This window comes from Gavia stellata, chromosome 1 (genome assembly GCF_030936135.1).
Source record: "Gavia stellata isolate bGavSte3 chromosome 1, bGavSte3.hap2, whole genome shotgun sequence".
In the NCBI taxonomy this organism is placed as follows: Eukaryota; Metazoa; Chordata; class Aves; order Gaviiformes; family Gaviidae; genus Gavia; species Gavia stellata.
In genome coordinates, this window is record NC_082594.1 from 88,370,402 (window position 1) to 88,430,741 (window position 60,340).

General features: G+C 39.1%; 2 protein-coding genes across 2 annotated transcripts; one reads left to right on the top strand and one right to left on the bottom strand.

The window, feature by feature from the left end:
* Positions 1–6,594: 6,594 nt before the first annotated feature.
* On the bottom strand, positions 6,595–27,952 carry KLHL15 (kelch like family member 15). Its single transcript, XM_059822291.1, has 3 exons — positions 27,924–27,952; positions 16,643–17,354; positions 6,595–7,705 (listed from the first exon to the last, which is right to left on the bottom strand). The coding sequence occupies exons 2-3, from the start codon at positions 17,345–17,347 to the stop codon at positions 6,596–6,598; spliced, it is 1,815 nt and encodes a 604-aa protein (XP_059678274.1). The 5' UTR covers positions 17,348–17,354; positions 27,924–27,952; the 3' UTR covers position 6,595.
* A 2,972-nt stretch (positions 27,953–30,924) lies between these two features.
* On the top strand, positions 30,925–44,641 carry EIF2S3 (eukaryotic translation initiation factor 2 subunit gamma). The gene is made up of 12 exons (XM_059835539.1): positions 30,925–31,009; positions 32,800–32,863; positions 33,368–33,495; positions 33,618–33,739; positions 35,144–35,238; positions 36,510–36,668; positions 37,962–38,096; positions 39,026–39,120; positions 40,058–40,202; positions 40,635–40,804; positions 41,790–41,962; positions 44,203–44,641. The coding sequence occupies exons 1-12, from the start codon at positions 30,941–30,943 to the stop codon at positions 44,264–44,266; spliced, it is 1,419 nt and encodes a 472-aa protein (XP_059691522.1). The 5' UTR covers positions 30,925–30,940; the 3' UTR covers positions 44,267–44,641.
* Positions 44,642–60,340: the final 15,699 nt, after the last annotated feature.

A 60,340-nucleotide genomic window follows, 5' to 3' on the forward strand; every position in this document is an offset into this window, starting at 1 on the left:
AATAACATTTACAGTGTGAAAAGATTGCTGTCATCTTCTCTTCCACTGTATCAGTCTAATACATTTGGTCTCCTTTTGAACCAAAAAATGGGGACACATGACAATTAAAAGAGGCCCTTCCTCCCATGACGCATACCACTGGGATCAGCACAAATACATCTACAGCATTCTCCCATTAAACAGTACTACCTAGTGTAGGATGAAGTCAAGTTACCAAAGGGGGGGGGGGGGGGGGGGGAGGGGGAGGGGGGGGAAGTTACTGCATGCAAATAAAGTTTTAAGTAATTCAAAGTATTAAAATAAAATTAAAATGCTATTTTAGAACTCAATATTAAAAAGAGAGATACCACATTTATTTTCAAACATTCTTAATAGTAGATTTTTAAACCAGGGGCTTTGATCTGACAGCAAGTGAGCTGCTGAAAAATAGTGGCAAAGAAAAGGAAAAGTGTGGCAAGGGACTGACAAGGAAGGCTTTCATCCGACTGCTTGAGAAAATAAGATCATAACCTCCTGTTTTACACATGAATGCACTATAGCAATTAAACTTGGGAAGACTGTAAAACACCGCTAAAGATACGAGCTTATTACTATATAAGGACATCCAACTTTTCTTCTTGGGATAACTTTAAGACAATGTTATGAATACAACATTTATGAATACAACATTTATGAAGAGGTGCTTAACCGAATAAACTCTGAAGTCCTGTAGAAAGTAACCCCGGTCCACTACACTTTCAGTATTACAAAGTTTACACAAGAGCGTTTAAAGATTAAAAATATTTTATTTACACTGTTCTTTATACACATTTTATACACTTCTCCTTTTAAAACCCGAACAGAGCGCATATGCAAGTCTGAGCATACTGTATCCATAGCTAGGGAAAATTACTTTCTGCCAAAAAAAAGAAAAAAAGGCTTTAAAACAGTTAAAAAGAGGCAATTCTTACATTATTCAGAGAAGTTTATAGCAGCCCTGGCGTAATCATTAGACTATTAACCCAAATGTACATATGAGGTCATACATATATAATTTTAATTTTCTATAGGAAAAGTATTTCAATTGCTAGACACAAACACAGCACAATTTGAAAATAACTTTTCCTATTAACTTATCAAATACATTCTTTTCAATACAAACAATCTGATATTGTACACTGGAATCAAGTGGGATATTAGAGTGGAATTGCAATCTCCAGCATATAATAATTTATTTTAAAAAGATCTACAAAAATAACAATATATAGGGAAAAATATTTACAATAAAAACATAGCTCACTCTTCCCTTCACCTGTTCCTGGAACTGACATAGAAGTTAGGTAGGTCCCACTGAGGTAATAAAAGCCCCCTAAGTATAGCTAACTTTACAGTCCTACATAACACTGTATTTTCTAGACTTACAATAAGGTTTTCTACCAGAGCCATAAATAAAAACTACCATCTGCAAATAGAAGTGGTTTTCCCCTACCTACCAACTTAATATTTATCCAAAGGTATTTGAAATTGGTATTTGAAAGTTATTTTTAAAAGACTATATAAGAATTAATTGAAATTTGTGAAGCGAAAAAGGATTAATAGAAGGAAATCCAGGAAAGCTGTGCTCAAAACAAATCAGTTTTTCTGCCACCTGCCACATACAACTATGTTTTATGAAGTTTACCCACACGAATGGAAATTTTAAAGTTACTCACCAACTTTCAAAAACAGAATACAGATGCAAAAGTAGTCATTAGTATTTATTTTAAGCAGCTTTAGATTGTTCTACGAACATTAAAATCCCAAAGTGTTAGCAACAGGACACTGGCAATCTTTGTTTTAAATAGATTACACATGCTTTCCAGTTATGTTCTTTCCCACTCTTCTTCAGTGAGCCCTGCCACATATGATGGGCCACGCTTATTCAAGTAACTTCACCAGGTATATTTTTATTAATGGAAGGAGAGGAGGACGGATGTTCTCTTTGATGACCCCAACCCTATAAACACTTAAGCACAGGTTTAATAACATTTGCGCTTTTATGTTTTCTTTCAAGTACCTTACAGTTTTCTGTTTTCTTTATATTGGACTGTTCACATGTGTGAAGTACGCATTTGAAGTGTTAAAAGAATCAGGGGCCCAATTCACTACTTTTTTTTTTATTTGTAAGGAAAAACATATTAAAAAGGCAAAATACCTCTACAAATGCGACTATTTCTAAGAAGGCTTTGTCATATAAATGCTGGCACAAGCTTGAAGTTTATTTTTAGTTGTTAGCATCTCCCCATAATGCTTACCCTGCTTTTGCAAAAAAAATGGACATAATGAGTTAAGCAGTATTTTTCTTTTTAAATCTATGTGAATTTGTACCTGCTGAATTTTATCCTTTACTTCCTGAGTGTCAAGTGAAGCTTCATCCCTGATGCAAGTAGTTACCATGTTATCAGCATGAAAAAACGCAGCACTTGCGTTTGTAAGGCAGGAGGTCATCAAGAAAAAATGGCTGCAAATCTCAGAAACCAGAGAAATATTAAAGTCACAAACCCTTAGAGCTCGTTAGGACTGCTATAATACTGCAGAAAGTAGGGTATACATACTTTTCAAAACAAATTAACATAAAAGCAGCTTGCCAGGTAGCTCATATGCTGCCACTAGCCCCTCTTGCTAGCAGTGCTTTCTGAAATAGCAGAGCCTTTGTAAATCAACTACTGCCTTACTCCAGATGAATCAATGAGGAAAAAATTTCAAAAGGTTTTTTTGCCACCTAATACCTCCCACTATGAAACTACTACCAAGACTTAGTGGGGAAAAATGAGCTATTTTTTCCTTAGGCAGTACTTTGAAAAAAATTATCTGTCCCCTAAAACCAGATACAGCAGCATGTGGAATGGGAACTGACAGTGTCCAACCCCTTTACAGGAGCACTATGCTTTTTGTCCATGCTGTCTCATTTGAAAACAAAATTTCTTCCTGGAGCTAGTTTCTAAATTAAGACATGAAGCTCATACATTTTTTAGTATAAATGTGGAAAAAAAACCCCTAGACTGTAACTCACTATGTCCACCTTTTTAAGAAAAGGCAAGTACATTTGCTGTTTAAAAGCAGGTCATGCTTCAATTTTAAATATGTGGGTGAGATTAGATTTGCTGGTATTCCATTATGGTTGGGATGGGAATAGAAGAAGAAACTCCAAACTTAAAAATCAAAGATCGTAACTTACCTTTTCCTTGACAAATGAGAGGCATTTAAATGTTTTTAAAACCCATCTTAATCTGACCATAATGCTCAAAATTTGAGAGTAACAGGCAATTCTTATTAGCCAGCTTGGTTTTTTTTTTTATTTAAACACTAAATAATCTGGAGCTAAATACTAAAAGCAAACACAAACAGAAACTTTCAATTAAAAATAAAAAAAGAAAATATCCCTCTGATATATAAAGTAACAGAAATAACTGCCTCAAAAGTTCCACTGCAATGGAAAAGAGAATGTGAGCTAATTTTATATTTCATGTTTGAAACAATAAAAGCACGGTAGAAATGTAAATTAACAAAACATTCTCGCATACACCCACCCCTGCCACACACTGTTCTGAACCCAAGCAAATTCCAATCATTCCTAATGCTCGAAAGGTTACAGCCAGCTTCACAATGGAGACACAACTTCAGGGAAGCTGAAACCAACAGTTCAAGTTAGAATTTCACAGAATAATTACTATTACAATCCTGACCAAGATCTTTCAGAACTGGGCACCTTAAGATAAATATGAACTTAAAAACAGAGCACCTAAAAATGATCTGGTTCTTCATGTTTCAAGTGTCAATACTCACCAATTGCTTTAGTGACAGCTGCTTAGTGCACAGAATCAGAAGGTGCTTAAATGCAGACTTGAAAACGTAACTTGAGACACTGCCATCCTTACCATTATTTTTAAGAAAGTCTTGGCCATGTCTCTTTACTACACCTGAATCATGGAAGATCAGATATCCAGAACCACATCCATTCCCCAGACTGGCCCTAGATAAAAGTTAAGTACTCCATATTACACGTAACATGCCCATGAAAGCCTACTCAAGCAGGATTAGTTTTTGCTGTCCCATAAACTTACTGAGAAATGAGCTGGTGACAAAAAGAATAAAAAACAATTAAAAAAACTTGTTTTTTTCTTGTGCCTCAATATTCCATGAACTATATATACAGTAGAACCTTTTTACTTACATACAGCCAGCACCTATTGGAGTCATTTTATCTCTGCACCCATGCAGGGTAATGTACACACAAGTCTCACAGTGAAACTGAGGTTTTAGTGTAAGCCACATTGGCTTTAAGTTAAGCTATTACGAAAGTAAATTAGATTTCTAATTCAGTAAGCTGTATTTTGACTAGAAAAGACTTAAATTTAACCGCAAACTAGTGTGCATCAGAAGGCTGAATATCAGTATTTGGTCCAGCCACTACTGGTGTAAGTAACTTACCACTACGGCTATGATGGCATACGTTCTCTCTTTCTGTTAAAACATATGGAAAGAAAATACTCTATCAATAAATCATTTCTAATAAAAAAAAAATCTGCCAACTTGCCATATAGCTCCAAATCCTCACATTTCAACCCAGAACATAATTACTACAAGAATATCAAAATACAAGTATGAGGAATTTTACACGTCATTTTAACTTCTATCAATTATTTCAAACTTAGTTTAGGCAAGTAAGTATTATTTTAACATAGGAAATTTAGGGTGATTTTGGTCCCTTTGTAAGTGCATTCTTTTGAACTCCCTGAGTACTGTACATTCCTTTTCTACAGTGATTTCTGACTGGAAGATGCTGAATAAAGTGGTTTTGCATTGCTGCATATAAAGTAAAGTCTATTGCTTAAAGCGAAACACAGCAGCGTAAGATTTTACAAAATATGCAGGTGCATGTTTCAGCATTTTGCCCCTACACATCTGAATTAAGCGTGAGCCTTCAACTTCTCCAAATCTCTCCTTTAGATTCTAGAAGTGGCTAATTTCACATCATTAAAGATAATCAGAATGTAATTACTATTATTTATGTCTTGGCAGATAATTCTTACCAATCTACTGTCAGTAATATCTGCAAGTTAACACAATGGAGTTACTCAAAACCCTCTTGGACCACACATCTCTATTCAGGCACTCTGAGGTCAGTAGCTATAGTTGTGTAGGGTATTTTGTCAAAGAAACTAACCATATACTAACAATCCAACCACCTAACTCCACATTTTCAAAACACAGTAGGTCATAGCAGTTGATAATTAAAATAATAATAATTAAAAAATATTATACCACTTCATATGAGTACAAAGTACTCATATTGAAGTATAAGTACAAGCAAAGTATTGAGAATAAACTGTAATATATCCAGTTCTGAAAATAACTGTGGTTCGAAGCAGTGCTAAGCATTTGCTAATCGACATTTTCCAATTTCATAAAAAGAAAACTGGGTTGCACATTCAAACATAAAAGAAACTCAGGTAAGATGTGTTTACTTTTTAAAAAATAATTTATAAAATAACAAGTTATCAACAGTTCATTATGTAGCATCAATATAAAGAGTTTAAAGTTACTGAATCAATCAGTATATACTAAAGATAAGATACTTTGATACCAAATGAGGCCTCCAGTTACTTAAGAACTTCAAATTATTTAGCTCATTATAGTACTATACCTTAAATTCAACGGATATGGCTGAATCTGTGCACTAGTTATAATATTGTAACTGCACATAAAAAGATGTATTTACATATGGTTTTTACAGTGTATGCATGTGTGTGTATATATTTTTTACTCACCAACAAACACAATGCAGACAATAGAAGGCAGCATAGAAATAGTGTTTTGTATATAAAAAATGTTTTGTTTTCAATTTAGTAGAAAATATGTAATTTGCATTTTGGCAGACTTACTGGTACTACTACACAAAACGGAAAAAGGTCATGCAAAAGGGTTAAGATTATTCTTCAACATATATAAGGGAAAACAAAAACACTTAGTACATTTGAGAATACTTTGCAATTAATGGGAAAAGCATCCAAAATACAACAGAAAATACAGAAATAGTTCAGTTTTGTTATTTTATACCTGGTTGTACCCTAGTACAGATTATGAGTTTTATTTTGATGCTCAATAAAAAAATGAAAATAAAGTCTTTCTTCTCTTCCTTTCACAAATATTGTGTTAAACTCAACTGATTTCAGAAACAGTGGTATAATGGCCATTTAAAAAAAAAAAAGCATTATGGACATAAAATGTTACCAAAAAAATAAGCACACTCAAAAATATATTTTTCTTTCCCCTACTTACAATTATGTTTGTTTAAAAAACCAAAGCTTTTACAATATCAGACCGACTATTGGCTTTTCTAATAAACTTGGTAAGTACACTCCCTGTACATCCTGTTTCTCTTAAGCATTTAGCAGTTGTTCTTACACGCAAGGTAATGTCTCTGAAATAATTCAACTGGTTTGTATTTTGTTGTTTTAGTGTGGTTTTTTTGTTTGTTTGGGTTTTTGTTGTTGTTTTTTGGTTTTTTTTTTTTTTTTTTTTTTTTACAAAGTAGGTATAGCTTTTTGTATTTCATTGGGTTGTTCATTCTGTTTTAGCTGCAACGTCTAACATGCTCCAGAACATATTCAGGAAAGTGCAAACTGCAGACTTGTAAGCCATCCAGTTTGCACGGCATTCTTGGATATTCATCTTCTTTCCATTTGTTTTCCTCTGGATCAAAGGTGAGAATTGAATCACTGTAATGACCATTGTAACAAAGGCCTCCAAGAACCATTATCTGTTTATCCAGAACAGCTACACCATGACCACTCCTACCAATTGGCATAGAAGCCAATATAGTCCATTGATCAGTATCTGGGTCATAAACCTCTGTAGAAGGACATCCTTGAGATTCAAAGGAGGCCCTCAGGATCACACAGACACCACCAAAGACATAAAGCTTACCATTATAAGAAATCATTTTGTGAAAGCATCTTGCATAATTCATTTTGCATTTGTTCTCCCAACAGTTAGTGACCACTTGAGTTCTCCTTGTTCGCTGCTCTACTGTCCCTTCTTTACTGGGATCAAACACACACACTTGCTTAGAAGTTGAAGATGATGTAATTCCACCAGTGATATACAACTTGTTACCAAGCACAGTCCCTTCATGTCCATATTTATTGACTGGATAGGGATCCACAAATTCCCATTTATCTTCAGTAATATCATACCGTTCAGTCGAGTAAAACGTTTCATCCCTGGTTCTCCCAGCCACTGCATAAACATACCTCCCAATAACTCCAACAGCAAACTCAGAACGTGGAACAGACATGTCTGCCATTCGCAACCAAGTGTTCTGTCTTGGGTCATATCTAAACACCTTGGATGAAGCATGAAACTCACCATCTGGCCCCAGTTCTTCCCCACCTAATAGGAACACAAAGTTATTCACAATGGCAAGGCAGTCTGGTCGTAAAGGTACTTGAGGACCCTCTAGTTCCCACCAGACCCGTGGTTTGTGCAAGAGAAGAATTTTACTGTTTACCATACTGTGTCCTATCATTCCTCTAAATACTGCAGTCTGGGGTTTGGCAGAACGAATTTTGTTCGATTTCATTTCCATCAAAGGCTGTTGGTGAACACTATGAAAGTAATTCATGGCTTGGTCAACCTCATGTCGCAGCTGCCGGGAGTATCGATAAAACTCTGATGTTTTTACCTATGAATACATTTAAAAGATATTAAAATTCTGACCAAGAGAAACAATCCAGAAAACCTAAATGACTACGTGTCATTAGAAGATTACTTAACTTTGTTTCATTCAGGCAATCCTGAGAGCAATTGCATTTGTGCATGGAGGCTTAAACTAATGCACTGTTATCCAAAATCCAGAAGGCAATTTAGTGATTAACAGCAGTGACTAACATTTTCAGCAGAATACTCACATGCAGAATTTAAGCCAGAATTAGGCACAACTGAAATCCCCAAGTCTAAAAATCATTATTCCTTCTCCCCCAAAAAAAGCCTCTGTTCATCTTCTGGTTAATCCATGAAGCACCTAAATTAAAAATGCACTGTTTTCCTGGTTTTGAAAAATGTTCTATACGCCCATTCTGTGTTTAGCAAGGTCTAACCTAGTCTAATTTCTGATGAATTCTCATAACCAAGCCCAAGCAGGTATTCCCAAATGCCAGGCTCTGCTCACAGGCCTATTTAATTGGGTTGGGAAGGGAAGGTACCCAAACCCCTTCCTTCAGAACACGTGATTGCACTAACCACTCGTCATGACAGTTACCTTATGGTTTCCCCTCTGTGAATCTCCACATGTTAACAAATGCCTTTAACACAAGAGGAAGACATCTTAACCTACAATCCTTCGGTTGTGCATTTATTTGGTAAATTGCAGAGGCAGGTTTGAACTTACACTTCCCATGTAAGAGTCACAACCTTTGAATTACCACACCATAGTGAAGTACTCCTTCTCGGTGCCATCTCAATTTGAAAAGAGCTATCCCTGCTCAGTTTTACGAGTTGGGGGCAGGGAGAAGATTGTAAGAATTCACCTTTCCAGGACCCTTCCTACTATCTAAGCCAATTTAAGTTCCTGAGACAATTCCAAAACACATTCCTGTCTTGAACATTTCAACTAATCTAGCTCCAGGCAGCCCTCACATCACTGTGTGATTCTCTTCAAAGAGACTTCACTCTTCCTATACAGTCTGGTCTAATACAGCATTCTGAATTACACTTGTAAAACAAATAAAAACCCACTAGGTGTTGCCAAATCCACAAATCCTCTATTAGATTTGATCCTAAGACCCAGTTTCTTTCACATAAAACTGGATTGCTTTCAAACACTCCAAATGCCTTTAGTTCCCACTAGCTCCAAAAAGAGAAGTAATGCTCTGATAAAAAGCAAGGCCACTCTGAAGTTTCAAAGCGACTACCAGATAACACCAGAAGATACTATTTTTCAGTATCTGTTCCCCCACCTCCTCCTATTCCCTGTCCCAAGGGACAAAAGTCTGTACCACCACTTATCTAAGGAGTGGTGGTATGAGTTTTCATGTATATGAAAAGCAATTTGGAAACGAATGTTCTTTATACCTTGTGAATAAAGTAGTTGTTTTTTCTATGAACATGTACTATTAAAATTTTGTTAGCTTTCTGTTAATCATTTCTCTTCCTTGTATAGTAATTAAGACATTCTGCTGTCAGATAAACATTTTAAAAAAAAATCTTTCAAACTGTTATTATTGGACATGATTTGCACAGATTTTGACATTGTTTTACAGACCAGATTTTCAAAAACCCCTGAATACTAACCTACCGCTGTAAAGCGCTGTATAGGTCAAGAGTTATAGAGTGATTTGATGTTTTTATTTACACTTTTTCTTTCCCCCACTTTATTTTGACAAATTCAACTTATCTTTGCTTGGAAAAAGAGGATGGTCACATGCAGATTGCATATATTATTCTCAGGGCAATATTTGACTTCTACAGTTTTTACCAGGGTTGACTATGGAACAAAAATAAAACACCCACATTAAGCCTAACTCTCCTGGGGAATAACAGATCTATTTTCTTATCTCAAATAAAGAATTTATCATACAAACACAGGAGATCTGCTCATATGGCATTTGTTAGAATAAGCCATATACCTTGCCTGACTGAAAAGATTGAACATAAATTCCAGAAAATATGCTGAGGGAAGGGTGGTGGGGAGAACCACAGCACAGAAAAATGGTAAAATATAGAAAGCCTTAAGGGTTACAAAAAAATTAAACAGGAAGTTAAAATAACAAAGAATTGTTACTTTATCCTTAAAAGTAACTTTCAAATTGTAAAACAGCAGGACTATTTCACGCATTCCCAAACTGGAGGTATCACTTTTGGAATTAAACAAAAAGAGAAATTATTTTTGTTCCACCTATATACATTTCAAGTTTTCTTGGATGATTATGGAAGACAACAGGATCAACATGCTTACAATGTGTAGCGTGCCAGCAAAGCCTGGCAGAGATGGAAAATGTTTTTTCTTTCCCCCTCAACATTTACAACTCTGTCTTTAGATCTAGAAATTGAAATGCCAGCCAGAAACTAGAATTAAAATAAGCCTCATATATCCTCACCACTCTACTCCTTCACATAGCCTAAATCTCACCCCATGAGAGCATGCAAAAGGAAACAAGGAATATCTGTAATTCCAGAGACAGAATATCAAGACCAGGGAATGAATCTATTAGTACTTTAATTTACTACTACTTATCTTGACAAAGGCACTAATACCAAAGCAAAGCCTCAATCTCTTACCTTAAATCAGAAAGACATCAAGAAGCAAACGCAACTACCAGTTATAAACAACTCTTTCAGACTGAAGCTCGTAGGGAAGCTATCTACAAGCACCATCTTGAAGACATGAACGTGAAAATATATAAGCACTAGCAATTCTTACAATATTCAGAAAAAAACCCCTACAAAACGAAACAGAGTGATAGACTATGTAAATTCTGGTAAGAAAAGGTAGTTGGAGGCTTCCTAGACTTTTCAGTTGAGGAAAAATATCGGTGTTTGTAGCATACCACCTTTCATCAGCACAACCTCTGCCATACAGGAGCGGCACCTCTCCTGAGGCTCAAATGATGGTCTAAGATGAACATTACGATATGCCTATATGAAAGTACAGGCTGCTCATGCTTGCTTAATGCAAATGAAAACAAAGCAAATGTAGGTCAGTTTGCCCACCTTCACATTCATATGCTGTCTATGTGAAATCTTCCAGAATTATTTGGAAGTCCTATTCAGCCCATAGTAAGGAAAACCCTCCAAACACCTATACTTCTTAATAATTTTACAATACTTTTAATTACTTGTGTGTATAATCAAAGAAGAGAACCATTAAAATTTAGGTGTTTAGGTATTAAAATACAACTGTTAAGTTGTGCATATATTTTAGTTTTAGTAGATTGAAGAACATGGTCTTCAGCAAGCCTTTTGGGGGAATTGCTGTCTGACACCCAAAATACACTGAAGGAAATCCCTCAGCGTTCAACAATAGGCTTCTACCATTACCCCTAAGTAGCAACAAGTAGTTGATCAACAAGTATCTAAATGCTTACCAACAGACTGATTTTCCTGTTAAGTTCAAATGGAGAAGCTCTAGAAGGAACATGTCCCTAATTACCAACATAGTCAATTAGAGAGAACACTCACAAGTTTCTGCAAAACATTCAAAACAGATGGAAATGTACACTAATCGTGATGAACCTTGAAGTGAAACAAATGTGCATTCTTAAGAGTACATCATCAACTCTGAATTGATAAAAAAATACAAATGCTTCATAGCATTTTCCAAGTTTAAAGAAAGACTATTCTGTTATCTTGCTGAAGGGTCTCAAAGAAAGTTTAAGTTCAACTTCCTTACCAACCCCAGTCTTATTGTAAAGAAGGAATTTAATCCAAGTGCTAAAGCTTTGCTCATTTGATTTTTCACATTCTTTTTAATTCTTTCTCTTCAGTTTTCTGGACAAAACCTTATTACAGAGGTTCTGCTGGGACACAGTGCTAATGTAAGAGCTCCGTGAAGAACTCTAATGAGAACTATCTCATTGCATCATCTACCAGTTACAGTGGTTCACAGTCAGACTTTTAGCTACACAGACAGGGAACAGCATAAACAAAGTAAAATGTGTCATTCCATAAAGAAGATGAAGAAAATAATTAAAGACATCCACCTCTCTACTCACCCCCTAGGCAGTCAATACCAAAAACATCAAGACTTCACCAAAATCACCACCATCCCTCCAGCCATAGTAAACTGGAGCTTAAGTGCATTTTATCTTCATTTTTAATCAGTGAAACTCTCAGTAAAAACTGCTCGCTTTCCAAATTAATGCAGCTACTAATCGTTGCTTATTTTTCTGCTGTATTGCAATGCACGCTTTTCTAGTTGCAGCAGCTATGCAAGTTTCAGAATTTTCCATCTATATTCTATGAAAAAGTAAAGCAAAAAATGTAAGCCATTAGTTTCTAATTTGAAAAGTGATCCCCACGACAGACCAGATATATCCCATGTTATGTTCATCATCTTTCCCCCAAAAAAAACCAATTAAGCAAATTAATAAGCTGCAGGAAGAACAATGAAATGCAAGGTAAATGTTGTGTAACACAAGTTTGACACAACTTGTCAAGTATATACAACACAAGTATATAGCGCTTTTTCTTCTTTTTCATACAACCGTTTACAGCTATTGCTCTATTTGTATTTTTTTTACTTGGGCTTTTAAGAAAAAGCTTTCAGAACCAGAAAGAAAGGCTACTTTTGAAGTGCCCAAACTAAATATCTATTATTTGTACACCTAGTAACTAAATCTTAACATGCTATTATATGGAGTATATATTAGCTCAGTTCCTTCTGTAGAACTGCTAAAAAAAACCACAGAAAAATCTGGATGGCTCATAATGTGACTATCATTTCTAGCCACATAAGCAGAGAACTATTTCGAAGATTATAAAATTGTGCTTACTTAAGTTTTCTAAAACTGCCAATTCTAAATGTGTAAGTGATGCAACTCAAACTCAACTACTAGGAATATAGAAACTATGCTACAACTTTTCAACTAATAATGACGGTGTCTGTATCAGGCTTCTAAAGAGCAAATTCTTCCTTTTACTTGCAAAAAAATTGTTATTTTACTAGAGATTAAGCTGAAGCAAAACTAAAGATCCAGCAATCCTACTAACTAGGATCCTTATTATTTTCACATCTACTTATCTCTGGCCATATTCTAAGCACAATTACAAGCCTGTCAACAAACATTATCAAAATGTTAACACACTTACTCCAAATTACAATTCAGTCAAATAGAAAAAGTCACAGACATGTCTCTAAAACAGCAGCAACCAAAATTACTTTGCAACCAAACATCAATATACATAGCATTGGACAAGCTGCTGTACTTAACTTTCTCTTTTTCTAGTATGGGTCATTTCTTAGTTATATTCCATGTTCATTACTTAGTTACATCCCACGGCCAGTAAGAAAACTGGTCAGTACCAGTACAGTGCTTTGAAGGGCTAGGCTGCAAGGGCTACAAATCACTTACTGTTTTTCAGCCTAACCATAGAAAAACAAGATGACATAGCCTCTGTGCAGCAAGGGCAATGCCCTCAAATTGAGTATTTTGCTGTTCCTTTTTAGAAAATGGCAAGAGAAATTATCACAAACAAGTTGGAATCTAACTCAAATCTAATCTCTCAAACCAGAGTGGAGCCAACAATCTATATGCCAGAATTGAGATGCTCAGCACATAATAAATACTGCCAGCAAATCTACTGAAGTCAGCAATAACCTTTAGACACAACAATATCAACTGCAGCACCTATTTAAGGTAAGAGGGACCCACTAACCTCATCCACTAGACACTTCTTATTCTAAGCTTCAGCATACGAAGTTGTAGAAGTAGATACATATGAATTACTAGACATGGAGGTAAATGAGGGCAAGAAAGAGAAATTCAACACATTGATCAAAGGTAAAGTCACAATAACATAAAATTACAATGACATCTTCTCAAAAGTTACTATTTTCTAGGCACACAAAAGCACATACTCAAAGATAATGTGCTATTTATCCTACCTCTAAAGCAGAAGGTGATGCACCTGCTGATTAGTAAGTTTCTGATTAAAGCTGGGAATTTATAAATTGGCTTAGGCTAGTCATAACAAACCCTACAGACTGGACATTAAAAAAAAACCTGTCAATTTTAAGGACAGAGGTTTTGAAACAACATTTCAATCTGAGTAGTACACAGAAACTAAACGGAGCTTAAACAGTATATGAAGGGAAATCATGACATGGTTGCCTCCAATAACACAGAGACGAACTCAATGATCTAGGAGAAATGCTGTCTAACTTTTACCTCCAAGCTTCTTCAAGACTTACAGAGCCATGGATATGTTTCAAATAAAGAAAAGTGTAACATGGGTAGTGGAACTTGTGCTTCTCCCCATACACTTTGCCTTTATTTTCTAACTATTCCTCAAGTCCTTACTTCATTTATCTTTCCATTTTCCCTTATACATCTATTTTAAGGGCTAAGGAACAAAAGGAGTATCTATTCATACTTCAGAAGCAGTTCTTCCAGGACAGTTTAGAGTAAGCAAACACGCTGCACCTTCACTCCAAACGCGCATCAGCCTCAAGGTATAAATCTAGTCGCTCATCAATTCCTTTTTAAAAGGACATCTGTCCACTCAGATTGTAAATCTCTTCAAAAAAATGATGTAAGACATAGAGTGGCTTAAGAGGCCAAAAGTATCCTTACTGTGACTTGCAAAGTTAAGTTATTTATACTACAATGACAGGCATCTTAGAAATGCGTATTAGAAAGATTACATAAGAGTACATATGACAAGCCAGCCAGTGTATAGCAAACACAGAGCTTGCTGAACCATAAGAGTCAACCTCAGATTGTATTTGGTACATTCACGCAGGCGTTTAGTATATGCTGGCTTCAGGAAAAGGGTGAATTCTGTTTGTGGATCTCCAAAAAAGGCAGTTTTACCAATTATTTCCCCCTTTCTACACATAGAAGAGGGTTATCCTCAGGTTACTTTCAGAACAGTTAACAGACATGCTCTTTTATTAAAAAAAAAAAAAAAAAAAGTGTGGTCTATATTTTGATGTTAGCTCCAACTGCAGTTGTCCTTTGTCACTTGTCATGCTGGATTACTCAATGCTCTCTAGCCAGGGCAAAACACAAATACATTCCTAGCTGCAGCAACAAATGACATACTTTTTTAGCTGTGCTCCCCTCTGCTGAGCTGTCCTACTCCAGAATCTGCACTGGCTTCTCTCTGTTCCCACATACAATTAATGGAAAGGGTATTCACAGATAAAGCTTTTACATGTGAGTATATAAACTGGGATGCTGAAAATTACTTCTCTCCTTAAGTTGTACCTACCTGGCCATTTGGTAGCTGTCAAGATAAAACATGAGAAGCACTGTATGCAGGATTTATACCACTGATACCAAAAACAGCTCCAGAAGTTATACCTAAATATAATGCTTAAGACCAACATATACTATTCACTTGCACTTACAGGAATTTAACTGAAGACAGCTTGATGGTTGAACTTGTATACCCCAAAAACCTCAAAGAGCTGAAGAAGACTCTTTCAGATGAGTCTTACCCTATTAGATTGACCTTAAGAATATTCTGTGAATCCTATCAGTTTTCCTATTGAAGGGCTTAAATGATGTAGTAATAAATTAAAAGTGTTATTGAAAACAAGACACTGCACAGCATCTTGCAATGTTCAGCTCTTATTAGTTGGAAATGTTTTAACCCAATATAAACATTACATTACTGTTCTAAAATATGTTTAGGTATTTATTTTGTTGATGTCTGTAGGCTAATATATGATCATAAATACATTTTATGTATTATTACTTCCTCTACTCAATTCACACACACACAAAAAATCTCCAAAATATAAAAACTCACTAGTCTCTGAAGTAATTAATAGCTTTTATAATTTAAAATACAAATAAGTGTAAGCATTACTGCTTAAATGATCCAGTAGCCCTTAAAACCACCAAGAACAATACAACCTTATCTGTATATTAACTAGACACCAAAGTAAAAATATATATGAAATTAATTTGTAAGAAGCCCAACAAAAACACAAGGTCTTAAATCCTATTAATTCACTGAGAGTTGAAAAATATGCAAGTTAAAGTTGTATCTTATCACACAAAATTAATGTTGTCAAAACAGAACAGCACAGTTTAAGTAATTCCTAACCCAAATATCCTTACTGTTACTAGCCTGTGAGAGAGCTGCTTACACAGTTTTGTAATTCTCTACTGTTGACAAATACTCAGAGATTCTCAGGAATTGGAAAACAGTATGTTTTGTCTATTCTTCAACAGAACAGTAGAAAAAGCAAGTTCTCTTTTAACCTCATAATACGTACAATGATCAGTTGAATTTTAGATCACCTTTTACAAAGATTCCTCTAATATTTAAAGTAAATCATTACATTTCACACCATCAATAACTTCTGATTGTATTATGTGCCTTGTGTAGAACCAAATGTATGTGTAACTTTGCAGGACCAGGGCTTACTTCCAACTGCTGTGTAACAGCACAAGCACTGAAGATACAACAAAAACACCCTACAGATTTAATAGCAGATGCTAGTTTTCATTTGTAAATAAAAAAATCTGCACTTAAAACACGCAAAATCTACAGTCACTATGTTTTGATTATATTGGTAACAATCATCATGACATATGCCCTACATACTGTATGCAGCTCTAAAATCTCTGGAAAGCAAGAAGCAACTTGTGGAAAACAGTAAGAAAAATTGAAATAAAACTTGACACAAGTGACCTTATTTTAAAATGTCCTTTCCATATGAAGTCACTTAAAAACATGTATTGTAAACCTACCTGTTCTCCAGCTACCGTACATACTATTGAATAGTAATCAGATGACAATACTTCTAGATGTTTGTCTTCTATGGGTTTATTAGAAAAATAAACGCTACCTTTTTGTTCCTCCTAACATTTGAGAATCTTACCTATTTAATGGCATGCTGCCCTAGCTAAATGATGAATCCTGTCTATTGCTTTTCAAATGCACCAACCTTCTCAAAAACACTGGATGGTGTCATCAAACAAAACCTGATGTTCTGAATGATGGTGTCCGTATGCCTCCAGCGTCTTCTATCATGGCGCAGCCAGGCCTGAACAGCTTCATACAGCTCTATCTCTGGAAACCTGCTCAGATGATCATTATCCAAGTAAGACATGAGCTTCTCAAAGCTCAGATATGAAAGGAAGTCAGGTCTGGACATGAGTGGCACAAAATTCTCTAGCAGAAAGGAGTCCAATTTTTCCCTGACTCCTTCGATGTTTACACCAAAATCATCCAGAAGTCTCATAATTTCTGCACAGTTTTCTAAGCAGATTTTAGCTAAAAGAAAAGAGCAGCAAAATTTTACCACCTCAATAAGCTGGACATACATGGCAGCCTGAAGGATTTCATGAACAGTATTCATACTCAGTTCAATAGTTCCATAGTACATGAATTGCAGGACATGACTGAAGCCTGTAGCTGTTAGACCTTTCAAATGGATTTTGTCCTGATCTCGTTCTCGCATATCAGCTGTGAACATAATCCTGAAGTAATCACTCTGGGTGGCAAGCAGTGCTTTATGGGCCTGAAATTGGTGGTCTTCAATGACAAGTGTGACATCAAGAAGCAATCCCTCCTCATACAGTGCTCTGAATCCAGCAGAGACACTGGTGTCATGGATGGAGGAGCTAAACCCTTCCACGTCCCCTGCCATGAATCACCTGGGGGGAAGAAAAAATAAATAAATAAAAATAAAAATAAATTGTTATTTCTAATAACATATGACAAGCCTTTCCTGACCCGATAAATCCTAACTAAGATTGCTTTCATTAAGACTTAGAAGTCTTCACCATCCTTTTTGCTTTCTCTTCAGCTGAAAGAAACAACTTAAAACACAAACTTTAAATATATCTCCCCTCAAAATATTCTCATTTTAAAGAAAGGGTAATGAACAAGAATAACTATGCGATACTGCCAGAGTGATTCCTCGCTCCAAACTACTTAGTGGTCAGATAATGAATATGCGGCGCTAGAAAGGTCGTCATGGTTTTCTTCCTCTCCCCCCCTCAATCCTTCTAAAGAATTTATCTCAGGGGAGCAATGAAACACCCACTCTCGAATATCAAAGGTTTCAGAAAGGAAGCAGAACTTCCTTAACTTCAGAAACAAGCTCCAGTAGATCTGTACAAGGTACAACCTAAAAAAATTATACTCTCTTAGAAAAAATATGTGAATTTACTCAAAAGTTATTTCTAGGAAATGGAACATTTTCAGAGACACTATTTAAGTTTGTGTGTTTCACTTCTCCTCTAACAATATAGTGCCTTCCCCCCCGCCCTGTTTCTTACCATAGGGATTAATTAGGTGATGAAATATATAAAGTGCAAAATACTAAGGCAATAGGAAGCACTGACAAGATTAGGTCACAATAAATAATATTCTGTATACTGGGTTTAGTGAAGATTAATTGCTTATTAAGCATTTGAACATTTGCAGATGCAATGTTACTTACATGCAAGCTATAGTCGAACTGTAAATAAGCCAAAAAGAAATTAAAGACTAGCAGGATCCTACCCTGTTAAAGTTAAGGAAGACAAATACTGTAACAAAACCTAGTAAAAATCCAGGAATCTCTCAAAATCTTGCTCAACGTCCTTGGGTTTAGGTAGGGTGAAGTTGCACAAGGCAGCTTGAACCAATCTAACAATTTATCACTAGTCAAAGGGCAACGGTGCACGCCATTCTCCCTCTCTGTACTCATTCTGGGGTCTGAGCTCCAGCCGCCTACTTTGAGCCATTTCTGGGGCACACTGGACTGCTCTAGAAAGCCAATTCAACTCATAAACCTGACAGAAAACTAAACCGGGGCTGGGGGTAAACAAACACCACCACTCCCCAGCACACACAAACCCTCAAAACCAGAGCGCTTTCTGCTCATCAGTGAGCTGACTTCTGACGTGACACAGCAGGGGGTATGGCACAAGAACCAAGCTGATGCAGAGGGCAGGACATCACACATGAGCAGGCACAGGGAAGAAGAGTATCATCTTCCCTTTTTGGCATTAATCAGCTACTAGAACCGGTTCAACCATTTTTGTTGCACTTTATCCCACCTTAAATTACACTGCAACATTCACTCAGTTATTTGTGCATTTAACTCTGAATTTTCTATAACAATTAAAGTTAATAATGTTTTGGTACTGGTAACCTACACGAAAAGCTAAATAACACCAACATCAACACATTTTAAAACCTGCTAATTTTCAAAGTTATAGAACTTTACAGCAGTATATGGACACAGAAGTGACTCTAGGTTGGCCTAGGTTTCTCAACTTCAGAGTGCAGTTACCATGTTACTCCCACTTCCTCAAGCACCACATCCTGACTTCTGCCATATTAACTGGAACGTATTTTATTAGGCTCCATCAACAGATAATCATCTCCTCTCCTTAATTCATCAACACACATCCTTGGAAAACTAAATTGGACATACTCTTTGTCTATGCAAAAACTACAATGGTGTGTGGGTCTTTGTAGCCACGCCTCATGGTATTAGCACCACTCCCACGCTGTTGAAGCCTGCTGACAGGTTCTGTGCACAACAGAGTTAATGCCGGGAGCTTTCATGAAAATTAAGGCCTTATAACAAAATTCAAATTCCTGAAAGCAAGAGCAGCAGCAAGAGAACAAAGCTGACAATCCAATCACTTTCACAACAGCATCCACGATAGCACACTCCCCTCAACGCCACTGAAGACAGAGAAAATGCAAACTGCTCTGGAGCTTCTTATTGTGAGTCCCTTATTCCTGAACACAGCACACGCCTAGCAGAAAGAAAAATTAACATCAAATATTTTTCTTAGCTGTTGCTAATTCTTGCATAAAAGCAGACAAGGAAAGAATTACTTTACTAACTCTTAGCACCTCAAAAAGAAGCAACAAACTGAAGAGGAAGCATAAAGCCTGACTTCAGGATTTTGCTTTCTAGCTGGATTTTGATATCAAATAAATGGTAAACACTAACATTAGCTTTTTTCTTTCACTAGAGCACTTGTAACATCCCTCCCCCCATCCCCAGTTCTCTGATGTTTTATAATAGTTGAGCTCATACTTTAGTCTTTCTTGTTTAAGAGATGTAATGGTCACTTGCCTTTAAATGGGCCACCTGTTTTCATAAAAGATACAGCAACTTCAAACAACTATGTCTGAATTTTGTTTGAAATTGGCCAAGATGTTCAAAGGTTACTAGGATTCTCAGACAGTACAACTGTGTAAGTTACATTTCTTTAGGAGACCAACTAAGACATATGGCTCAGCTTCAATTCCAAGATCAATAGAAAAGACCGTACAGGGCAGCTGGAATTTACAAATGTGAGAGATGAGCAGAATAACACAACAATGTATTCGAAAAAAATTAAGTCAAAAATGAAGCAACATTCCCCAGGTGACCAATGCAACATATATTAATCTGAAAATAACAGGATCTCCCATCACACAGGGTCATGCAGGCGGCAATCTCATGGAAGGGTTTTCTTCAAAACAGTACATACGTTACTCTGTATGTGAACAATATAGAAGAACCATGCCGGTAAGCTCCAAACACATACTAGGGTCTTTCCCCTTAACTTGGGAAAGATAATTGCACTATAGGCACTCTGCAAATAAAAGGAGATAAATTAACTTTTACATAGGATGTTCCTCTTAAGGATTAAAACAAATAAATAATACACAAAACCCCAAAACCAGCATCAGAGAAGTCCTGGGCAACTGGCTCTAGGTGGTCTGCTGAGTGGGGGGGTGGGGGTGGGTGGACCAGGTGACCTCCAGAGGCCCCTTCCAATCTCAACTAGTCTGTGATCAAGTTGCCTTTACTCAGAGATTGCACTGTTTTGGGGTTTTTTTTCAACCATCCTTTTAATTCTGATTAAATAGCAGTAAGACACACGCACACACAAAAAAAATCATATATAAGCTACTACCCTTCAAATTTTAAATCTATTAAAAAATAAGGTGTTAGAAATCACCAAAATACATTAACCCCACCCCCCGCATTTAGGGAACACTTTTTAGGGCTCTAATTCTCACTAAAACTGGCTATTCTGTAAAACATATATTAAATCCAGAAGTAGACGCAAAACTCAACAATGGTAACAAAGTGGTCAACCCTCTAAAATTATTATTTCAGAATGTTTTAAAAATGTGGGGGTTTAAGCCACTTAATCCTTCTTTTCACATCCCTGCTTATATTATTTTTAGTAAATCTGCAGTTTGGAATCTCAAAATATTTTTCCTCCCAAACATCAGACAGTAGTTAATGGATTGTATAAGTAGAGGCAAAACCAGTAAGACTTCTCCACAAGACCAGCTAAAGCAGCTTCAGAATTCTACAACTGAAAAGCAAAAGACTACTTGTCTACCTGCATTAAATAAACAAAGTAAATACCCTTTTTTTTTTTTTGCATAAAGCCACACACAATATGAGCAGACACATTTTTGTTTACAACACAAATGTATTGGCCAGTGCAAATATCCAAGGGGGTTAAAATAGCACAGAGACTGAGAAACTAGATAGTTAAATGCATATTATGATCAACTGGTAAAAAATCTTCATTTCTATAGCTAATATCTTCAGTCAAAAGCAAATAGCAATGTAGTAGTTCAAATATTAAAACAGCAATATAAAATACTCTCAAATGAAGTAATTTTTCTAAAGCATAGTTATGCCATTCCTCCCACACACAGACTTCCAATCTTAGATGTAATTCTATGCACTATTCAAACACTGCAGCTTATTTCCCAGAGGACAATAACATAACGATTTTTTTCATATTTTCAATAAAAATGCAAAATTCAGAGTTAGATTTTCTTCACCCATGCAAATCACAATAGCATGCTTAATCCTAAGGAATACATGTAGCCTACAGTGGTCTGTAAGAAAACTGGAACAAAAAATGCCAATGTAGAAACAATAAAGGGGAAAAAAAAATCTAAGTTGACGTTATGCATTGTTGCATGCATACTTGAGCTGATCAGCATAATGCAGCACAGGAAGTAAGATTCTCTGCTGAAAAGCCAGAAGAGAAATACGCTTAACCTTATTAGCTTTTGCTGACATTTCTTCCTCTTCTAGCACATAATACATTACAGAGTCTACTCAGCCGTGACTGCAAAAGCACTTACTTGGAACACTGATTTCTCATCTTTATTCGCAGCTGCAATCGAAGTCTGAAAACCCTGTTCCAGACGGATTTTTCTTGCTAAACAAGGAGAACCTTCTTTCCTCGGGGTGTCTGAGGCTCTTAGACTCCATTTCTTCTGCTTGTGACTAAGTGCACAGGCTTTTGAGAAGGAAGTTATGGAATACCCACTTTTGGCTCATGCCCTGCTTGATTTAAAAACTTATCCAAAAGCAGTACTTCCTAAGAAGTGCCCTTTAAATAAGTGTGTTTATGTAATATGTAAGCTTATATGGACCTTCTAGGGCTAGAAATGTATTGTTCTAGAAAAGTATTGCAATACCAACTCTGGCACACCAGCTGAAAGGCAGATTTCTGCTTTCCTTTACCACAGTTCCTCAGTAACTCATTTGAGATGCTGAGACAGACCTAGCAAGTTCCTTTGTTTACAGATTATGAAGTGCTTGTTCATTCTACCTACCTCACAGAAATTCTGAGAAAGCACCTATGTGAACACAGCTGAACAACAAATTTTCAGATAATAAAACACTATCTACAACTTACGCAAAAAGATATTCCACCAAACATACAGAACCATACCTCGGTTACACAAAGTATTAAAATAGAGCTTAAAAACCAATAATCTGTTCCATCTACCCCATTCCTTTCATCCATCAAATGCATGCATTTAAATGCAAATTTTAAAACAACTACAAATGCTTTATTTAGTGAGGTGCATAGCGAAGACTGCTTTGAACAGAATTCTTTGACCCTAATTTTCTTAAAATAAACACTTTCCTGCACAAATAGGATGTTTCTCCATAGTCAAGTGCTATACACACTTATGAAAAAACAATACACGCAGGCATTTGGACATACAAGCAAAATATTCACAACTGGACATATTAATCACTAAAAACTGGGCCTTTGAATGCAGTGTACTGCAATGAGTGAGAATGCAATGAGTGTATAAAAATACGTTTGCACAGTATAAAGAATTTATGACCCAAATTAAACCTTTGTTCACATGGTTTGACACTAAAACCATTATACCTTGTCCAAACCACCATTTTTCATCGTAATTCCCAACTAACAGCAACAGAAGGAATAACATAGAAGTGAGATAGATCAATAACCAGCGGATATCAAAACTTTCCATTGCTGCAACAATTGCAAACGTAGGAAACAAAGAAACACATCAAGTTTGCATGTGTTTTACCTAAAATCCTTTATAATTAATATGCTAAGTTTGGAAAACAATTTATCTTAAACACATCAGGAGGCTCACAGTGAAGACTTCACCCAATCCGTGGTGAGAATTCAAAAAACACTGGATTACTTTAGAAGCGAGGAGTTAGGAACTTACCAATCGCTGCCAGTCAGAGGAACCAGACTGCCAGAACTCTAGAAGTTAGAACTTGCCTGAAAACTGTCCACACTGCATGAAGAATTTCTTAGGGCCACGCATCTGACCATGACAGCTACTCTTACAATCTCTACCCATGTTCCTATCTCTGAGCGAGCTGCATCAGTCCATAACAACAGTGGCACTTTTAAAACACATCAGTTGTCTCTGAGGTGATTATGGTTATTCTAGAAGCCTTATCAGAACTAGTTACAACTAAACGTACTAAAACTCAGTATGGATTGTGTCTCAGCTCAGTATGGTTATACGTCACTCTGTAAGTATGCTAGAACACTGCTGAGTAGCCTTTAGCTATCTTCATAGAGTACAGTACTAGGAGAGAGCGTTTAGTTCATTTTTCTTTTTGGGAAACCTCTAACTCAAGCAGATGTGTTGGTGCTCTCATATGCACATACTCATAATGGATAGGTTTCTCAGCTCATATTACTCTCTGTTCTTAAAAACTTGTACTGTAACCCAATTTAGTCTTTCTGCACAGAAGGATCCAAACGTTACCAGCACACACACACAAGATCAGATACTGTTGAAGAGTATGGTTTTCACATATGTTGAATCTAGATTAATACTAATTACCTATATGTCAGAAACTTCCCATTTTACAACACTAGCCACCAGAGAATAAAATATGCTCCCCAGCTCAGCCCTTAAATCAAGCTTTAGGATGACTATCAAAAGGATTCTGATGAAAGTACATGCTTGACAAACATTTTAAGACTGCCAGACATATGCATCAGCAGTACTTGACCAGTTTAACTTCACCTAACTAAAGCTAAACTTCACCTAACTGAAGCTAAACTCAGCTTCTGTCTCATGAATTAACATCAATGAGATATACATTAGTTTTTCATTGTATTAGTCCATTATGTGGACGATGTAACTGCACTTCACAGACATTAAGACAGTTTAAACCGTTTGGCTAAAAGATCATTGCATCACTACATCTGTAGAGAAACATGATCCCGAATGCAGAGCAAGCTCAGCTCCATGTCTTCCAACTACATTTACTGATACCAAAACAAGGTGCCCAGTGTAAAATATTTTTAATATATCCGTAAGACTATCCTGAGTGCCAGCATTCTTTTTTTTTTTTTTTGTGGCTTCTATAATGATTAATTTTTCCAAATGTAAGAAAAAAATTATTAATAGAGTGATTTTCTCATTGTGAAGATATTTATCAAGAAAATCACAGCGTATTTTACACAGAACAGTAGCAAATTAAGTATTTCTTAGTAGCAAAAATCTAATCCTACTTTTTTATATCAAAGTGTTTGGACCCTTGTCACAGACATTTTTAGCATAATAGAAAGGTTACGAGCTACAAGTAGTATTTAAACTATATTAGTAAAAATATTTTTAATCCAAATTAAGATAGTTGCACTACACCTTACAATTGTCTTTTTGTTATTATCTGTATATTTATTGCTAACGTAGTTAATATTTTTAGCATCTTCTAAGAAAATTAGATTAATGAGATTGTGCCTTTCGTTCAAGACACGCAGGTTTTGACCTCATTGCCAAATGTCAACCTCATTTGTCAGAAAGACAGAAATCACAAACATATTAAATTTCTACAAATTTCCACCAAATTGGCAGCTAGAGAAATAAAAAAGATCCAGTGTCTCCAGTGTGAGCTCAACAGTTATCTGTTCTGCTTTGCTTGCTGAAAGGCAAATCAAAACGTGTAGAAGATCCCAACCAGCCATAGGGTATAATTAAGGAAAGTGAAAGGAGATGAGTGACAGTGGGAAAGTTTATAGGACATGTGGTAGAAATTAAACATGTTGGCTAGGTGTCAAAAGGAGAAAGACAGAAAGGATGTTGGCGCATGGTGGTGTGCTGAAGAGACCTGAGTGTGAACTGGGGCAATGGTGGCGAAGGAGCTGGGTTATTATCTTAGGGACAGTATACACAACAAAGAAGTCAACAGGAAACCAGAATTCGGTAATTCTGCCCTTTTATCCAGTAACAGCTTTATGGTTCCCCTATTCTTCTTCTAAAGGGGGGAAAAAAACAAAAGAAAAACAAACAACAAAAAACCTGAGAACTTTAAATTCTTACGCAACATTTAAGTATTTACCAAACAGGTCAAAGCTCCAGTACCACTCCTGAGCAGCAGGCTACTCGTCCTGCTCAAACATACTTCTTTCTCCCCCAACGTCGCTAATCGCGAAATAGCCATTTTTGGGGTAGGAACTCAGATGACCTACTTCAGCTTGTCTGCTTGACACGTTTAGCACCACTCCACTGTGAGCAAAAGCTCACAGGCCGAGCTCCCCGACGAACGGGGCAGGCGGGCTCGGAGTTAGAGACGCGCTGCCGCAGGGGCGCCCGGCTCGGGGCCGCGGCCATCCCGCGAACCCCCGCCCCGCGGGCGCGCCACGCTTTCCCGGCGCCCGCCCGCGGGCACGGCGCGGCCTGGCCATGCCCGCCGCCCCGCTACAGCCTGCCTCCCGCCACCGCCCCCATCCCCGGCGCCCGCGGGCACCCGGCCCGCCGCCCCCGCCTGCCTCGGCCGGCGGAGCCAGGGAAGGAGGGTCCCTGAAAGCCAGGAGGGGGCCCAGGCCACCCTCGGTGGGGCGGGCAGCGGCGGGAGGGCCCGCGAGACCCCGGCGGCGGCTTCACCTACCTCTCGGCAGCGGCGGCGCTGAAGACGCGGCTCCTCCCGCTGGACCGGCAGAGAGGGGGGCCTCTGTGTAACATAAAGCCGGGAGCGGCGGTGGCGGAGGGAGGCGCCGGGGGGCTGAAGAGGGGAGCAATGGCTGAAGCAAAGCCGGGAAGAGGAGGCGGGGGAAGGGGGGATCCTGGGCTCCCTCCTCCCCGCGGTCCGTGCTCAGGAGGAGGTGAGAAGCCGCCCCCCGCCGCGCCGCGCCGCGCCGCACCGCACCGCCGGGGCACCGCCGCTCGCGGCCCTGCCTAGCCTGGACTGGCCCCCGGGGTCCCTGCCGCTCCCGCCCGCGCCCCACCGCTCACGCTTGTTTACCTTCTGCGCTGCCTAGCACGGCCGCAGGCGCCATCTTCCCCCGCGACAGGCACCCCGCGCCGGCCGTCACTTCCGCCGCCACCTGCGGGCCCGGCGGAGGGGAGCGGGGGCGTCCGAGGCGGCAGACCGCCACCGCCGAGCTCCCGCCTCGGGGCGGCCCGGGCCGGCCCCGCTCGCCAACCCCCGCCCGTCAGCCGGCGGCGTGCCCTGTTCCGCCGGCACCTGCCTGCCCCTCGCAGTGTCAGCCAGACGCCGGGCCGGCCTCGGCCCCGCCAGCCCACACCGGCAGCCGCGGGGAGACCGCGCACGCCTCTGGGAGAGGAGCCCCTTACCGGAGCCTAGCGGAGGCCGCGCATGGCTGAGGCTGGGGAAGGCGGCACCAACAAGCATCATCTGCGTCTGGCTCGCGAAGAGGACGCTCATCCGCAAGCGTCCACTTCTGGTGGCTCAAGGGTGTGTTGTTCTCTCCCACCCCTCCGCCGGCAGGCCGGGTCCCGCGGCAAACCACGGCCCCTTCCCTCAGCTCTTCGGCAGCTCTGGCTTTCTCGGGCAGCAGCCCCGCCGGGGTGTTGAGCTGAAACCCACCCCGGGCAATGGCAGCCCCTGTCAGGAGCTTGCTGAACTCCTCCCCTGACAGCTGGCCAGCTGCAGGTGCTGCAGGCTGATCCCAGCCCCCTTCTCGCCACAGGCAGCCGTGCCAGCACGCGTGGGAACCGGCTCACCAGAGCCCAACTGGTCAGGGGCGCCGGCCACAGGCACTCAGCGTAGCTGCCCTCCGGCAGCCCAGCGGGGGGTGAACAGGGCTTTGCCTCAGTACAAACATCACCTCCTTGCTTTCTCTGTCTTGCCTTTGCCTGGCAAACTGCAACTTTATTTTAAGAGGTGAACTAAACTACGTGGACCTTTGGTTTGCCACTGCCACCCCGAACCATTCGCTACCTGCTACCGTTACCTTCTATGTTACTCACTGCTTTAAATAGCAGGCCACTCGCTGCCATCCTCTCCCTGTTTACTGCCATTCTCATCCCCTTCACTGCCTATTTTCAGCCTCTCATTACCACCCCCACCCCATTCTTGATTTATAAACCAGGAGCATAACTCCTCTATAGCTGCCACCCCCAAGCTGAATGTCTTTCCCACCTTTCACAGCTTCACACAATGAACCAGCTATTGCATGCACTGCTTCACAAAAGACTTCCCACTGCTATTCCCACTCTGTTCAACTGCCCTCCTACTGCTCCCTCACCACCTGCTTATTCCACACTACAATCAACCTGCTCCCATTCACTCCATCCCAATGGTATGACCTCTCTCTACTCAGCAAATTTCGTACTATTGCACCTCATCCACTTACTCACGCAGTATATTTGCCCCATCTCCCCAGTCACTGCTCAAAAACCTGTAACTTGGGCGCTTATGGTCAAACGACCAACCTTCACATACTGACTCTGCCAAGACAGCTACCGTTCTGCCGCCAGAGTCTCAAAGGAAAGACATTCTCCCCCTTATTCATAGGATGGATCTTCTGCTGTACCAGGCGCATACCCACTCACATCTTGTGGCTCAGCAAAGAAAAACTGGAGTAGAAAGCAAGTTTCTCATGCACAGAAATGATACATTCAAAACTTCACGCATCCTTCTGCCGTCTTCAGGCTTTTTTCACAGTCAATGAGGGTGGAAAAAGCTAGCAGGACTGTTTGGGTTTTACCTGACTGTCATTTTGCTGTTCGCAGTTTGTGGCAAGCTGAGGCGTAAGATGATCTTCAGGTCTCTCCTACATGCTGCCACAGAAGATGACCTCAAACCTAGTAAAAAAAAAAAAAAAAAAAGCCCAATAGCTTTGACATACTTATTCTCAGCATTTAAAAGCACAAAAAAACCCTCATTTCCTTCTTCACATTGGACGATTTGCCTCTACTGAAAAATCAAATTATGTTAAAAAAGCCTCAATTCTAACTTCCTAAAAAAAACCGTGAGTGTTAGATTTTGGCCCTCAACAACGACCAGCAGCATCAACATGACCTTAGTTAATATTAATTTACATAGAGATCTGGGCTGACTCCTCTGATTCAGGCATCTCTGCAAAGTTGGTTACCAAGTAGTTCCCACTGGCTTAAATGAGACTATTCCAATGAATAAAATACTGGACATACGCTTTTGAATTATATTAATATGCTGTTCACCATTTTATTTGAATAATTTTAAACATTTAATTTATATGCATATGCGTAATATACTTGACAACGCCTAGAAATGTTTTTACCTACTTTAATTAGACATTTGCAGTCTTTAGACTTTCTGTTTTTTCTTCATACCACAAATATTCCCAAATACAGTGAATCAAAGTAACAAGACTATCTCAGAATATGTAAAATGTATAATCTCATTGTTACAATAGGAGTAACAGTTTATTTTTTCTCAGATTCCTGACAGAGTTCTTGGCAAGGATTAAATCCTTTCTAAAGGCTGCTGCAAATGTGACAAAAACTGTTTCCATAATTTTACATTGCACTGCATTATTGCATAATTTAAATGGCTAAGTAACTACAGAGTCTAGTATTTTCAGTTCATTTTCATAAAAGAGTGATTATACATGCCTGGACGTCGAGGCAACTACAACCAAGTATTGCATCATGTTCCCACTACACTTGCTGTATCTCAGTCATAAGCATCTATTCTTTTTCCCAGAAGTGACATATTTTATACAAAATTGAAAACATCATCTGGCCTGATGAAAAATTAGATATGAAAAGTTATTTTCCAGACCAATGTGCAAAATTATTGGGCTGGAAGACAAAATACATTTTGTCATTGGCAACACCATTAAACATACTGTAAAGTTTCTTAACACATTTTCATATTCATTTCTTTACAACAAGAATGCTGGCAATGTATTTGCTCTAGGTATATACAGCAGAACTCACTCCTAACTCTTGCATCAGGAAAGAATGGAAATAGTAGTATTTGTGGAAGTGGGAGGTTACAAGCATGGCTAAACCAGGCATACCAGTTTTACAGACTTCCATCATCACATTTCAATCACATGGTTGTCTGCTCCAAACCTGTTTTTTTGACCCAAGCAGTTAGCCAGGCAAGATCTGAGAATCATCACATTTTCCAGCAGGCAAAGCCACTGTTGATGAATGTGCATGTATTTCACAGAATCACAAAATCACTAAGGTTGGAAAAGACCTGTAAGATCATCAAGTCCAACCATCAACCAAAAAAACACCACCATGCCCATTAAACCGTGTCCCACAATGCCACGTCCACACGTTCCTTGTACACCTCCAGGGAGGGTGACTCCACCACTTCCCTGGGCAGTTTATTCCAGTGTGTCACCACTCTCTCAGTAAAGAAATTTTTCCTAATATTTGACATAATTGGTTACTTACATTGAAACCTGTTTCTCTGATCATAGAAGAAATCCTATTAGTAGCAACAACCTCTATGCCTTTAAGAACTTTCCACGAAGAAGTCAATTAAATTTCCCATGGGGGAGGGTTGTGAATTTGGCCTTTAGTCTCTGTTGAACCTCTAAGCTGGCTCTCATCACTGGATCAGGGATTTTATTAGATTTTTAAAGCATTTATGTTGTACCTGACTCTGAAAACAGTACGCATTCGGTGGGGTTTTTAGCTGACTGGTACAAAAGAGACAAGCTGTTCACATCTTGGGGCAGAGTCTTATATCTGTATGGTCTCCCTAACACTAAGCACTCCACTTACAAAAGACAGTAACAAGAGAAAGGATCAAATTCAAAATCTTATCAGGCTGATGGCCAATAGAAATCACTTACATATGCAGAATGACATTTTGTTGTTCAAGCGGATAAGCTGATCAGACCTCAAATTAGATATGCTCATTTCCAGTACATACAAACAAGCATATCTTGCTTCAGTTTTACCCCCATCTTCCTTTCTGCATCACACCCACTCATTGCCCAACTAAACCTACACTATAATGTTGTTAGACATACAACAAATGCTGACGCATAAACCATAAACACAGGATTAATTTCCTTTTTTTTTTTGGTGTATCTTTCAACCAACCTAGGACCCTATCCTGATCACCCTACCGAGGCAATGGCACTATTTTCTGCATATAGTACACACAGCACTAGCACAGAGTAACCGCGGGCCCAGCCGGCCTGTCGCAGACAAAAGACAACCCCCTTTCCACAGAAATACTGAGAAGCGCGGATTCCCCAGACATTTGTTCCTACAGCAGTAACCGAAAGCTGTGTGTAGAACCACCCACACGTACTCCCTTGCAGTGCGTTTTAAGTCGCCCACCACCACCCCGCGTCCCACGGCCTCCCCTCAGCAACCCCGCACCCCCCTCAGCCCACGACCGTTACCCGGCGGCCGGCGCAAGGCGCAGGCGCAAGGCGCCCTCCCGCCGTCGCGGCCCCTTCACGCGCATGCGCTCGCTTCCCTGGGGGCGCCGGCGCACGCGGAGCGGCTCCTGCGGCAGGCCGGGTTGCATCACCCGGCGCGAGGGTGACGGAGGTCCTTCCTGGGGCTGCCCCGCGGCGCGCCTGAGCCGTTCCCGCCCCGCGGCGGGGCTGGTGGCGGCCCCGCGCCGGCCAGCGCGGCGGGTCCCTGAGCCGGGTGTCTGCCCCCCGGCCGGCGGGTGCTGGGCTGCACGCCGGCGGCAGCGGTCCCGAGCGGAGCCGGGGGTCAGGCGGCCGCGCGAGTCTCCTCGCTTCCTCTTCGGGCCAAGATGGCGGGGGATGAGGCGGGAGTGACTCTAGGGCAGCCGCACCTCAGCCGACAGGACCTCGCCACCTTGGTGAGACCCGCCCGGGTGCCGCCCGGGGGACGGGGGCAGGTGGCTGCGGGCAGGGGCGCCGAGGAGCGCCAGATGCGGGCGGCGGGGCCGGGGCGGCCGGGCGGGCCGTTGTGGGGTTGGGGGGGGGGGGGGGGAGCTGTGCTCGGAGGCTGAGAGGATCCGTGCCTCCTTCCAGGCCCCGCCGCGGCCGGTGAGGTCTGAGGGGGCGCGGAAGGCGGCGGTGCTTCGTGGGGGTGAGTTGCAGCACGCCGGGGCTGTGGGAAGGGGGAGGTAGGCGCGGGGCCGAGCGGCGGCGCTGGGAGCAGGTTAGGCTGGTCGCAGTGGGTCTGGGTTGGCTGGATAAGGCGCGTCGCTTGCTGGTGAGGCAAGGGTTGGCGTCCCGGCTTTGCGAGTGAAGCCTTTGTGTGACAGTGGTGGAGACGTGCCGTTTCCCCCTTTGTAAGGGCTGTCTCGCTTAGTGGTGTTAAATGCTCTTCTCTCTCCGAAGTAGAATCATAAACTGGCATTCTGTTTCCCCAGCGGGTTAGGTGGATTGGTTGCCAGCCCAGTCTTGATTAGTCTGCCAAGAAAGTTTTATTGATTCCCAAGAAAATCAGTTGCAGTAGTCTCCTGCTGTGGTAGTCTTGCCTATTAAATGTCTCGTCTGGGCTGTCTCACTTATTACACATATATGCGGACAAAACCAGTTGAAAGTCCTATTGCTGCCTCCCTGGTTTTCAGCAAACTAGAAAGGCTTATTTGTCTTTACAGTAATAATGTTTGATATTCTTGGGATTTAGGCACAAGAATTCTTTTTGTGTTGTAGCTAAGCATGTTGATATTCATTAGTGAAGCATGTTAGTAATATCAAAAAGTTTCTTTACTTCTTTTCATTGTTGACCATGGCATTTGCCAGTCAGAAAAAGCACAGATAGGCCTAGTTGGGAAGTCAATAGGAAATACCTTTAAGGCCTATTCTGTTCTTTTCTCAGTTGGCCCTTGAATGCTTACAATTGACTGGAGCTTATAGCTGAACTTAGCCTTATACCAGTCTTGAGGAAAAAATTGCACGTGTGCATAATTGTGTGTGCCAGGAACATTTCTCTTGATGGCAGGATTTGCATCATGCTTACGTGCTTGTCACCCTGCTACATGGTGCCATCTGCAGGTCATGTTCCCGTCATTAACTTCAGTGCGCGTAGTCATTTTGTTAGATATGCAAGAAATACAAATCGAATTGCCTGTGTTAGGTGGACAAAACTTGTTTTGTATTGAACGTGAACATTTTATTTGTGTAATACTTGAGAATAGAATGAGTGAACTTACATTTAAACACAGATGTGTTTAAGTTAATTTGATTGTTATGCACAAAACCTGCATGTCACATTGTAAACAATATGTGATTTAATGTCAATTAACGTGTGTGCGTTATTTGTATCTTAGGAAAATATTTATATCCTGTCCTGCACTGAGGACTCTTGGGGGTAGATACGGAGGTTTTTGTGTGTTAGAGCTTCTTTTGATTTGTTTTGTATTTTTTACTTCCATCTTTCTTTAACACCTTGTAGCCTATACCAATTTACAGTCAGTGTTTTGATTTGCAACCTATGCTTATTTACAATCAGGATTTTGTTCACTTTTTATCCTATTTCACATACTTAAAAGACTGGAATGCATATCTAGAATTGTTTTAATGAGCTTGGTTAGATTTTGCTGAATAGAACTACTGGATAGTTTTTAAGAAGATGTACGGAGTACTCTCTAAACGTTTAGATACAAGATGAATAAATTCTAAAATCTCCCTCGTACAGGATGTTACCAAGTTGACGCCTCTGTCACCAGAAGTCATCAGCAGACAAGCAACAATTAATATAGGTAAAAACAAACTTCTAAAAAAGAGGGGGGGCATTCGTGTGGCTCTTTCTGGTCCTCATGCAGTAGCACATGGTACCTATGTGACAACATTTTTAAGAAATTCTTGCTGAAACAGACAGTAATATAGATACAGTGTTTTTATTGTAAATTTTATCCAGATGCAGGAAGAGACTTGTCAAACCCTTTTAACTTGAAAAGCACCAGTTTTACTTCAAGAACACTGTTGAATGAAGTGGGGAATGGTTGCTAAAGCAAAGTTTGTTTTACCTTAAAGTCGAGCATTGAAATGAGTTTCATGAAAATACAAAGATCTATCTATTGGGACCGCAATTTAGGATCTTGTTTGTTTAAACAAAAATGATTACAAAACCCATACATGCTTCTGATGGGAGCTCTGGACTTACTGGCTACAGAGAGTTTGGGGTAATTACGTGTTGATCGTAATGGAACATTGCACAAAATTAAACAATGGTTTATTGACAAACATTTGCTTTTAAAACATAGGTACAATTGGTCATGTAGCCCATGGAAAGTCGACAGTAGTCAAAGCTATATCTGGAGTTCATACTGTCAGGTTTAAAAATGAACTGGAAAGAAATATCACAATCAAGCTGGGTTATGCTAATGCAAAGGTGAGTCATTACTACAAATCTAGCAAATATGTTGCTAATATATTTCAGGGTGGATATAAGCTTATAAGTAACTAATCCTTGATGAATTAAACTTTTTCTCAATTTTTAAAAATTACTTACAGATTTACAAGCTGGATGACCCAAGCTGTTCCCGGCCAGAGTGTTACCGATCCTGTGGAAGTAGCACCCCAGATGAGTTCCCTACAGATATTCCTGGCACCAAAGGGAACTTTAAACTAGTCAGGTAACTGCTGTAAAATGAATGGTATAAATTGTGTTTACTTTATGTGCACTCCCTTTTACATAGCTGCAAACAGTCAGGATTGAGCTGCAGGCTGAATGAATTGTTATGGTAGATGACGTGTTCTTAGATGCTGGACACCCCTGATCTAAGGTATCATCTGAACTACCTTGTTTTTATTAGTTGTGATGCACAGTCCACTGTAGAGCACAACTGTGTCTTCTGTCATCGGGTATTTGCAGGACTCTGAGGTGAAATGATATTTTTTTCTGCTATTAATGTAAGCACATTTTAAAGCCACCAGAATGAGAACTAATGTGGACTATACAAATGCATCTTTAAAATTCCTTTCTGGAGGGTGATCTTTGTTAAACTTTTTCTTCCTAGAGGCAGAAAAATTTTCAAAGTTCTTAAAATGAATCTATGAAAACCTGATACTTAATGTGAGATCAGACCTCTTAAGTGGAGGCCAGGTGTCCTTTGTTCACTTTATTTCTAAGAAAGCGTAGCATGGTCATTATGCAAGCATAGTAACCACAACAGTTGTTACATGGGTCTTAGCAATGATTGCTCAAATGAGAGTAGTCACAAAGACTGTTGTACAAGATTCCTAGTTCATGCTTACGTATAAAATACACGTACTGTTGTAAAAGCATGTTTCCTTCCTTTCCTCAGATTCCCAGTACAGCAGTTGTTCTAACAATAACTTCTGTTGGAGTGTGACAGTCATGCAGCCGTTGTTAAACTATTGGTTAAAAGCTTTGGATTCTTTATCTTACTGTTTATTTGCTTATAGTAGATTTTTAACATTGTCGGTGAAGCAGCAAATTAGCCCCTTGCTTTTTGGTGTGTGCTACCAGGAAACAAGTTTTCTTCACTGAATAGGTTCAGGCAAGAATGTAGTGAATTGACTATTATAGTCTGCACAATAAAATCAGAAGGTTGGAACTAAGAGCTGTACTATTGTCTCTGTAGATAAATCTTTGAAGTGAAATGCAATTATAATAGTGTAATTCAAGATACATGATTTTCTAACATTGGAGAATGGGAGACATCTTTTTAAAAGAGATGAGAGAAATCCTGTGTTTTATTGTTTGGTTTTTTTATTATTCCGATGCATTTAAATCTAGTCTAATTTACAAGTAAATTTGTGAAATATTAAAGCAGGACCTGGTATGGATATATGGTATCGAATCTTAAAACTCAGAAAAACTATTCAGTAGCCATTCAGTAGTCTTCATGTTCTTATGAAAATACTTTTAAGATATTACTTCTCGGCATCTGTCTCAAAATGTTTATTTTATCTATTTTAAGGATGCTTTTAACCTTTGTGTCTGCCTAGCTGCTCACATAAATCAGTCTTGATATTTGGCTTCTGGACTTCTTTTTAACTTTCTTCTACAACAGGCATGTCTCTTTTGTGGATTGCCCTGGCCATGATATTTTGATGGCTACTATGTTGAACGGTGCAGCAGTAATGGATGCAGCTTTACTGTTGATAGGTAATGATTGCTACACAAAAGTAGAGCTCTGTTTTTTTAATATCGTGAAGCAACTTCATATGGGTTTTAAAATTTAGTGGGATGGGGTGAGCAACTAAAAAAGTGAATGCTTTTGAGATGTGTTTAAGAAAAGTAAGTGATGTTACAAGGAAAATGTACCCTAACAAGCTGGGTTTTTTTTAAACATGGCTATACATACTCACTAGTCTGGTAGCTGGCCCAATTGATAGAGGATTAGTTGGCTAAGATGAAACGTTGTAGTGGTATAGCACTGTAAAATTTATATGATTTTATGGAAGTACATTAGCTACAGGTATATTTTGAGTTTCTCTGAAGCTTCAGTTTGCTTTAAATATGTAGCCTTAGCCATGCAGCAGAGTCCACAAACATCAATACAAACAGTAAAAACTCAGATAAATACTGACAAAATCAAGGTACAGGACGTTTATCTTGATTCATACAAATTTTGTTCTGATTTGCAAACAACGGGAAATGAGTAAAACTCATTTTTATATGTCTACAGCACAATATAGTGCTCTACAGTGATAAATAGCAATTATGTTACCTGAATGGGGCATGTCAACAAACAAGAATAACAGCTTCAGATATCGAAGTTTAAATCATCTGAGACAGGCAGGATGAAAGGCAGCTTATCAGCTGTTTAGATCTAGAAAGTGTGATAGACCAAACTTCAAGATTAACCACCATAATGGCACATCAGGCCAAAGTTGGCTTCTCGGATGGCTGAAATCCAAACCATGCTGATAAATGCCCTATGTATACTTTATGTATGCGCTTTATGTATGCCCTATGATACTTTATGTATTTATTGTGTGTTGTACAGTTTAGGGATCTTGGCATTTTTATGACTTTGGTGATAAGAAAACACCAAAGACTTGTACGATATTTCTTGAAAGGTGAATTGTCCGTTATGCTGCAGTCAGCACTGAGATGTCTAGAGACCTAGAGGGTGGAATAAATCAAGTAGGCACAAGTTAGTTATCAGTATCTTTGGAAATTTTAACAGTTACTATTGGGAGCAAGTAGAATGGGGGACTCTGGCAACCTCTCATCTGTCATATATTGTGTGGATGGTAAAGCCAGCACTTCTGGAGAAGAGTAGGTGCTTATTAACTTGGATGCTTCACACGTAGCTTACTGAGAGCTGACTGTCTTTTTTTATAAAGATACAATGGAAAGTAGATGTCCTAACTGTAGGAGTTTTGTCTGTCTTCATAGTTTCTATATTGCAGTCATTTTTCTTCTTTCAGCTGGTAATGAGTCATGCCCTCAACCCCAGACCTCAGAACATCTAGCTGCTATAGAAATCATGAAACTGAAACACATTTTGATTCTACAGAATAAGATTGATTTGGTGAAGGAGAGCCAGGCTAAAGAACAGTATGAACAGATTCTTGCATTTGTACAAGGTAAGTTTTCAACAGCAGAAATCCAGTTAGTGGTGGAAATTCTTCTGTGTCGGGACATGGACGTAGTGGTTTTCTATATGTTTATAGAAAAACTTGCCCTGCTTAGACGATGCTGTTGTACATAGTCTGTTAATCTGAAAAACAGACAATTGGAGTTGTGCTTCTTACCTGTGTCAGACTGCTTATGTACAATAATGTTATGGCTGTTGGTCAGAGCTCTTGATGTAAAACTAATAGCGATAGCTTGTCTAGTAGCTTTCACTGAACTTGTGGTTTCTTCTTGGTATTGTCTCTTCTTGGATTGCTAGAGATTGTACTGTGATTTTACTGCAGTGCAGGAGAGAATGAAGCAGTACTTGTTAGGGGCACCTTGTAGGTATAAATGTGTTAGTTACTTTTATCTAATCATAAAAGACTGGTCTTTCATCTCTCTCTCTCTGTAAGTCCAGTTCAGGCACTGTTATCCTACTCTGTTCATAAAGTTCTGCTTAACTTTAGTCTAGTGCTTTGAGTTTCATCTTTCGCAGGAGTTTCCACTGTTTTCCCTGCTTATCTGCTTTAGCTGGGGTATATGAAAAGCTGCAGAGCTAGATTGTCACCATCAAAAGTAGCCAATGGGTCTTTCTCTTTTTTAGTTCAGAATTGTTACCTTGTATAAGCTGTTCATAATAGCTATGTCAGAGTGGCTTGATGTTTAAATTTGGAGTTTGTGAGAACTGGAGTTATCACAAGAAACGTAGATATAGTTAAAACTAATAATATTTAACAGGCCTGGATAACTAAATGCATCCTTCCATAAAATTGTTTTTTTCTAAATTATGTGTTTCTATTGCAAAACTTAGAAAACATAGATCATTAAATTGTTAGGAATTTTAGTTTGTCAGAATTAAATCTGATTGTAAAATTAATATTGATGTATCAAATACTGAGATAACCGATCTGTCTGAGGAAATAATCTTAAGAATATTTCTGATCACAATGTAGGAAGTGAATTCTCCCTTAGAGTAGAAGATTATCTTGGATAGTGTTTAGAAGAGCAGCTGCAAAGCTTTTCAGTACACAGTTATCTAGAGGCAACACGAGGGTTGTTTCAGAATCCCTCGAAAAGTAGGTCTGTCTGGTTTGAGCTAAAATGTTGAAGGGAAGGGTAAATGCTCTGATACTTACTGATTTGGGAAATACACATAAAATGTGCCTTCAAATTCATTAGTATTTTTAACAATGACAGAACACTTGGTCATGTTGCTGTAAATACTATATTAAGGCTTGATGTTGAACCTGATTTTCTTTTAGGTACAGTTGCAGAAGGAGCTCCAATAATACCAATCTCAGCACAGTTGAAATACAACATTGAGGTAGTTTGCGAGTATATAGTGAAGAAAATTCCAGTCCCTTTGCGAGACTTCACATCTGAACCAAGGCTTATTGGTATGTGAATGCTTAAGTCTCTGGGCTTTTGTGGCTAACCATTTGCCATATGTATCTACACTTAGAACAGCATGTTGCTGAATGCTCTAAAAAGAGGTAGGTTTAAAAGGAGCATTTAGTGCACTCTTATTTTAAAACCTGCATATTTTCTGAGAGCTGTATTGTTTATTCGTAGTTAATTGCTATAGTTAAATCTATTTGAGGTAACTGCTGTTTTTTGTGTGTATTCTATGTGTATGACAGCACTAAAATGCAATAAAGATGAGAAATTTATCTGTCTTTAAAACATTCCTTTAGTTGCTATGAATTTAAATTTGATTTAATAAAGTACTGACAAACTGCTGAATTGGAAAATTATTTCCATGAAAATTTTATAGGTAGCCTCGTTAGATTTTCTGTGTTAGTCTCCTGGATATAATTGTCAAAGTCTGAGTTCTTGTCCAGCATATTTAGAAATTCAGTTCCACTACGACGAATCCATTTGTTTGCCCTTTTTTCTGCATAAAATATGGGAGACCTATAAAACATGTTCAGAATGCATAAAAATTGACTATATTAAAACAAGGTTCAGTATTCACAATTGATATTGTGACTATTGAAGGGGTGTTGTAATATAGTTGATCATTGCTTTCGTTTTCAGATACTGATCTTAACTTAATTTCTGCTATGCAGAAGCAGTTTTTAAAAACATTTATGTATATGAGCAGCTTAAATGGTTTTGAGAACAATATCAACTATATACTTAAAAATTTGTAATAAAATACTCATCATATTTTAGTGTTCTTCCTGAATTACATTATTTGTAATATTGATAAATATGTGCGTACCTTCATAAGAATAGGGAAGCAGTCAAAGTTGCTGAAGACAGACACTAATTCTTTAAAAACCTGTTCTTAAATATAAACCTGGTTATGGTCTATTCTTTTCAGTAATTAGATCTTTTGATGTCAACAAGCCTGGCTGTGAAGTTGATGACCTTAAGGGAGGTGTAGCTGGTGGCAGTATTCTAAAGGGTGTTTTAAAGGTAACCTTTTCCTTCTGTTGTCTGGAGATTGGTAATGATAATAATGAGCAGCGCTTTTGCATGCTGAGTACAAAATGAACCTATATAATTGTTTTTTTTTTTTTTTAACTAGAATACAGTCAGATGGCATTTATCCTTTCTGTCTGTGTCTCATTTTTACTTTCCCCTTTTAAAATACCAGAACAAGCAACACTGATTTTTATTTTTTAAATATATTTTTGTTACTGTAGTCTTAACTTTTGCTAATAATGATTCCAATTTATTTGGTTACAAAAATTGAGGGAGCTATTTTTTTTTTCTGTCCTACCACTTCTACTTGCTGAATTATTGGGGAAAAGAGGGGAGCAAAAGAACTTTAAAAATACCTCAGAAGTGTGTGGGGGTTCCCACAGGTCCCGCTTCCCCACTTAAGTATTCTGTATATTTTAATTTTTTTTTTAATTTTGCTTGTGGGATACTGTCACTAGATGGAAACTTCAAAAGTTGCTCTGCTAGACTGGAAAGCCAGCTACGTCTTTGAACAGTTACTCAACTTGTGTTTTCTTTGTTTTGCAGTTTATTGATGTTGATCAGTTACACTGATCGAATTAAGTCAATTTTTCTCAGTGCTGTAACATTTCTAAATGAAATGTCATTTAAAAAAATTAAACTAAAATTTAAATGTTGGCATTATTGCTGATAAAGATCCTTTGCTAAAGCAGTTTTACAAATTGCATTGAAAAGAAAATCAGTTGTTACACTGGCTGTAAGATCGAGAGCTTTCAGTATTGTTCAATTTGCAGTAAACAGTGCAACAGAAGTCTTAGAAGTTCTACAGTAGCCCGGAACCAAGGACTTGTATAAATAGTAGAACTTGGGATAAGTAGGTCTTCTCTGTGACTAGTGGTTAGCTTTATGTGAAACAACCAGTTAATCACTTTTTCACTTTTGTAATTAGGTGGGTCAGGAAATTGAGGTCCGGCCTGGTATCGTGTCCAAGGACAGTGAAGGAAAACTGATGTGCAAGCCAATCTTTTCCAAAATTGTGTCACTCTTTGCTGAACACAATGATCTACAATATGCTGCTCCAGGGGGTCTTATAGGTAAGAATATTCTCTTATGAAAAGATTTATTTCTTCATGCTTATTGAAAACGCTTGGTTTAATTCAATGATAAGTTTCACAGTAGTAAACAAAAAGGCTATGAGCAATTTCAAATAATTTGTATATGTAGAGAGAGAGACAACATGGGTGTGAAAATTAGATATTTAATAAATAAATAATTTTCCTGAATGTCACTGGCTAACGCAGATAACTTAGATTGTTAATTGTACTGGCTTTAACAGTAGAATATTTCTTCAACTGTTTAGACAGAACTCACAGTCTTGCTGATATTCTGAAGGTGCTGACCAGGTAATAGGGAATTCCCAGTACATTCACAGTTTCTTGTTTTTTGATCTCCTTCAAATATTTTAGTATGTAAATGTGACAGCTACCTTTCAGTTACTCCTTGTGACTTCCCTTCTTGTGTTGTAGGTGTTGGAACTAAGATTGATCCAACTTTGTGTCGGGCTGACCGAATGGTAGGCCAAGTTCTTGGTGCAGTTGGAGCACTGCCAGAAATATTTACAGAGCTAGAAATTTCCTATTTCTTGCTGAGACGACTATTAGGTGTGCGCACTGAAGGAGACAAGAAAGCTGCAAAGGTTTGTACCCCTTTTTTTTGTTTTTCCTGAGTTCGCTGCTTTTGCTGTTTTATTAGTATATACATTTTTTGATCTTACGTAGTAATTTTGTCTCCCTGTTCATATATGCTTGCCACTAAACTTACCTGCTTATTTAATATTGTAGAAGAATGCTTTTCAGAGGAGTAGGAATTCATATCAGAGTAGTTTAAAGTTGCATAAAGTGTTTGTGTCCTGAAGTTAGGTATTCTTCTAAACATACTGGTAGTTGTTTTCCTTTGCTATCAGCCTATTCATTGTGCAGTAATTAGTTTTATACACATACTGATCTACTTACCTGCTTTTTATAGATTCTCTCTCTGAAGAACTTTTTAAAGCTAAGTATTTTTGAAACACTGTAGGTGAAAAGTAACTGAACTTGATGCGTGGCACAGTCTCGTGTTCGGTGGTCCATTTTACAAAAAATCAAACTAAAAGATCATAGTTTTCCCTGTTAGCATTAAAATCTATAAACTGCTTCATGCAACAGTAAGTTAAGTGCTTCAGTGCTCTCTTTATCCTGTGAAATGGATTATTTTTTGAGAAATCATTTAGATGTGTGTAGGCATAAGAGAAATGAGAATATCCAGATTATTTAAAAGAATGGTATAACATTCCAGTTTGTAGCAATATCTGAGACTGTTTACGCTTCTAATACAGTATGTGCAATCTTCAGTACGTTTCGTAGAAAATGTAGAGAAATTCCAAGAAAGTATATCATACCAAGAACCTGCAGTACTACATGCACAATATATTTACGTATTTGTCCTTTCATGTATAAACTTTATCCACTGACGCTGTTGTGCGTGGTTTGTGTGTGAGGATATTTGTAGTTTTTGCACTTCTCAGCTATATCTTTTTTTTTTTTTGTGGCAGGTAGGTAACAGAAGATACTCAGTATTGTCTGTGGTATGTTTTTTTTAAATACTAAAGCTTATGTTTCAGAGTTTTGTATGTCTGCCTTCAGGTGCAAAAATTATCAAAGAATGAAGTTTTAATGGTAAACATAGGATCCTTATCTACTGGAGGGAGAGTCAGTGCAGTAAAGGCCGATTTGGGGAAGATCGTGCTAACTAACCCAGTATGCACAGAAGTGGGAGAAAAAATTGCCCTGAGTCGAAGAGTTGAGAAACACTGGCGGTAAGTTGGTTCTAAACTGGTGGAGTACCTGGTTGTTACATTGTTAATAAAAAAATATGTGGATCTGATTTTGTTCTAGAGTAGGTAAGTGTATGTCTGTTTTAAAAATTCCTTTGGATTCTCCTAACACATTGACACCATTGTGGGATGCTTCATTTCATTACTAGCCTCTTTTTTTAAAGAAGCATTATAATTGGGTACATACCGATTAGTTAACAGACAAGGAAACATCTGAGGTTCATGGTTTGTTTCCAGAATTGCCATGCTGTAAATTGAGCTAACAGTAGGCAATCTTGGCAGAGCTGTTTGGAAATTCTAGTAATGTTAAGCAAAAGCCTGTCTTTATACACACCTAAGTCAGTGGTGTTCTACATGTGGAGCTGTATGGGATTTCTAGTGCAACCTGAAGTAATAGAAGGGGAATGGAGGAGGGACATCCTAAGGTTCGAGTATTTTATGTACTATGAGCAGAGAGAAGAGAAAAAAGTATCAACTGGATTGACCCATTCAGATTACAAATATAAAATGTCTGACTGCACAAAAGCATCTGGAGGCTGAAAATGATGAGCAGAATTGGTTGATGATTCATTGTAATCTTAATGCCATACTTCTCTTTAGATGAGTATGCATACTGTACCTGTTGTGTTCCACAAGACTACATGATTATCATAAGAACATCAGGGTATTTAGATTCATTGACGCTGCACAGGCAACATAGCCATTTTTACAAGAAGTCTCTGCTGTATGAAAAAGAACCAAGCTTTAAATATCCATGGAGGCGGGTTTCTTTTTCAGATCAACAAGAAAGCATAGATAGGAATTTAGTGCTTGCTGTCTCAGAGCTAGATGACAAATTAGGGAAGAGATTATTCCCTGGAAAAAAAAAGGAAAAAAGATAACATGTCTTGAACAGGAGGAGAAGAAAAAAGAAACACCAAAACCCACAAAGACAGGACACAAATTAAGTCAGGGAAAGCAGAAGGAAGAGCAGAAACTATTTATATTAGAAACAGTGCCTTTTTTTTTGAGCTATAGACTGACAGCCGGTGCAAATTTTAATGTGAGTTTTGTTGTTTCTGTAGATTACTTCCCACTTGAAAAACATGACCAAATTTTGCCAAAAAGCCCACTTGCGTCTGGATTATGGGGTGGGCAAGTAGTGGCAGCCTGCTGTAAAGATCCTGGTATTAAAAAGTTGCCTTCTATGCTGTTTTAAAAGGACAAAGAGACAACATAAGGAAACTGAAAGTTGAGGAAAGGGAAAGGATGCAAACTGTGAAGAGCAGCATAATAAAAACCAATTGGAGTAAAGATAATGTACAGCTGGTACTGTGAAAAGGAGCTTGTAGCCTGAGGCAGTGGAGTAGAAAGATGGAAGAAAGTGAGAAAGCAAGAGATGAAAAGGAGGTATAAAATAGAAAGTAAATAGATAGAGGTTAAACAGGAAATAGCAAGTAAACGGGATATGCTAGTGATTCCAAGGAACAGTGAATTCAAAGGTGGACTAGTTATAACCTATGGATATGGTCCTAGAAAGTGGGAAGTGCTGGGCTAACATACTTCCGTTCCTTTTCTGGTGTCCAGAGGCAGGCTCTACTGCTTGGCAAACTAAATTGAGATGCACATGTGGTTTCTATGTTATCTCCTTGGCAGAAATCGGAAATGTTTTAAGGACAGTCATATTAATAAGGTGGACTGCCTGCTGATTGTGGAGATGGACATAATCCTAATTTCTTTTTAAAAGCATCTTTTTCTGAGGCGACAGTGGCCTATAAAAGGGGCCTTCATTTTAGTGAATATAAATAGTAGAACTTATCTGAGAGCTGAGTTACCTTTATAGGTTACATGTTCATTGAGAGCTACAGCTGTGTTTATAATCTTACTGTCATCTTGTATGAATTTTCATATCTTCATTTCTATTTGAAAATGATGCAGCACTTCAGGCAAAGGTGAAAGAGATCAAGCTGTAAATAGATTTAGAGTCCACTAGTACAACATAAGCTACAAAATTTTCAGATTTTTAGTTTACTGTTCAAAGGTACATCCTTAGCTGATTACAAACATATATCATCCTTTTTTATTCTGTTTTTACTAACCAGTCTTGGATCTTGCAGGATATTTTTGGTGGGAGGCAAGTGAAGAAAATTAAAAATGTGAGAACTTGAAGGCATAAGCCTTGATTTATCCTGGATATTTCTGACTACTATTAAAAGTAATATACACTGTTTTTCTTTTTGCAGTTTAATTGGTTGGGGTCAAATTAGAAGAGGAGTGACAATCAAGCCAACTGTTGATGATGACTGAAGAACAAAAGAAAGTGCTTCATTTTTAAAGATGAAGTGCCTATTTCTATTTTGGAGGGGGTATATTTTCACAGTGGATTTGGAAGCTGTGCAAACATTGTCTTTTGAGTTGTATGGCTGTCCTTGTATGTTTTATTGATTTTTACCCTCTTACTAAAATACTAGTCACTATCACCATTAAAAGTGTAAAAGAATTGGCGTAGAAGCGGGTTTAATTATCCACATTTTAGTAGAAATTAATTGTACATGTCTCATGGCATGTCTAATTTATGTTATTTTGTGTTTCAGACATACCTGTTTAATATCAGTCAAGCCAGCCCCAGTGTAACACACAAACCATAAATCTGGTATTGAAATAAAATACTGCTTATTTTCATTAATTCATACAATTTTTCTGAGTAACAAAAGACTGCCGTGATCGTTCAATCAGTACAAGAATCAAAAGCAAAACCCCAAACTATTCTTGAAGACTATACCCTTTCTGCACAACATCTTGTTTTGTTTAGACAGCTGTTTACAACACAGACTTTCTTCCTTAGTTCCGTATGGTTCTGACTTTAGGAGTCTGGCTGTATACACTTTGTAATTAGGATGGCAATGTTGCCTGACTTAAATTTGTCACTTGCAATATTACAAAGAAGAACTACAAGTAAACTGGATCTGAACTGGCAGTACTGGTTTTGACCTGATTTTAGAAGGGGTTTATGAAAAGTGTGATTAATTTGAAATATAGCTGTCTGTCGTTGTGGAACTCTGTGTGGGGGTGATCTGGGAGCTCTTTATACAGTAGGAGTAAACTACTTATTTCAAAGTTACATTGAGCAAATTTAGCTGTGATCTTGAACTATAAAATACCTGGAAAAGGCTGTAGAAGGGAATGATTGGAGGGGGTGTTCAGAATGAGATGAGGAAAAAGGTATAAAACCACTTTTGCTTAGCTAGCCTGAATCACACTCCTTAGGAGAAAACATAATGTAATAAATTTATTGTAGGGTGCTAGTACTTTGATCCATTTATTTAGCAAGTTGTGCTACTTTCCATATTTTTATACAAAGTACTGTGTTCATTTTCAAAGCCTGGTTTCAGTTGTATTTAATATCTTCAAGGGCATTCTAAAGGTAAATACCATTTCATTCATCAAAATGGACTTCGATGAAGCAACTTGAGTTTTGTTCCCGATTTTGCATTGTATTTTGTGTTGCCTTATTCCATCTACATTCTTGTACTCAGTTTCACCATTTGTAAAGTACTTCTACCTCGCATGGTGTTGAGACTAAATACATTAATTTTGTATAGTGCTTCTTTTTAAAAAGAGTCAGCTATGGCTCTTCCTGATTCTCCCAGTACTTGACCGGTATGCAATCTTAAATGTGTCTGTTTCAAAGACTGCATCTTCCATGCTGTGGAAGCCCATTTCTGGAACTCTGAATTTTAGGAACTTGGATAAACTTATGTCTTACCTAGTTTGGGAGCATGAGGGTGAGCACGAAAGAAAAGGTAAGCTACCACAGAGTACTAGGATGACCACCACCAAGGTGAAATCTAGTCCAGAGAGTTCTTTCTAAATGCACTGAATTTTTATATCAGAAATAGTGTGGCCAGCAGGAGCAGGGAGGTGATCATGTCCCTGTACTCGGCGCTGGTGAGGCTGCACCTCGAATACTGTGTTCAGTTTTGGGCCCCTCACTACAAGAAGGACATTGAGGTGCTGGAGTGTGTCCAGAGAAGGGCAACGAAGCTGGTGAGGGGTCTGGAGCACGAGTCTTATGAGGAGTGGCTGAGGGAAGTGGGGTTGTTCTGCCTGGAGGAGGCTGAGGGGAGACCTCATCGTGCTCTACAGTTGTCTGAAAGGGAGTTGTGGTGAGGTGGGTGTTGGTCTCTTCTTCCAAGTGACTAGCAACAGGACAAGAGGAAATGGCCTCAAGTTGCACCAGGGGAGGTTTAGGCTGGGTATTAGAAAAAAACTCTTTACTGGGAGAGTGGTGAAACACTGGAAGAGGCTGCCCAGGGAGGTTGGTTGAGTCACCCTCACTGGAGGCGTTCAAGGAACATGTGGATGTGGCATTGTGGGACATGGTTTATTGGGCATGGTGGTGTTGGGTTGATGGTTGGACTTGATGATCTTACAGGTCTTTTCCAACCTTAGCGATTCTGTGAATGTGTGGGTCTAATGCCGAAATGCTTCTGACAAATTCTTTAAGCACCCGTAGGCATTTTTAGGCATCTAGATATTGGGGAGATCGGGCCTTAATCTCTAGATCTGCAATTTAGAAACAAAAGCCTTAATCTCTAGATCTGCAATTTAGAAACAAAAGTGCCATAATCTTTCCAAGACACTTAATGTACTCCTTCACTGGGTAGGTGATAAATTCAAAGTACTAGTATTGCCCTAGTGCTAGGATTACTAGCCAGCCTTACATCCTTCCAGCTAAATAGCTCTAGGTCATTACTTAATTTAGGTCTAAAACATGATTTGATACTGCTGTGGTTGATAGCAGATTTATTGGGTAGGTATATGTTATCAGTAACATTAAGAAATGCTTTACGAAAGTGTGTTGTTCCCTCTGAAATAGTAATATTTTGTTTGTCTGATGGCATGTGCAGGAACTAGAAAGAGAATAGAGGCAATGAAGTGCCAGGGTAGTGAATTTTGCTTCTGGCCCAATCTTGCATCAGCCTGTTTTCACCATGGCTCTTCCAGGCTGGGCTCGGGGTTTTTTAGCAGCCGCAGCCCTCTCCCAAGGCAGTTTCTTACATTCTGAACTGTTCTCCTCTTCCTTCTGATGGTAGGCTTAAGTTCATTATTCGTGCAGGCATGCTGTGTCGCGCAGAAAAGAGTTGCCCAAGAGTGGGATGGTTGTTACAGAATAGTGTCTGGGCCCAAAGTCTGTTCCTGATCCTTCCCAAGAGAAGAAGGGCGGTTAGGAGCATGAGTCTGAGGTGTCAGCTATGATTTACATATGACATAAACAGTGTGCTCTATATATCCTAGCACATTGTGGCAGTGGCGGGAATGTGTGAAGTGCAAAGTTCTTTTTTGCCACCTAAACATTAACATTTCCTGTAACTGGAAAGCTTTGTCTCTGCTGGCATGAGTAAAGAATAATGGGAACATTTTGAGACTTCGACATGAAGCACATGACTGCAGCATCAGAGAGCCAAATATGAACAGTGCAAGTGTAAATATATTGAGCTGATGCATCCATATCTACCCACTCTGCATTCACTGAATTGTGATGCTGAGATTTGGACAAATGAGAGGAAGAGATACCATGTAAAACTAAGGAAGTTGAAAATTACTTAGGTCTTCTTGGCCAGGATGAAAATAGTAACAGATAATTTGTGAGCTCTCTCACTTTACCAAGGATTTGTTTCAGAGTAGTGGTTTTCTTTTATTTTTATTTTTTACCATTCATAGGTCAGATCTGTCTACCTGAACATAGGTGTGCAGCTGCCTTTCAAATGGGTTGGCTAGCCAGGGCACAAGTGTGGAATTGGCAGCTATTGCACTTGCCGCATTCTGGAGTGGTAGCTGGATATAGCAGAGCATCTGAGATGGCACCAGTACCTACACTTAGGTAACTGAATCCCTTCAATAATCTCTCAGAACTTGGTAATCAGTTCTAGGAGGGTGCTAGAATAGTGGTACCTCTTCACTACAGGGAGGAAAGTATATCACCTCAATAAATACTTTGTGAAAGGCTTCTGGTATCTAAGAAACCTACCAGGCCAGTGTAAGTTAACTGAACTACTACCTATTTTGGTTTTCTTTGTTTTGTTTTTATCAACCTGTGATTGGTTCTGTATTAAAACTAGTAAGAGACACTGGTTGGCTGTCGTTCCAAGGAGTTCTTGCTGGTTAGCTCAAATTAAACAAGCTACTTAAGAAACTGAGTTCTCCGTTATGTTTATCCGTATCACAAATACTGTACTGCCCTGGAAACCATTCAGGTTGGTTACCTAGTTTAAGAAATCAGATTTTCAGGAAGCAAAGGTGGACAAAACTTAAAGTAGTTCTTCATCTTAACTTCTTGTAAATGCCAGAAGGGTAACTGCTGCTTCACTTTATTTTATGCATGGAAATGAGGTTATTCTTAATAAAAGTGGATACTAGTTTCCTATTGTTTCTGATAGAACTGAAGTCAAGTTTAAACCTGAATAGAAACTCTGGGAGGAAAGAGTAGTTGCTCTCCAAGGTCTGCATGCAACCGCTGACCTAGAGTAGCTCTCCAGCACCATGCTGTACAGCTGAGCCTTTGTGGCTAGAGATTGTCCAAAAGCAGTTTTTCCATCGAAGATAGTCCTCTGGGTTGTGTGTGTGTGTGGTTTAACGTTTCTGCTTCCCATCCAGATGAGTGTTGAAAACTTTATTAATGGAGCAAAATATTTTTTCAGAGAGTAGAAACACCCTGTTCCAGATATCGAGGATCAGATCTCCCCTTCACAAGAAGGGCTTGCACCTCTCTAACTCATCCGCGTAGAATGCTGAAGTCCTCATCGCTCAGGGTACCGCACGTGGCTTTTAATCATCTGTATGTATGCTTTTCATGGCACGGGACTTGCAACAACTGTCAGGATGCTACAGAGATTTGGAGGACCAGTGTTCAGGACTGTGATTCTAATTAACTCCAGGTGGAAACTCAACTTACTCCAAAGTGGAATAAATGCCCACAGGAGAGCTTGTGCAGTTTATTCCTCTTTCTTTTCTCCCTACCCTTTCTCTCACCAGTTCTGTCCGTGAAAATGAAAGGTAAAAGTGATTCCTTTACTGCCCATCCCTATTTGTACAGAAGGTCTCACTATCTTACAGACTAGCACCTAGTTCCTGAAAGTAAAATAATCTGTATTGTAATCACCAGAGCCCTGTGGTTATATACATAATGGTGGAGCAGGTAGCCATTTTGAGTGAGAGGATGGTTTCATAGTTAATTTTTCAAAGAAGAGTGCTCTCCTAGTGTCTTACAGGGAACCCTCTAACTAGCCAAAATAAAATGCGGTGGGGAAAAAATGAGGGTGATTAGCGGTTCTGCTAGTTTAGCAGTTGTTACATTAGCTTCTGTCTCACACTGTTTTCCTGGTTGAGGCACTGGGTGGTTTTGAACAGTGTGACAGGGAAGGAAGGAGGTTTGACCTATCATACAGTATTTTGTATTGGCTCAAGCTGAAGTAAAGCATTGTTAAAGAATACAATGCTGACTGAAGACATTGCTGTGCCAGGCTGCATTACTTCAAGATTATTTAAGATTGCAGCATGACGTAATACATCATGCTTCTTTAATACAAATAAGGAGGTATCTTGTGCAATGGTACAAAGTTAAGGCACTGTGTCAGTAAGTATTTCTGAGACTTCAGTATGCATTTGGGAAATGCCATTTCCAGCCAAATCTCGGATTTTGTTCTGAAGGGATGAAGCATCAATTTTCAATTAACATCTTTGGTGATTTTGTTCTAGTACATAGAAAATCCGAAAGCATTTTAAAATTACGTTACTGTTGCATTACTCTTGTAGCACTTTGAAAAGTTCCTTCTAGCTCACTGCTGGAAAAGGAGTTTCTACTGTTTTTCCATGCTGAGTCGTCTTGGCGATGGCGTCAGTATTGCCCACGTGAAAGATTCAAACTTCTGCCATCAGTGCTTCCGCCAGCTCAGTGCCCAGCTACGCACGCCCCTGCCCTTCTGGGTCACTTGCTGCAAGGCCGGGGCTAAACGTTTACAAAGCTTTAAACAGCTGCCCTCCCTTAATAATAATATTACATGGCACAAAGTGCTGGTTTCCAGACCCTGTCACCTGCTGACCATACGATGGCGCTTGTGCATGCATGATGCATTCAGTAGCCTTTTTACTGCACTCCCCAGACTCTGTGTGCATTACTTATCGTTCTTCGGTTCTTCCGCTGCCGTCATTATTTTGGCACAGCTGGCTTAATAGCTGATGTTCACTGACCATGATGCTAAAATTACGAATGTGCTCTGGCTTCGTGTTGCTGCTCTTGTTTCTGTAAAGCTACATCTATATGTGCGCATCTAATCTCCTACATGACTCCAGTCCATTTTACTGGCAGAGTAAAAGTGCTTGTTTAGCATCTTTCCAGGCTAAACCGAGGTAGAATAAACATTTCTAGAGAGTTTTTGGTATGCAGTGAATAATATTTCAGCTGTGACAGTCAAAAACTGTATGTAAGTGAGACAAGTATGTAAATGAGTTCTCCTTTCTTACCTTGAAAGGATTAAAACCGAAACAACCAAGTGTCCTAACATGGGCAGTGTGCAAGGAAGAAGGAATAGGCAAGAGAATTTTGGTGCCAAGGAACAGGCATCTTATCAAAGGAGTTACCTCAAACAATTAAATAAATACATATTCTTCAATGTCTTTTATAAAATACAAGGAAGTAGAACACCATCCTCAAGCATGGACAAAAATTGTCAAAATATTTTAGTTGAAATACTGTTAATATATATGATACTTACTTGTGTTGAGAAGGCTTCTTTAAGAAATTGCAGGATATGCATTTATAAAACACCAACTTTTCAGTTCAAGCAGTTGCTTTCTAAAGCCTAATATACTTTTTCTAATATTTCAGTACATTTGCAAAAAAAATTTAAGATTCACAAATCCTCATGTTCCACAATCCTTAAGATTCAAATGAATTGGGGCACCACCTCTCCTTCATCGCCTCTTTGTGGACATTTGTAAAGGAATCTAACATACTAGACAGGATTCATTATGTTATTTAGAAAACTTCTTCCCCTGCCAAACGTTACACAATTCTATGTGTAGTTACTTCAGTGTATTCGGTTTACGATGAAGACCTGAAAAGCATTTTCTCCTGCAAATGTGCCTTAACGTTCTCCGATTAATTTTTCTTCCTGCTTTTTGTTTAATCATCTATTCGACTATGTAATCCATTATGAATCTCAAAATATGTAATTTGCAATACTACACATACAGAATTAACAGTCTCAGCTTTGCAAGTTTTCATTCAAGAAGCTTTTCTTACTTCGGTGACTAGCATCGGGCACGCAGAAGTAGAATACTTTTGTACTTTTTCCTGGCTACAGCCAAAATACTGTTGATAACACCAAGTTTAGAAGCAAGTACTTTTCTTTCTTTAAATTGTATCCCATTTACTCCTGTGGCAGTAGTTGTATGCAACTTAATCCTTTATAAATCTAACGTGGGCCATACTTTTCACCAAAAACCGGTATGAGCGTAGTTAGTCCTTCCACAGCAATCGCAAGCATTCACATATTCTCCATATGGTTTTGGCTTCTTGCCTCTTGCCTAGTTGTCTGATAATACATGTGTTAAACATGCTGAGACAGCGAATGCCGGTACACCCTGCAAACCATGTACCTGTACGCTTTAGGCACACAAATTGTCCTGTTAATACCATTGGGACCATTATGCACTTAAAGGTAAACTAGTGCTTTTAAGTGTTTCGGAAACTGTGATGTTAAATGACTTCCATTTTCCTGAAGGCCTAATTCTTCCTTTATGTTACTTGCTACTTCACGCTGTTGCTATTCTACCTGTTTGTGTGTTCATGCTGGGAATTTATTTTTGCAGTTAAAACTTCACATTCATCTTTGAACGGGTTTTGAGCTTTATGGGAAGGTGTCTGTTTTGACACCTAATGTCACAGAAGCGGACTCTCGGTACTTAGCAGTGCAAGCTGGCAGCTTAGGGACTGCTGAAAAGCTGCCGCACGTATTAAGCAGATCACAAACTCCTATCAGTTTAGGTAGATCGCAGAGTCCACATCTCGGATCAGGTGAGGACAGGGAGAGATTAGGGGCTTCTTCAGAGAACCCTTTACTTTTAGGAGTTTAGATTTAATTTGTGCTTTGCTTCTTACTTTTGCTCCATTCTTAATTTGGGTCCTGTTGGTCCAATCCTGTATGACACTTCCAAGTCGTAACATGTATTTTTATGTAAAGATTAGAAAAAGAGATTGCTCATATCTGTGCCAGAGGAACTTGGTTTTCATTTTTATGTAGGATCTTTGACCTGAGGGTTTCAAAGTAGCCTTGTGGCTCACCCAGAGCACAGTTAACGTAGCTACCAAAGAGTTTTGCTGGAAAGAGAGCAAGTAACACAGTTTTCAACCGACAAACACAACCCTAAAAATCAGTGTTGTCTTCACTGCTACTCTAGCAGCAAATTTTGTTCCTATGCAAGTCGCACTGAAAAGAGGGTTTGTCCCTCAATGTAATGGTTTGTTTTATAATGCCCTGCTGTCTTGTGAAACTATTTATTAGAGAAACAGGGAGGGGCTGGCACAGTCCTATTGCAAAATACAATGCTTATGTAGTCACTGAAGCAGATAGCCCTCAGGGCCATCTACAACTTTTTTAGCCAAGAAGATAGAAATACCTTTTAATTCTTTGAATCTTTGCTAGCCTTTATTTTTCAAGCTCTATCAGTGCTGACTTCCAGCAACGTATTGGGTTGAATATTTACTAGTCCTTTCACCTTTATTGCATGTACTCACCAACAACTCTGGAGGCAATGTCTTTGATTCATGGACAAATAAGGCAAATGAGATGTGAGCTTACAGAATTATAGGGTAAATCTTGGATTTTTTTTTTTACCTTTCCCCCCTAAAACAACGAGAGTTTAAACCAAGAGGATGTTATCTGAAGTTGTAGAATAAATAATTAACCTCCCTACCCAATTAAAAATTCCTTTAAGCTTGCACAGCTCTTAATAAGGAAGCACTAGAAATAAAATTGCCTGTGAAACCCTACCTTTAACAACTAAGTAATAAGAAGTCTACTGAATAGTTGTAAACTGAGATATTTTAAAGATTTTAATGCAGGCAAATAACTTGTCAGTTCTCCAGAGGATGCCAGACACCCCTGCCCAACACAAGGGCCACCCTGCTGTTTAAATGTAAGATCTTTTTTCAAAATTTTTTTCTTTCTGTAACTTTTCAGTTAAAAAAAAGATCTTTTCTTTTTCTTATCTGTTCTTTTTTTAAAAAAAAAAAAAAACAAACAAGGGAAAAAAACCCTGCATTTTTATCTCAGGCAGCTGAAAAAACTGTGCCTGGAATCTTCCCAAAAAATTAAGTTTGAGGCCAACACCCCTTAGGGAAAATTTCAGACTTGTGAATGCTGGCCAAGTTTTATGAGCAACTAAAAACCTGTATAATACAAAACATCAGACAGCTTCAAAATAAGTGACACTATGCTGCACATTGCTAATATTTTTTAAATAGAGAGGTTATCTGAGATAGATACATAACTGTAGAGATTTCATATTGGCCTTACAATGTTTTCACCAATTTAAACCTATTAGGTCAGTTCAAACCTATTGCTTTGTATAACGCCACCATAGGGAAGACTGTAAATATCTGGACACTCTTCTGATCTTTCTCCACAACTATCCAAGTGCAAGGTCGTGCACCTGGGTCAGGGCAACCCCTGGCATCGATACTGGCTGGGGGATGAAAGGGTTGAGAGCAGCCCTGCACAGAAGAACTTGGGGGTACTGGTGGATGAAAAACTGGACATGAGTGGCAGTGTGCACTCGCAGCTCAGAAAGCCAACCGTATCCTGGGCTGCATCAAAAGAAGCGTGGCCAGCAGGTCGAGGGAGGTGATTCTGCCCCTCTACTCCGCTCTGGTGAGACCCCACCTGGAGTACTGCGTCCAGCTCTGGGGTCTTCAGCATGTGAAAGACATGGACCTGTTGGAGGGGTCCAGAGGAGGGCCGCAAAAATGATCAGAGGGCTGGAGCACCTCTCCTATGAGGACAGGCTGAGAGAGTTGGGGTTGTTCAGCCTGCAGAAGAGGCGGTTCCGGGGAGACCTTAGTGCAGCCTTTTACTACTTTTAAAGGGGGCTTATAAGAAAGATGGGGACAAACTTATTAGCAGGGCCTGTTGCGACAGGACAAGGGGGAATGGTTTTAAACTAAAAGAGGTCAGATTCAGACTAGATATAAGGAGAAAATTTTTTACTATGAGGGTGGTGAAACCCTGGCACAGGTTGCCCAGAGAGGTGGTAGATGCCCCATCCCTGGAAACATTCAAGGTCAGGTTGGATGGGGCTCTGAGCAACCTGATCGAGTTGAAGATGTCCCTGCTCATTGCAGGGGGATGGACTAGATGAACTTTAAAGGTTCCATCCAACCCAAACTATTCTATGATTCTGTGATTCTATGATTCTTGTATAGCACAGCACAGGCAGACCGAATATGTGCCTTTTACATTCCTCTTCTGGGTCCAAACACAGCTGGTGCTTCCACCAGGATGTTCTTTACATTGGATAGAGTTCTCTAAGGTGCACAATAATATTTAAATAAAAAAAATGTCAGTTGGCAGCCTAGTAATTTTGAACATCTTTTTAATTACTCTTTTTTACAAGTAGGAACCATTAGAAGCTCTGTCCAAATCTGAGTCCATTTTCAGATTGCAAGGAACACTGACAAATAGGATTATTCTCAGATCACATTTCATTGTTCAGCCTGTGTATTTCCCGCTCCTTTGCTATTCAATATCCCAGCCTTATCGTGTTGAACTTCCTCCAAATGAACACATTGCCATGCTTCTTTCACAGATTTTCCTCTGTGACCTGATTTTTCAGCATTACGCAGATCCCAACAATGTCTACACTGGGACTTGGGAAAATTAATTATGTTTTATAATGCCATGAAAACCTTCTTTGAAAGACTTTTGGTTATTTGATAAGCATTTTAATCGCAATTTCTTCAAAAGAATTTTGTGTACTAATACACGATTGTTCAGGTCAATCTTTGTTTCATCACTTCATTCATTGCAACTAGTTTTCTCATCAAAAGAAAGTATTTCTTACAGCTTCATTCATCTTCCTTTGCACTCAAGCCTTTGGCTCCAAGCGTTTTGGCTGCCTATACGCACACACAGTTCAGTCAGCATCACAACTTTGGTTGTCTAAGATTTGTCCTACATTTGGAGACTGAGAGACACTAAATTCAACCCCGCTGCTGAATAAAACAGGAGGGTGCTTCTGGTCTTAGAGCTGATTATTGAGCTATACCACAGGGTGGCTCAGTATCCCCAGGTGCCTTTGGCACTTTTGTCCCTAAGCTCCGTGGTTGAAGCGAGTCGGTGGCTTCACGCTGCACGTGTTAGTGTGGGCTGTAATGTGCCCATCTCAATGGCCCAGCCATTTGTTCTGGCAAACATCAGGCCAGATGTTACCCGAAACCCAGGCACTGTGACAGCCTGGGCACCTTCCCAGCCCAGGTTGTGCCTTCCAAGCCTTGTTTCCCAGAAGCTATGTGAAGCTTCCCAACGCAAAGCCAGTTCTTTCTTCAGGTCTCTCCAGAGGGCACCCTGAAGACCAATGGTGATTGCAAAGTGCAGACGGATGGGTCGAAGCCATTTTACAGCCTCCCAGGGGAGGGTGATGGGCAGCACACAAAGCCGCAGCATTCAGCTGGTGCTCCAGCTCCATGGTGAGGATCCTGCCTGGTGGAAGCAGGTCATGCAGCAAACCCAGTAGGACTGCTGGTTGCTGAAGCTAGAGGATATGGCAGGTGACTATCCTGGAGTTCTGTGCTGATTTTATCCTGTCTTTAATGAGGCAGATGATAACTAACAGAGCCACCTGGAGAACAGGGAAGCCTCTACTTGTGAGCAGCCTGTGACCAATTCAGTGCCAAAGTCAAACTGAATCATGCCTTGGCAGAAGAATGCAAGGTGATAAAGCACTTCTCCTTTGGTGCCTATGGATCACATATGTGTAGTCAATTGCTATCAAACAGCTAGAGACTTTTTAAGCCTCTGAATCCTTTTATGACTCTCTGTGGCCTCTCCAGTTTTCAGTCTATTTAAAAAAGGGGACCCAGCAGATAATAAATTCACCTTATTTCTACTATCTACTCCACTGTTAGCACCTCCAAACAGCACCAGCCCTTTTTGTCCCACGTGTATACCAGACTCTTTTTAGTTGTCTTGTGATTGGACCTCTTTAACCTCTTCTAAAGTCTCTGCTTTCCAGGATTCAGTAGTATCTTCTAGGTATGTTATTGGCATTCATTAATCCTAGATACATAATCTTGCATTTGGACCCATTAAGACGTAACTTATTTAAGTGGTTCCATTTACACAGTAATCCAGTCTGTGTGATTGTTCTGCATTATTGTCTTTTCCTCATCATCCGTACGTACCCACTCCAGCATCTTTGTCACAGCCACAAATAAAATCAGTGGCAATACTATGATGACTTCTAGACCACCATGGAAGTGTTGGGCTGTAACTAAGGCTCCACCTCTGTGAACAATCCAACTGTTTGGTTATTTTTGTAATGTTACTTATTTCTTCGGATCTGTCAGTCCATCAGCTTTTAAGCCATTTAACGTATTCTATTGAAACTAAGTGAGACTTACTGGAGTGTAGTGTGAAGCACATTATTACCAAAGTCTACTCTATCTACACAATAAATTTTGTGCCGAAGCTTCTCACCTACTCAAGTAATGAAGCTCAGTGTGTTTGCTAAGATCTTTTTTCCTTAAGCCACACTTACTGGTATTAGTTACATTTCTGCCCTTTTATTCTTTATCAAAGAAATCCCATGTTTTCCATTATTTTGCTGAGGATTGACTTTAACATGATGGGCTGGCTTATTAGTACCTGACTCATCCTGCTCAGACAAATGGGAACTGGCCCTGGTATCACTCTTTCTGAAATGGCTCAAGCCTTCTGAGATTTACATTTATTATTTTAAATGGACCAGGCACCTCCTCTGCTGACAAAAGCAGGCAGGAGTGTATTTTGAGTCATGTACCACTCCACATACTTGTACTTCTCACTAGGCATTTTCTACTGATTACTGTTCAGAAACAGCTTATGAGGTCTAACAGACTTTTGATCTGACAGCCTTTCCTTTGTTACATTCACTTTTAAGACTCCAGGGCTATCTGGATGTGCAGATTAAATAGTATGAATAGAATGACTGCTTATCCCTCGTACTTCCTTCACTTTGGGACATACTTTTACAAGGGTACCTTTTCAGTGTAACTGTCCCAAATAATGCATGAAAAATCCTCCTAGTACAGTTGTAGCTTATACCACTAAACACCACTTCGGTTGACACACTCCTTTCTTCCTCAGTAAATTAATTCTAATAAAGGAACTGACCTTCCTGGCAAACCTATCCCAGCAAATGTTCACAACTTAAACCTTGCAGAGTTGGTTTGTAGACTGAAAACTGCTTTATTTAATCTGCATGAACTATAAACACGTTTTGCTGGTTTTGTCACATGGAAAACAGAAGCACTTATTCCACCACCCCTTTTTCAGCTACTGATGGAAATACACATTTGCTAAAACCTCTTGCTGCTAACATACTACAAAGCTCTCTGCCCTCTACAGTCTTTGTCAGGGGCAGTTTTAGAGGTGATACAAGCAGTATGAAAACAAGAATAGTAAATACTCGGGTGTTTGGGTTCTTTTGAAATCCACATTTTTTTAAAATGCATGTAGTCTTTGATACATATCTTGGGTTGCTTGGATTAATAGCTGGGATGTTACTAATAAAGGTAATTAATTTTTCCCAGATATCACAAATGGTTTAATGGATAGTACTATTACAAGCACTGCCTCAGAATCACATGTGCAAGTTTTTGTATTTAACTACACCAAATTCCTGTTTCCTGTGTAGTTAGTTTCAAAGGGGGACTACAGCCAGCTAAAATGAAAAGACGTTTTTTTCAACTCTTCCTTTTGGTAAGTTAGCAGCTACTAGTTAGGAAGTAAACCTTTTTACTGCTGTTATGAGCAATCTTGTTAATCCTCCTTAGTAATTCCTTTTTAATCAAATGATTGCAGGTAAGTATTGATGCATGTGCAGTATTATTAATAACTGAAATAGAAAAAGTTATGCAAGACTTTAGGTCCTTGGATAACATGACAGTATTTTCTTTTTATAGACAAGTTTCAAATAGAAGCTCAAGACAGAAAAATTATTTGTAGACTTTCCATGAAAATGTATTAACAGAAGACTATTTTGGGAGAAATTAGAACCCCTCCACTTCCTTTTCTACTCAGCCTCTAATTTCCCTCCATCACTGTGGCTGGATAGAAAAAACGTGAACAGATCACTTCAGCAGGCTCAGTATGTTTACTGTGCAGTGAAGTAACCTTGGTTCAACTCAAAATGACCACTCATCACCAGTTGAGGCATTCATCAAGGTGGAAAAATTGTACCATTAAAGGAAACATGATAACCTAACTGGATGATAAAATAACGCAATTTAGTCATAATAACCAATATGATAATTAAGTGTCCAAGTAGGAAATTACCATCACGTATCTTCGGAATGAACATCATGACTGCTAAGTACAAGTATAATTTTAAGAAGACATTCAGCAAAAGCCAGCAGCTTAATCTGCTTTTTGTGAGGGCAAATTCAGATACAACATGGTACCTACTGCTGGGTGACACTAAAACAAGCTCTAGGGAAAAATATAAAAAACACTGGATCACAGGTAAAATTAGAGTCAGAAGGTAAAGGCTCTGTTCACAGGACTATGAACAACTGAGTTATTAACTTTTATATACAAGCTATATTCTGTCTCTGATGTATCATATCTGACGCAACCTAGTCACTAATAAAGGTCAGAAATCCTATTGCTTACAACGTATTTTTACCATTTGCCTACTCCACTCCAAAAAGTGCAAGTTACAAAAACATTTGTGCAAATAAGTTAACCTATGTTGTTACAAAGTGGTAACCTTTTGTATTGATACCTGTTGTATCAGCAGTTTTCAAGTGCATTCTGCTCTTGGAGTCCTCCATTAGCTGTAAGAGCAGAAAGGGCTGTGAGTATCAGTTGTAAACACGGCTTCCTTTCTGGCAGCTCCACCAATGGGAGTTACCCTGTTCCTGATCATACCAGGGTGTTTGTGGCCTAGTGGAAACCACAGTCGTTGGGGACAACATTTAGGTGATGGCTGTATCAGGACAAAAAGTCTCTCTAATGACTCAAAAGTTGCTGGTGTCTGGCTCCAGAGTAGTAAAGAACAAGGGGATAAAGGTGAAACAGTTACACGCAGAGAGGATGAATGGCCAACCAGTCAAGAAGTTAAGATTCAGGTCTTCACAAAACATCTAGCCATTTGCCTTTCAATGGCATCACAGCTTTTCTGAGGTCTTCCACTGCAATGACATAACATTTGGATATGCTGAATCTTTGAGGGTAATGTGCCCTGTATTCTGGACCTCCATTCCCTCTGTGAATGACAGATTGATTAAAACATCCTTGGAACCAAAGAACTTATAGGATATCCTGCTGTTCATTATGATTTTCTATGCACTTTACAGTTGTTGGAAAAACTGGCTTAAAAATTGTGGAATCATTCGAGTGGGATGGTACCTCTGCAGATCATCTGGTCCAACCCTCTTGCTCAGAGCGGGGTCAGCTACAGCAGGTTGCTTAAGGCTGTGTTCAGTTGGGTTTTGAGTATATCCAAAGACGGAAACTTGACAATCTCTGTGGGAAACCTGTTCCACTGTTTGAACAAATGCACAGTCTTTTTATCTTACGTTTAAATTTAATTCTCCGTGTTTGTGCTACTTCCTCTTGTCCTTGCATTCAGCACCACTGAGAAGAGCCTAGCCCTGCCGTCTTTACTTCCCTCATCCAGTATTTATACACATGGATAAATCCCCCTGACCCTTCTCTTCTCCAGGCTGAGCAGTCCCAGCTCTCTCAGCCTCTCCTCGTACATCAGATGCTCCACTCCCTTAACCATTTTAATGGCCTAGCTTCTGTGAAAGCACTGTATAATACAAGCTATTAGAGACATGTTTCAACCAAGGATCTTATCAATGCATAAATAAAAGCAATGAATAGTTTGACCATTTTTTACTTTTCTATATTAGATCTACCTTGCTGTTGATTGTGAATCTACCATCATCTTTCTCTGTTCTTGTTCCTTTGGCCTCTTCCGTCCTGACAAGAATATTTACTTATGACTATTTTACATTAATATCACATGTATGGCCAAGCTCAGCAATTCTTTTTAAGGTAAATATTTTAGGACCTTCTCCTGCAATACAGGTCTGGGCTGATTCTACAAAAGCTT

Excerpts from the sequence above, each read along its gene's own strand:
- KLHL15 (XM_059822291.1), bottom strand. The coding sequence starts at position 17,347 with ATGGCAGGGGACGTGGAAGGGTTTAGCTCCTCCATCCATGACACCAGT. Across the intron at positions 7,706-16,642 it reads CATCCAGTGTTTTTGAGAAG|GTAAAAACATCAGAGTTTTA; the intron begins GTTGGTGCATTT and ends ATGTATTCATAG.
- EIF2S3 (XM_059835539.1), top strand. The coding sequence starts at position 30,941 with ATGGCGGGGGATGAGGCGGGAGTGACTCTAGGGCAGCCGCACCTCAGC. Across the intron at positions 35,239-36,509 it reads TGCAGCTTTACTGTTGATAG|CTGGTAATGAGTCATGCCCT; the intron begins GTAATGATTGCT and ends TTCTTCTTTCAG. Across the intron at positions 40,805-41,789 it reads GAGACAAGAAAGCTGCAAAG|GTGCAAAAATTATCAAAGAA; the intron begins GTTTGTACCCCT and ends GTCTGCCTTCAG.